This window comes from Pseudorasbora parva, chromosome 24 (assembly GCF_024679245.1).
Source record: "Pseudorasbora parva isolate DD20220531a chromosome 24, ASM2467924v1, whole genome shotgun sequence".
Taxonomy (NCBI): Eukaryota; Metazoa; Chordata; class Actinopteri; order Cypriniformes; family Gobionidae; genus Pseudorasbora; species Pseudorasbora parva.
In genome coordinates, this window is record NC_090195.1 from 33,198,915 (window position 1) to 33,252,243 (window position 53,329).

General features: G+C 37.0%; 2 protein-coding genes across 4 annotated transcripts; one reads left to right on the forward strand and one right to left on the reverse strand.

The window, feature by feature from the left end:
• Window positions 1-2,557: 2,557 nt before the first annotated feature.
• On the reverse strand, window positions 2,558-34,087 carry LOC137063275 (uncharacterized protein C18orf63). 3 transcript variants are annotated; one of them, XR_010901362.1, is made up of 15 exons: window positions 33,956-34,087; window positions 33,272-33,406; window positions 29,746-29,824; window positions 28,280-28,336; window positions 26,956-27,067; window positions 23,921-23,962; window positions 20,690-20,766; window positions 18,613-18,719; window positions 17,870-17,966; window positions 16,849-16,934; window positions 14,255-14,438; window positions 9,262-9,843; window positions 5,054-5,175; window positions 4,290-4,367; window positions 3,091-3,152 (listed from the first exon to the last, which is right to left on the reverse strand). XR_010901362.1 is itself a non-coding variant. In XM_067434321.1 (14 exons), exons 2-14 carry the CDS (start codon window positions 33,403-33,405, stop codon window positions 3,030-3,032), a joined length of 1,758 nt encoding a protein of 585 aa, XP_067290422.1. In that variant the 5' UTR covers window position 33,406; window positions 33,956-34,087; the 3' UTR covers window positions 2,558-3,029. The 3 variants fall into 3 exon arrangements, 2 of the variants coding, with proteins under 2 accessions (XP_067290422.1, XP_067290423.1); XM_067434321.1 differs by lacking the exon at window positions 5,054-5,175 and having other exon boundaries at window positions 2,558-3,152; XM_067434322.1 differs by lacking the exons at window positions 5,054-5,175; window positions 33,272-33,406 and having other exon boundaries at window positions 2,558-3,152; window positions 33,956-34,067.
• Window positions 34,088-34,201: 114 nt separating this feature from the next.
• On the forward strand, window positions 34,202-45,858 carry cyb5a (cytochrome b5 type A (microsomal)). Its single transcript, XM_067434323.1, has 5 exons — window positions 34,202-34,471; window positions 37,118-37,246; window positions 43,097-43,126; window positions 43,239-43,273; window positions 43,492-45,858. Exons 1-5 carry the CDS (start codon window positions 34,337-34,339, stop codon window positions 43,574-43,576), a joined length of 414 nt encoding a protein of 137 aa, XP_067290424.1. The 5' UTR covers window positions 34,202-34,336; the 3' UTR covers window positions 43,577-45,858.
• Window positions 45,859-53,329: the final 7,471 nt, after the last annotated feature.

The window sequence follows — 53,329 nt, forward strand, 5'->3', positions numbered from 1 at the left end:
GCTTTTCAAGCTCCAAGTTGGATGTGTATGGGTCATTAAGCTCTGTCAGTATAAAGGGCAGAAAAGACAAGAGAGATCTTGCTCTCTTAAGATACAGAAAGCAGCGCAATTTGGTCGCTATCATTAGCCATCAAAGTGGGTAGGCCTGATTTCCATCTCAGTCAAGAGCCTCTACTCTGGCTCTTCTTTGGAGTCATTATTGAGGAAAGTCACCTTGCACTATTTACGGCATTCATGATTGCCAACTGAAATTCTGTATGTTAAGAGTTTGGCAAGAGAAAACTATTCACTCACAAATGCCTTATTTAGACACAAATATATCATATCAGATGAGATTTTAACAATCTCACAACACGATTTGCCAAAATTCTCAAGTAAGCAATCAAAGAGATTTCAAGATTAATTCCACCATTAAATTCCTCTGAATTGTTATCTTTATGAATAGGGGTGTAACGATACACTAATGCCACAGTTCGGTTCACATCACGGTTTTAGAGCCATGGTTCGGTTCGGTTTGCTGTGAATTCAGGGTTTATGGCAGGGCACCAGCAATAACCCTAGATTCACTTTTAACTTATTAATAACAACAATAATGAACTTTATTAACTTTATACGTTGGCTTCACGTTTTCTTTAGAGCAGTTAGAGCAAACCAGAGTAAACTAAAAAAAAAAAAAAATGCTTCCACTGTAGACTAGACAAACAGTGGAGGCATTTATAAAAAAACAAAAAAAACAGGCATATTTATTCCACAAAGCGTAATGACCACACACAAGTATGTCCCACTTTAGCCAACTTAAACACATAAACTCTATGAAAATTACTAATACTGATGAATAAATAGGCATACAAGTTAAAGCTATAAAAACACACACAAATAGTAGCCACCACACTAATTTAAAAATATACAAAATAAAGTGAAAATAAAGTGGCATTTTGGGGTTATGGAAACAACAGTTACAAATGGAATAGGCCTACACAATACCAACATTAACTGTGAGCCCGATCTCACAAAAATGTGTATAAATAGTGCAATCTCGTGGAATGTATACTCCAAAATGAGTTTTCCATTAATCAAGTAATCCTACCCAAGAGCGTGTCATATGCACGCCATAAAGTGTTTATCATATGCATGCGAAAAACTGCGTAGCATTTGCACGGCCAAACTAATTTTGGCGTATCCATTCCACGAGATTTCACACTCGTACTATTGATACGCATTACCATGAGATCGTGTTGGAACTGTTAATGAAAGATGAAAACTGCTCCCGATGAACAGAATGAACATCATACCTGCATGCAAATCCTTCCCAGCTCACAAACAGAAATTTCGGTATTCTAAGGTGAGAGAAACTTTTTATTTTGTAACACAGATATAGCCTTGCAACACATCATTCTGAACACGTTTTTCTCAGACAGTCTGTGACCAACTCAGAACCATAGATATGTACAGTCTTGTTCAAAATAATAGCAGTACAATGTGACTAACCAGAATAATCAAGGTTTTTCGTATATTTTTTTATTGCTACATGGCAAACAAGTTACCAGTAAGTTCAGTAGATTCTCAGAAAACAACGCTCCAAGCAAACTCAAAAACCAATCTCCAGACCTTAATCCAATTGAGAACTTGTTTGGTGATATCAAAAATGCTGTTTCTGAAGCAAAACCAAGAAATGTGAATGAATTGTGGAATGTTGTTAAAGAATCATGGAGTGGAATAACAGCTGAGAGGTGCCACAAGTTGGTTGACTCCATGCCACACAGATGTCAAGCAGTTTTAAAAAACTGTGGTCATACAACTAAATATTAGTTTAGTGATTCACAGGATTGCTAAATCCCAGAAAAAAAAAATGTTTGTACAAAATAGTTTTGAGTTTGTACAGTCAAAGGTAGACACTGCTATTTTTTTGAACACACCCCTTTCAACTAATTGCCCAATTGCACAGCCTTAAGAGCGTGCATATCATGAATGCTGGGTCTCATTTGTTTTCTGACAATCTACTGAACCTACTGGTAACTTGTTTGCCACGTAGCAATAAAAAATATACTAAAAACCTTGATTATTCTGGTTAGTCACATTGTACTGCTATTATTTTGAACAAGACTGTATATGTGTATAATTATTTATATATCTAACTTTATCCTTAGAGCGGTCTTGCAACCAAACCAGTTTGCTGTAGAGAACACACTCTCACTGGGACTCCAAGGTAGCATTAAATGATTGACTAAATGATTTAGCCAACTTGCCAACTTAGCGAAATGGCTCTCTTTTTCTTCCGCCATGCAACTTGAGCGATCACCCAAGTCACGTGACATGCACTTATTGTCTATTTAGTAAATAATATTATTATAATAATATTTAGTAAAAATACAGCTCTTATTAGTTGTTAAAATTGTACTAATTACTACTTAATCAAATGCCAAGGAAACATTTTTTTTGTGTGGCATAAAGTAAGAGCTGGGCCAGGGCAGCAGGAGGCGGGGCATGTTCGGTTCAAATCGTGGGTGCTGTATCACGGTTTTTCGACTCCGTTTTAAAATCGCCACACCCCAATTATCTAGCTCTTACTGTAATTATCTATACTCTTACTGTATGTCAATTATTGTCTCATTTTACTTCTAAAGAATTTTAAGAGAAACATCTGAGGCAAAAGACCTCTGTGCTTTAATCAAGGCTTTGGAAAAGACTTAGAATAAATAGTTGCACTAAATGTTATGGTAAGTTTAATTGTTGACACATTACCATCATGCAAACAAAAAAGAACCACTATACAAAGAAATACTTTTTTTTTTCTTTATCTGCAGCTTTCTCTACACTCTAGAACCAATTAAACAACATGTTTTACCTTACAAAGTCTTGCTTGAAAAACGAGGTAGCCAAATGCCATGTATAATGAACATGGAGTAAATCATGGCAATTGTATTGAACTGTGGGTTAATTAATGGAACAAACAAAAACTAATTATGCCTCTATAGTCTCTAAGTCTCTATAGTGTGTGTTTTTTAGGCGAGTAACCCAACCCAACACACCTAAGTTTCATTCAAACATCTCATGACCTTTGACACTAGCTCCTCTTTCTTATCCCTTGAACGCACATTGATCCCTCGACTCTTCAACCATGCCTGCAGAGTCGCTGTGTTGACCTTAGAGAGCTGAAAACAGAAAAATATAAATAAACCTTTTAGTTACTAGGTAACACCTTATTAATACAACCACAATTAATAACTAGACTGAATCTTCAGAATTGTTTACCAGATTGTCTGCAATGATCTTCTAAAAATGGATTTAAATATGGTACAATTATGCTTAACTGAGCGATAAGTGCTTTAATTTATGATAGCTTAACGTATTATACACTGATCCACAACATTACAATTGATGAATAATTTGAATGAATGATGAGAATTAACACTACAAACTTTTTTTTTTTACTTTTAATAGACTTTGATTACCAAGGCTACACTGTAAATAAAGTCAATAAAGTAAAAAATGTAATATTGTGATTTATTATTACATTTTAAAAATAGCTGTTTTCTATTTTGATATATTTTAAGATGTAATTTATTCCTGTGCTCAAAGCTGAATTTAACATCATTACTCCAGTCTTCAGTGTTACATGATCCTTCAGAAATCATTCTGATATGATGGATTTCTGCTCAAAAGCATTCATGATCATTATCAATGCTGAAAGATACTTTTTTCAGGATGCTTTGATGAGTTAAAAAAGCAGCATTAACCGAAATATAAATCTTTTGAATCATGTACTATAACACGTAATGCATTCACGTCTGTAAGTTTGAATAAATGTAATAATTTATTTTTAAAAATAACCCAAACTTTTGAACATAAAGCATCTTGATGCAAACCTCTGCTAAGCGCTGGACACTTATTATTGTTGCTACCATCCAAGGGCAGCCATCAAGTTATAACGTGGAAGCAGAAATGGCAACATTACATATTATCTGATATGGGTTTTTTATGGCTGCACCTGTTAGTAGCCTCCATCATAAAGAAAATATATGAGCTCATCTTCTCTCAATGACATTCAATCAAGACCATGAACACATGCCAGGCTTATAATGGATTTTATTTAGATTATAGGGGCCAATGGGCAGCTCGGCTCAGCCTCGGCTGTTATTTAGCAAACTGTTCTTCCTTGCTAAGGTAAAAAACACGGTGAGTACAACACTGAAACTAAATGGCTTATTGATTGAGTTTTGGAGATATTATTTTGAATAATATTTCTATACTAAGATATTAGTTATAAGTTCACTAATATGGCAAAGTACCTGATTGCTCGTCGCATACACTTCCACATCCTGCACACTTTGTTTAAGCCTCTTCGGTTTTGACTCAAACGTGTCTCCCTGAAAGATGGTGAGACAGGATCCATTAGAAGCACTGCACGTTTCTCTTTACACCCCATATTGAATCATTCATGTAGATTCATCAATTATTTTCAGGAAACTACACCAATTACTTTGCCTAGTCTTGCTAAATCTCTGCCCTTTACAGACTCTGTAAGATGTCCCATGAGAAATACGGCAAATTACACACAAAAATTTCATTTTCTAAGTAGGAAAATGTGAGTGGTGTTTGCCAGTACAAAACTTACCATGCATTTACTAAGGAATTGTTTATAAAGAAGCCATATTATGCCTTTTTACAAATCTTGATTTTGTTTTTGTTCTCTACTGGAATAGTTTTTCATGCTTGAATGTACAAAACTAGGGCTTTCAATCGATTAAAATATTTAATCTCGAATAATTGCATGATTGTCATGAGTTAACTCGTGATTAATTACAATTTAATCACTTTTTTATCAGTTGTAAATGTATCTTACATTAGGTTTTTAATACTCTAATCAACATGGGTATAGACAAATATGCATGCTTTATGCAAATATACACTTATTATTAGTGAAAATGAAAGCTTTAGTGTAAGCTCTGCCAGGAAGTTTTAATGTCACGCGGCACTTTCAGACTTGACCAATCACGTCCTAACTAATTTTATTACTCACGTAATTCACAGAGTATAAAAGATTGTCACCTACATGTCTGAGTTCGCAAATGCTGACGCCGACAGTTACCTCCAACCTCCCCACCACCACCAGGATGGTCTTCAGGCAGGATATGCAGAGTCCGTTACCCTCGAAACGGAAGCTAAGGACGGGGCCTACACCAAAGAACTCTAATTATCATACTTGCTTTACTATCAATAAATTAGTTAATTTTTGCAATTCATCTGGCTTCTGAATCTTTCTGGTAGAACCATACTTATTCAATAATAATCAATAATACAGCATGAAGACTAGACATATATCAAAGGTCATAGATGTTTATCAAAGAACAAGTTCATGTCACTTAAGCCTAAGCTTAAAAATTTAGAATAAGCCGTGATTTCTCTCATTTTAAGAATATAAATAAAGGGAGTTTTTACACTGGCAGTTTAGTTCAGAACAGGGCACAGTTCATATGAAAAATTGGTAATGTGAAAGCTGTCATGTGGACCTGTGAGCGCACCAGTAACACACCATACCTGGAGGAGGTCCATATTCCACGAGTAGGAATATAGTGCAGCCCCATTAAGAGCTGGAGTATAGTGCGGCCCCTTTAAGAGCTGGAGTATAGTGCGGCCCCTTTAAGAGCTGGAGTATAGTGCGGCCCCTTTAAGAGCTGGAGAATAGTGCGGCCGCTTTAAGAGCTGGAGTATAGTGCGGCCCCTTTAAGAGCTGGAGTATAGTGCGTCTGCTTTAAGAGCTGGAGTATAGTGCGGCCGCTTTAAGAGCTGGAGTATAGTGCGGCCCCTTTAAGAGCTGGAGTATAGTGCGGCCCCTTTAAGAGCTGGAGTATAGTGCGGCCCCTTTAAGAGCTGGAGTATAGTGCGGCCCCTTTAAGAGCTGGAGAATAGTGCGGCCGCTTTAAGAGCTGGAGTATAGTGCGGCCCCTTTAAGAGCTGGAGTATAGTGCGTCTGCTTTAAGAGCTGGAGTATAGTGCGGCCGCTTTAAGAGCTGGAGTATAGTGCGGCCGCTTTAAGAGCTGGAGTATAGTGCGGCCTCTTTAAGAGCTGGAGTATAGTGCGGCCCCTTTAAGAGCTGGAGTATAGTGCGGCCGCTTTAAGAGCTGGAGTATAGTGAGGCCCCTTTAAGAGCTGGAGTATAGTGCGGCCTCTTTAAGAGCTGGAGTATAGTGCGGCCCCTTTAAGAGCTGGAGTATAGTGCGGCCGCTTTAAGAGCTGGAGTATAGTGCTGCCGCTTTAAGAGCTGGAGTATAGTGCGGCCGCTTTAAGAGCTGGAGTATAGTGCGGCCTCTTTAAGAGCTGGAGTATAGTGCGGCCCCTTTAAGAGCTGGAGTATAGTGCGGCCGCTTTAAGAGCTGGAGTATAGTGAGGCCCCTTTAAGAGCTGGAGTATAGTGCGGCCTCTTTAAGAGCTGGAGTATAGTGCGGCCCCTTTAAGAGCTGGAGTATAGTGCGGCCGCTTTAAGAGCTGGAGTATAGTGAGGCCCCTTTAAGAGCTGGAGTATAGTGCGGCCGCTTTAAGAGCTGGAGTATAGTGAGGCCCCTTTAAGAGCTGGAGTATAGTGAGGCCCCTTTAAGAGCTGGAGTATAGTGCGGCCCCTTTAAGAGCTGGAGTATAGTGCGGCCGCTTTAAGAGCTGGAGTACAGTGCGGCCTCTTTAAGAGCTGGAGTATAGTGCGGCCCCTTTAAGAGCTGGAGTATAGTGAGGCCCCTTTAAGAGCTGCGCGTTCCCTATTGAACTGCCGGTATTTTGTGTGTGTGCGCCGAACTGTGCCGTGATTCATGCGAACAGTGAGAGAAACACAGATATGAAAGTGCTCTTTTTCAGAAATGTAAACAGCGTATTCGTTTTAGCTGATTGTAATGTATTTAGTTTAATAAAACACATGTACTGTAAGTGGTGATGGTGTTAATGATTTACATCAGATATGAGCGAGTCGGTGTATTTGCGCATCGCGCTCGGACCGCAGAGAACGTGCTCAGTGTAAAAACGCACTTTTCTTTCGACCTGGAGTCTAATAAAAGTTAAACAGAAAATATGGTAGCTTGTAGCCAATAACTGCACTTTTGGTTTAGAATAGTAATATTAATGTTAACCCATTTCTTTTCCTATTAATGTTTGCTGCTGCATCCTCTACGTCTTGGCTTATCTCCATTTCTTCAACCACGGATCAAACAGACAATGCGCGCTGCGTTAATCGCACGTTAATAAATGTAGTGCCGTTAAAATTAATTTGCGTTAATGCGTTATTAACGCGTTAATTTTGACAGCCCTATTCAGAACACATTATTTTCTCCATATTCTCCATTGTCGCAGATCTTTCCATTCTGTCAGCAACACTCTTTTTAGTTCCTGTCTTTATGAAGCCGCTCCCTCTGAAAAGCGCAATGTGCTTTGATTGGTCAGCTTGACCAGTGTGTTGTGATTGGTCAAGCGCTTTGAGCATGTCTTGGAAATGTCCCACCCGTTACCATAACCGTGATTTTCAACACACTACTAACTAACTCAACCAGGCCCACCCATTTATTATGCATAGTAATTATTTAAATGGGGAATATTGTGGCGTGTTGATTTTGTAAGAAAACTCAAGACTACAGTGGAGGCGTTTCAGGGAGTTCAGAAACAGTGTCATTGATATAAAGAAGAACTCCTGCTGGATTTCAAAATGTTTGCAGTGCTTTTTCATGCTTAAACTGCAGCATTACACATTAAAGAAAGATGAAAAAGTAAAATAGCAAGTGTCATGAAACCCCAAAACACATTTTTTTAATCTGAAAGCTGAAAACACTAAAAGCACTAATACATTTTTCCAAAAAGTCTAAATTGATTATTTTTGCGTTTTTCTGAGCATTCTTCCGGGTGGAAAAGCAAAGTTGAAGCAACGTCACAGAGTAGTGAGGTAGAAGCGTAACTTCGGAGTGTGTGACTGGCGTCAGCCGGTCCTCTGCATTTATTCATGACAATTTTAACCCAATCACTGCGTTGTATTACGCATGAGATGCATTACAGAAGAGAATTCAAACAAAACGCCGCGCGAATGAGAGGTTTCTGTGCCTTAAGCCCCGATGACTTTAACAACGCTCGCAGTGTGAATCATATACATATGGGCACTACAGTGCTTGCGGTTATATGGTTAAATGTACTTGCATCTCAAAATGCTTTTATGAGGCAAAATTTATGTAAACACCGTCAGTTAATGGATTAAATAGATGAGACAAACTACATGTGTGCATTAGTATGAATGCAGCTTATTAGGTCTATGATGTCATAATAATAATAATCAGCAGTAAAGATGATTGGAATAACTTTAAGATAGCCAGGCTACTCTTAAATATTGAAAGCACTCTTTGTTTATTGCTTGTAAAATATGTTTTAGTTTCTCTTTATTATTTACTTGTTTTTATGTTTTGAAGCTAAGTTTATATATTTAAAAATCTTACCATGTAATTGTTTTAATTAATTTTAATGTCATTATTTCAAAATGTAATTATAATTAGGCTACATATGTAGTCAAATATATACTGTTAAATAAATTACATATGTAGTTAAATAAATATAAAGATACAAGCTTTTAAGTTTCATTAATACAATAAATAATAATTATAAAAAGATAAAGAATCGTTTTGGAATTGGATCATGACTCCCAGAATTGGAATCAGATCGGATCGTGAGGAGCCTAAAGATTCCCACCTCTACCATACAATGATTTATTGCTTGTTTTTGTTGAATAATACAGAAGATAAAGAGCTTTAAAAAAAAGAGTCGCATATGAAATCACAATCGCAATATTATAAAAAATAAAATAAAATTGCAATTAGATTATTTTCCAAAATCGTTACTGAAAATTCAAAGATGGCCAAAAAAGTAATTTTGCCTAAGTTAAACTGGCACGTGTCTTTTGTTCAGACAATGTAGTGCTCTTAAATGTACTGAAAATATTATTAGACCTTTTAAATGTTCTTCTGTGTTTCTTCCTCGTTTTGGCAGTTTGTTGTCATATTGGGTCGTATTCATCTGTCTTTATGAGTGTGCTGCATGTCTGTGTTTTATTGGTTCTTTATATGGTCTCCCCCCTTCCCTCCCTCTAAACCCCTAAGTTTTCCACAGCTTTACACGCCTGTGCCACGACCAGGCTAAAACAGTGGGGTTTCATGACTCCTTATGAATCAAACAGGTATCATTCTAATTTATAGCACAAATGCTGCAGAACAAACTGTTGTTTGGTTGCATTGTTTACTTACCCCTCTATTGCTGGGGATCTCAGGAAGGGTTTGGGGCTGTGTCTGTTCAAAAGGCAGGGGTTGGAGTATCCTACTGACTCCGCTGCTGGGTCTTTCCTTACTCTGTAAAAATGGTAAAGACATGCGCTCAGGGGCTGGAGGCCTGGAGATCTGGTTAGAAGGGGCTGGTGCTGTGAAAGATGATGACAGACAAGTAGATGACAAAGGCCTGATGAGGCCTGCTGACTTCTGCTGTTTCCCTCTAAGGATCTCAGTCACATTCACATGGTGGGTGTGTGATTTGCTTTTGAAGATTGGTACAAGCTTTGGTCTTGTCAGTGTAGACTGCGACTGGATGTGGGTAAAGTGAACAATTGTGGCAGAGGAAGAGGACATAGCTGCCAAGCTGGAAGAAGTCCTGCCTTTTTGGTCAAGAGATGAATCCAAACTTGGTCTCTTTTTGTTTTCAGTCTGTTTTCCAGTTGAGTCACACTGACCGTAGATGTTTTTCGCTGTGTCTCGTGGGCAGCTGCTGGGAAGCTGGTTCAGTACAGCCCTGCTGTTGTTTTCTGTTGTCACGTTTACAGGCAGGGCATCAGATGACTAAAAATGTAAGAAAAGACAAGTCTGTGTATGGGAAAAAATTTCCAGTGAAAAGTTCCTGTGTAAATGTGCACTTGAAGACCAGGTTAGATGCCATATTGAATTTAATACAGATGAAAAAAAGGTGGCCAGACACAGAGTATAAAGGTCCAAGATCATGTAACTTTCACTTTTAAACCTATATAACGATACTATTTGTCAACGGAAAAACATTTTGCCAGCTGAACAATTGGTATGTTGTTAAGCAACAGTACGAATCATTGAACACACTGCACTTCTATCCCTCACTGCCTCATTTTTTATTCCTGTCAAAAGTTATTTACGGCGCTAGACTGACTAAGCTCTATGATTGATTGTATGCTGTTAGAAACCACCAATGTCTAAAAAGTTTACCCTTAAAGGGATAGTTCACCCAAAAATTAGAAATGACCCCATGATTTACTCATCCTCAACTCATCCTAGGTGTATATGACATTCTTCTTTCAGACGAATACAATCAGAGTTATATAAAAAAGTCCTGACTTATCCCAGCTTTATAATGGCATTGAATTGGTGGGTCATTTTAGAAGTCCATAAAAGTGCATCTATCCATCATATAAGTAAAAATATACAACTAAAATAACTAGTTTCCAGTGGATAACTTATGACGGAAAGCCGTACGCAAGTCGCCTTGCGGTAAAAGAGTAACCCCTGTTGCAATGTGCAGGAACATTGCAAGCTTTGATGCCTCTCGTGGATAGGGCTGGGCAACAGCTATCCTCTGCGCTTCTGGGTTCATCAATACACATGCATTAGGGTTCAAGGGTCAAGGGTTACTCTTCCACCGCAAATGGATGCGTACAGCAATCCACCAGAAGCTAGTCATTTTAGTCGTTAAAGTTTTAAATATGGATTATTTTCTTACAGAAATGCTCGATTTCGCTTCAGAAGGCCTTTATTAACCCCCGGAGCCATGGGGAGCAGTTATATGATAGATCGATGCACTTTTATTGACTTCAAAAAAGACCCATCAAGTTTAGATTGCAATTATAAAGCTGGGAAGAGCCAGGACATTTTTAATCCCTAACCCTTTAAAGTTAAATTGACCATTATTCTTTTATGAATTAAGTTTTCCAAGTATGATCAGGACACCAGAATTTCTTCAAAAAGACCAATATGTAAAACTCGAGTTCAAAAGCTCTTTTTAATTATCAAGACACATTAGGTCTCATCCACCAACCATGTGTACAAAAGTCCTTGTGAGAAGTTCCTCTGTGCATATAAATATGAATAACCCATGCAATTATTAGTTAATAAGACCCATTGTCTATTGAGGATACTGCAGCAGTGGTATTTTAAGCCAAAATCGCCATTTGTCATGATTTATAAATATTCAAAAAACATAGTTTTTAAGCGATTTCAACAAAAATGTATTTCTATATCAACTCTAAAACTCTATAAACTCTAAAAGTGTACATGCAAATTTTAATGATCTGATGACATTAAATACTTTATCATATAATGAATTTATCATATTTTCTTCTGCCTAAAATAAATAATCCACTACTATTTAATTTTTGATCAAATTAATAAAATATGGTATTGCTGCAACGTAGATTGCAACACTTGAATGACGGAAATACGTTGTGTTACCTCATGGCAGACTATCTCTACCTCCAGATCTCTGAGACATGGAAAAATACTTTCTCGATAAGGAAATCAGTAAGGTTCCTCTTACTCAAACGATTATTTGTGTTGAACAAGTATGTTGATATTGATCCTGTAACTAGTGTGCCTTTTTACATCCAACATGAATTAAACAGTCAGTTAATCATTGCTGCCTAATGTTGCCATTATCAATCATTATAGTCTATGAGATTAATGAAAGCTTCCTCTGCGCCAGATTTCCATCAGTACCAACACAGGGAACGGCACATATAGTTTCCAAATCACGTTTCACAGCATTTGTCAAAGTTTAATAACATCAACCCTCAGCTCTGGCCAGTATAAATTAAACTTTAACCCATCTGGCTGAGTTAGACTCTCCTCCATGCCAACAACAACTGAAAGAAATGATCTAATGTAGTATCAGATATTGTTCTTACTGGAAACTTTTACTTGTATTCTTTGTGTTATATGACAAGCGTCAATTTTCCTACAAACTGACAGATTGTTTTCATAGGCAAACTACACCATAACCACAACCACTTTGTTCACTGTGTCCATATAAACCCTTCTCACATGTGTGTGAGGTAATTCGCTCCACTTTCACAGCGAGTTCAGGCAAGTTATTATTTTTTAAGAAAATGTAAACAAGTGGTCTTCATTCTTGAGTGTATGCAGTGTTTAATTTAATTTAAATTAATACAGAAAAACAAAATATAAAATGCTCTATATAATAGTCTATGCAATTATATTTTAGCTATAACTGGCATCCTCAATATCATCCAAAAACATCCTTTATTTTATGGATTTTGCCATTTTTTCAGTCAATGGGAGTAAAGACAGGAAACTGTGAAGAAGAGATCAGAAGTATTTCCTGTTAGAGTATGTGCATCACCCGCCAGGCCACGTCTTTGACAGCATTTGTAATCTAAGTGGATGACTTTGGTCTTGTTGAAAGCTGCGATCATTAATAAGCATTGCATGTGCAGTGAAGTGTTTTGAGATGCTGTCTCATTTGATCACTTACATGGGCGGTTGACATATAACGTGTCCAAGGACTTGAGTCAACATCAACATTTTAGATTCAAATTCATATAGGTGTAAAAGGAAACATGTTTATCATCGCTCAGTAAATGGCCAACATTTCTTTAAATTTATTCAGCATATTAAATCACCTTTTTAAATGTTGTGTTCGCAGCGTGACACAATAATTCAAATCAGAAAATAAAAGCTGCATGCATAAGCAAATGTGAAAACTTCTGTATAAAATAATTTTAGTATTAAAATCATTTTTAAATGAACAAATTATCTGATGATGACATTAAGGTCTATCATATTATGTATTTAAAAATAAAAATAATTATGCCGCTCCATTTATTTTATCATTTTATTATTGTCATTTAAAATAATTAGCGAATAAGCATATCTGTCTGTAATTGATCCCCATTTCCTTTTATTATTCACCATATTACATCACCTTTTATCTGATTATTAAAATTAACATCAGGCCATAAACGCTGGATGCATATTAGTTAGGGCAATTTGCAAAATGCTATATAAAAATGGTTAAGTTTTAAATGGAGAATGGCATATGGCAGCTTCCCCAATGTATTTAAAGGGGAGGGTGAAATGCTGTTTCGTGCATACTGAGCTCTTTACACTGTTAAAGACTTGGATTCCCATCCTAAACATAGACAAAGTTTCAAAAACTAAGTTGGACATTTGATGGAGTATTTCTGTGTCAAAAATACTCCTTCCGGTTTCTCACAAGTTTCCGAGAGTTTTTTTCGAGTATGGATCTGCTTGACGTCGACAGAGCCAAATGTCCTTGTATGGGCCGTACGGGCTCTTCTCCCGGTAGGGCGCGCGCGCGCGACTAGAGCGAGAGAGCAAATGCCCCCCCCCCATAAACACTGCTCTCAGCTGCAGATCCACTCGTCCGTGCAACACTTCTGTCGCGTCGCGCTCCACTTTATTCCTATGGGTGACATCAAGCGACTTTAACGCGCCCGAATAGCATTCCGGGAAGGCAGCGCTGCATTTGAACCGATTTGAACACAGAAATGACGAGAAGCGTCACAACATCACGCTTCTGTCGTGTCGCAAAAGTGGATCTCCACGGGCACTGCTGTCACAGGATTGGCTGTCACAGCCATGGTTTATTAGGGTAACGTTTTCTTTTCCATGCTTGAGGACGTCACCGCTTTCAGACATTCTCATGCAATAGCTGCGTGCGATCGTGATTCTTTAGCTCCGCCCACACGATACGCTTCCATCCGCTCGTTTTTTTTCTGAAAGACTCTGTACAGCCTATCTTTCTTTTATAAATATAATAAAACTAGACTTTTTGGAGATATGAAGGATGCAGTACTACTCTATAGGCACTCAAGATTGACATGAGTTTGACTGAAACTGAGTGTTTCACCCCCCCCCCCCCCCCCCCTAATGTCAACAAAACATGTTTAAAATGGGATTTCTACTGTCTGCATAACCCTCTTATTTTGCAACATGAATATGAAATCTGGATAACACATGCATCTCGACAGCTTTGGAACATCCATAAAAGAGCACTTGCAGTTGCATTTGTGCACAGTCTGTGTTGCAGATGAGCGCTGTCATAACAAATTTGACAATGTCAGATGTAATACTAAGGAGCAGAATGCAATACTTAATGTCAATTTCAATTGATTGTTATTTTATTTTGTTCAGCAGGCGAATAAGTGGCGTAAGCCCTGAGCGATGGGGTGCTTGTGTGTGTATGTAATACCTGCGTGACTGGCCTCTTTAGTTCATTGCTGTAGTAGCAAGGCTTGCAAGTGATCCACACTGGAAAACCACACACAACCTCCAGTCCATCCTGCAGATCAGATATGAAGCGTCCCAGCACCCCCTGCAGGTCCACTCTGGGAAAGCACTGTAATGGCTGAGTGCGTACACAGCATAACGGATATCTGAACACAAGTCAAGGATACATATCTCTGACTGCCAAGATAGAGGGGGAAAAAGCTTTCCACAAGAACAAAGCGGTTATAAATAAGACTGTAAAGCTACTATGCAAATGTGGCACCATTAAATATGTATTGTGTGCTTCTAGTCTTTAATTTGTCCCCACAATGTGTGATGTTATGCAGACCTGATTCATTATGTGCACAAAACTAGCACAAGTGTGAAAATGAGGCTTATGTAATATTAATATTGAGAAACATGTTTGGGAATGAGTTGACTCATTGCACATACTGGGATGAAAGCTGCTACTTTTACTATTTCTTCAGTTTGGAGAATGTACGCTGTGGACAGAATGAAGATTTTCTTTATTTACTCAACTATTTAAAAGTTTGGGATCAGTAGATTTAAAAAAAAGAGAAAAAACGCCTTCAATTATTTAAAAAAATAAGTTTAAAAATATATTTAATTGATACATTTCTATTTAAAAAAAAATCACAATTTTCACAAAATATGAAGCAGTTTAACTGTTTTCAACATTGATAATAATCAAAAATGTTTCTTGAGCAAATCAGTATCATGTGACACTGAAGACTGGAGTAAAATTCAGCTTTACATCACAGGAAATAATTTACATTTTACAATATATTACAATAGAAAACAGTTATTTTAAATTTTAATAATATTTCAGAACATTACTGTTTTAATTGCATGCATTTTGTTAAAATATATGCAGCCTTGGTGAGCATAGGAGATAAAACACCTATGAAGCAACCAAACAAAATCATTTCTCTTTTTATCATCTCTTTCTTCAGTCATCATTTGATAATACTACATCAGTTTTACACAAAACTGGATTAAATATGCAAAATAACCATTTATCCATTAAGAAGATAATTGTACGCCACGCTGCAAAAAAACACTGCAAAAATACTCTTACTTAGTAATTTTGTCTCGTTTCTAGTCTAACTCTAAAAAAATTATAGTATTATAGTATTATTATAGTAAGATGCTTTTACTATAAGTAAAATGACAAAATATATTTTTTCTTGGTTTCTTAAAAATAAATTAGTTTATTATTTTTAGAATATTTTTCTCACCCCATTGGCAGATAGTTTTGCATGTTTTAAGCAAAAACACTTCATCGGACTGTAAACAAGAAAAAAAAAAATCTAAATAAGAGCATTTCCATGCCAGCAGCCATATCACCCTGTAGCCCAAGACTGGTTTCCCACTGAAGCTAAGCAGGGCTGAGCCTCCTAATAATCCCCATCCACTAAATTGGCTCTATCACCCTCTCTCCTCTCCACCTATCGCTGGTGTGTGGTGAGCACACTGGCGCCGTTGTTCTGTGGCTGCCGTCGCATCATCCAAGTGGATGCAGCACACTGGTGGTGGTTGAGGAGAGACCCCTGACATGAGTGTGAAGCGCTTTGGTGTACAGTAGAACATATAAAAGCGCTATATAAATGCCTCATTCATTCATTCATTCCTTTTTTGCATTGAACGTGCATGCCTATAGACTAAACACGTAATGCTTACATGCATGCCGTCAGCGTTCTCACAGAATCTTTTTCTTCTTTTTTTAATGTTTACACGTAGATTATAACAGTATAGGTACAAAACTCGTTCAAAACCTATTTTTAAGGTTTGTGTTCTCTAGCCGGAGTGCAGATGAGCGTCCAGAAGGCGATGAGAGTTCTCTGTTTGGGTTAAAAATGGTGCTGTGCAAGTCGCCCCAAAGTAAATAACTAATGAGTATTTACAACGGAATTTAATAATTCAAAAACTTAAATAATTTCCTATTATCACTGTTAAGCTGATTTGAAACTATCTACATTGTGAAAAGTGCTATATAAATGAAGGTGACTTGACAGGATGCTAGTACTGCAGTCTAAACAAATCTGCTAAATTCTCAAGAGTTGAACCCGAATAGCGGGAGAGCCAGGACACTATGAGCACAGGGAGAGAACGCCTGAGAGGGAAAAATGAAAGTTTACGAAGTTTCAGTGGCATCTCTGAGAAAAAAAATAAGAGCCCACTTAACATTGAATTCTCAAGAGTTCAACCCAACACACCACTTCCACCTGGCTCATGTCCACTAGGTGTCATTATTATGCTGCCTGAATGTCAGTCTAAGCCAGACCTCTGTCCTACTTTCCACATTCGATTTGTAATCCAGCACTACAATTTACACAACTCAAATAGAAAACAGATATTTTAAATTATAATAGTTCAAAATATTGTTACTGTATTAAATGTATTGGTGAGCAGGAGAGATTTATTTCAAAAACATTTTAAAAATCAATTTGAATTATTCCATACTTTTGACCACCAGTGTATGTCTGATAAACTATTTATGTTTCAAGCAACAATGCCTTCAATTAATTTGAGAATTAACAGGTTATTAAAGGATACGTGAACAACTTGTCACCTATTGGTTTAAAGTACAAACTGCAGTAGATGACTTCCTCTTCACTCACTGAGGGCAGCTGATATCCATACTAAACCAAGAGAGACACAGTTAACGAAAAAAAAGAAAACAGTAAGTGAATAGCAAGGGTGGAGAGACAGTTACACAAAGACAGGAATATCAATACAGCTTAGTGACATTAAGTAACAGACAATCAAACAAATCTGCCGTTAGTGTATATTTGTAAGCAAGTGAGTGCTTTCAAACTACATATTTGGATGTGATTTAGGTTTGAACAGATATTTTATGAATGCAATATAAATGGGCAATGTCTGCCCATACATACAAATTCTGTTTGATAAAGTCAAGCCTCAGGAGTGTGTTTGTGATCAAAGGTTACATTGTGACCTCTAATCTAAACAGAAGTGGATCAGAGTGCTCAACACACACTTTCTGCATTTTTACATTTTCAAACAAACATAATTTAATCTAATTTATAATCGTTTTTCCCAAAAATCTGTCATGTTGACCCAAAATGTCCCCACAGGGAGAAGGACTCCACATATTGCCATCTTTCTGGGGACTTTTCGTCCTCATAACGTAGGTTTGCCTGGACCACATACACAGTACTATACGTGTAAACACACACACATTAACAGAGTGGTATGACAGTGCAACTCTCCAAATGTCTCTGCAGTCTAGCATCAGGATGACAGTCGATTTACAAACTGTAAGCAATAAAAGCTGTAAATTGTTTGCTCTAATTTAATAATACAGTAATAAAACACTATTTTGAATTATTTATTGCAATATGATGCATTTGGTGTTTAAGCAGACAATATGTCACTCAACACCACTGTTACAGGTATTAGCACTGCTCAGGCAAGCATCACAGTTACTATTGTTCATAATTATTAAACTTTGGAACAAAATCTCAACACCGCTAGTGCTATAGACATGGAATGAATCATTGGTCTTATATTGAGGAGAGGTGTGAGCTGTTAGTTTTTCTGTGGTGTCGTTTACCATGTTGTTCCAGTGCTTTCGAAACTCCATATAAGATTGAAATGGGCTTTCCAGTGGAATCCTGCGACTGATGCTAATGATTTGGCCTTTCTTCATACTGCACACACACACACACACACACACACACACACACACACACACACACACACACACATGTTGGTCTATGTGGTTTACAGGGACTCTCCATAGGCGTAATGGTTTTTATACTGTACAAACCGTATTTTCTATCCCCTTACACTGCCCCTGCCCCTAAACCTACCCATCACAGGAAACATTCTGCATTTTTACTTTCTCAAAAAAACACCATTTAGTATGTTTTTAAGGCCATTTGAATTATGAGGACATTTGATATGTCCTCATAAACCACATTTATAGTGTAATACCAGTGTAATACCCATGTAGTTATACAAATTTGTGTCCTCATAAACCACATAAACAGGCTCACACACACACACACACACACACACACACACACACACACACACGCACACACGCATATATACACACACATATATACACACACACATAAAGAGAGAGAGAGAGAGAAAGAGAGAGAACAATGCAGAAGAAGTATGGATTCATTGATTCATAAATCTAACACTGCCAAAAAGGAGATTATGATTAGGACTTTTTCCCTCCACGATGACCTGTGGAGCAACAGTACAGCTCTAGAAAGTAACTGTTGTAAAAGTATAACAACGCGGTATAAAGCAGTCTAGCACAAACCTAGGCAGAACACAAACCTTGGCAGAACGTGGCACCAGTTATTTGGCATGACTGTACGCAGCACAGCATCATTGGTATGGAGGAAGCGTTTCACCACAGGAGCAGGGAAATCAAAATCCTCTATCTGGCAGAAGACAGGAGAACATTAATTAATACTTCACACAAAAACAGGAACAAGAAATATTGCAATCCAATAAAAGATTTGGCCATTCTACGTCTACTGTGAATAACTGCTTTTATTTATATCAATTACTATCTCAAGAATGTGTTATTAAATCTTCTATTTCTTTAAATAAAATTAAGATTTACCAACAAATCGTATCCAAACATATTTATATACATGATCTGTATATCATAATTGTCTATGTAGATATGTGTTATATATTTTAAAATTAATATATTTGTTACATATAGTGAATTATTGAAGTTCATCAGTGCATCATAAAATCAACTTTACATTTGTGTATAAATCCCCAATTCACAATCCTAAATCCTACAATAACTATATATAACATTAATGCTTACATTATATATGGGTGTGTATGTGTATGTGTGTGTGTGTGTGTGTGTGTACTGTTTATAATGATTGTGTATATTTGAATACACACACACATGCAGGTATGCATGTATATACTTTACACATACACTCACCTAAAGGATTATTAGGAACACCTGTTCAATTTCTCATGAATGCAATTATCTAATCAACCAATTACATGGCAGTTGCTTCAATGCATTTAGGGGTGTGGTCCTGGTCAAGACAATCTCCTGAACTCCAAACTGAATGTCAGAATGGGAAAGAAAGGTGATTTAAGCAATTTTGAGCGTGCCATGGTTGTTGGTGCCAGACGGGCCGGTCTGAGTATTTCACAATCTGCTCAGTTACTGGGATTTTCACACACAACCATTTCTAGGGTTTACAAAGAATGGTGTGAAAAGGGAAAAACATCCAGTATGCAGCAGTCCTGTGGGCGAAAATGCCTTGTTGATGCAAAGCAAAGCATTTGTGAAGCGACAACACGCACAACCTTGAGGCGGATGGGCTACAACAGCAGAAGACCCCACCGGGTACCACTCATCTCCACTACAAATAGGAAAAAATTGCTACAATTTGCACAGGCTCACTAAAATTGGACAGTTGAAGACTGGAAAAATGTAGCCTGGTCTGATGAGTCTCGATTTCTGTTGAGACATTCAGATGGTAGAGTCAGAATTTGGCGTAAACAAAATGAGAACATGGATCCTTCATGCCTTGTTACCACTGGGCAGGCTGGTGGTGGCGGTGTAATGGTGTGGGGGATGTTTTCTTGGCACACTTTAGGCCCCTTAGTGCCAATTGGGTATCGTTTAAATGCCACAGCCTACCTGAGCATTGTTTCTGACCATGTCCATCCCTTTATGACCACCATGTACCCGTCCTCTGATGGCTACTTCCAGCAGGATAATGCACCATGTCACAAAGCTTGAATCATTTCAAATTGGTTTCTTGAACATGAAAATGAGGTTACTGTACTAAAATGGCCCCCACAGTCACCAGACATCAACCCAATAGAGCATCCTTTAGGATGTGGTGGAACGGGAGCTTCGTGCCCTGGATGTGCATCCCACAAATCTCCATCAACTGCAAGATGCTCTCCTATCAATATGGGCCAACATTTCTAAAGAATGCTTTCAGCACCTTGTTGAATCAAAGCCACGTAGAATTAAAACAGTTCTGAAGGCGAAAGGGGGTCAAACAGTATTAGTATGGTGTTCCTCATAATTCTTTAGGTGAATGTATTATATATACATATACACACACAATAAATAAAGCCTGGTTGGCTAGCAATTTTCTTAATCTCAATACTAATAAGACTATATATATATGCATGCAAAGGCACTAACACACCATCAGCAGTAACAGTCAATGAATAGAAAAGCTTTTCCTTCTCCTATCCACTCAGCATAATCAGGTTGACTAAAGGTAGATAAGTGACTAAGGCATAGGGCATGAACTGAGGCAAAGGTATAACGCTTCACAATGGCAGTAACTTAGTTCATAGGTTGCAATAGGCTAGACTCTTGTGAACTCAGGATAGAAGTTTGACTGCTCACCACAGCTGGGGGAAGCCTGACCGTGCTGGCTTCCACACTGACACACAGCTGAGTCCCTGCGATACTCAGCTCAAGCACTGGGAATGAATATACAAGAGTGCAGACATGAGCATGAGTCAGTGAGAATGAGAAAACACCTGTCTGTGTCACCATTAGTTAGTGAGTGAACTGTAAAATGCATCTCGGATTTAGGGTAAAGTTTAACATGATAAATGGTGGCTTAAACGCATGACTCAGAAAGAGCAAATGATTCTGCATTTAAAGTGAAAGAGTAGTTATTCAGAAGGGGGCCAACAGTGGCTATGTTTGGATGCACAGACAACATAGGATTCTAGTGAGAAACGAAGACATTTAGGTGCGGGGAAAGCGTTCTATATGTCTATATAAAATGTGTTTTGTATTTAAGTAAATAGATTTAAACAGTGGCCAGTAACACACCTACTGTATGTGAGTTTATCATTTATGCTGTGCATTGGGGTATGTTAATAATGGCAGTAAAAACAAACACAATTCATACTGAATAATCCGAATAAAGAAAATTGCATATACACAGGAGTAAAGAGGTTCTCTTGTTTGGAAGATGTTGGTATTGAGGGGAACCACCTTAGACTGGTTTAAATCACATTTGAAGAACATTTTCCGTATGCTTTGGAAATTTGTCTTCTACATCAGATAAATTACATAGTGGTGTACACAGGGCTCTATAATTGGGCCTATTTTATTTTCATTGTACATGTTCCCTTTTAGGCTCAATTTTCGTTATGTATCATTTATAGGAGACAAGACTTAGTTATATATCCAATTTATCTGAAAGGCTTTCAAACTTTTAAAGCACTCGTACAATCCTTAGGCAATAAATAAAGTGTCGGGCATAACATGCAATAAACCAATCAGAGTCTCATCGCCCATTCCCTTCAAACGCCAGTTGCGCTTGCACCATGGCAGATCCGTTATTTACATGGTGCAAAGACTGAACACTTCTCCAGAGAGGAATCCTTTCATTTTTAATATTTAAAAATGTGTGTGTGCTGCTGCGTGTGTAATGAGCAAAGTGTATGTACATTGTGCTCCACCTATAGGCGCATATTACTAACACGCCCTTTAAATAATAACACAAAAGATTATGCACTATTGACTTTAATGGTGCAGTCGTTTTCAGTTCCTCAAAGTAGCAACACACCTGGTTTTCAGACCAGCACGCCCATGGATGAACAGATGGGCGCAAGTGCATTTGCTATTTAAACAACGTGGCGCTGGTCGTGAAAATGATAAGTGTCGGGCTGAAACTAGCAAAAAACACTCTTCTGCCTCTAAGGAAATAATAAGTAGGCCTCAATGTTGATACGTGTTTCAGATCATGTCAAGAATTTGGCTGTTATCATGGATTCGGTGTTGGTTTTAGATGAACAGGTCTCTAGTGTTGATAAGGCTAGATTTTATCAACTCAGAATTATTTCTAAACTGAAACCAATTCTTTCCTTTAAGGACATGGAGACAGTTATTTATGTATTTCTATCTTTACGCATTGATTACTGTAATCGTTTATAGCCATAAATGACCAATTACCAGACTTCTGACTCGTATAGAGAAGCAAGAGAGAATTACCCATTTTGTTTTCTCTACACTGGTTGCCTGTAAAATGCCTGTACAATTTCTGTACAAAGTGTTGCATGGTATAGGCACAAAATATATTTTTGACCTTTTGTTACCTTATTGAAATGCAAGAAATATCTTCCAGTCACATGATTTTTATGTTCCTAAAATAGATTAAAATCAAAATGTGATAGAGCCTTCTCTGCACTCTTATGAAACCCTCTTCCAATGCACAAATAATTCTTCCCCATCTGTGGATGCTTTTAAATCTAGTTTGAAGTCTGTAGTTTGAATATCTTTTTAGTATTAGAGTATTAGTATAAGGGGTGACCCCTAACAGTCGAAGATGCGATGCATCGATATGCGGGACCGGATTCGACCACCGATCTCACGGTCGAATCTTCGCGGGTGTTATGAAACGAGGATCATACCATTTTGGCAATATGAGGGTGCTCAATATTAATGGGGTGCGTCTCAATCAGCCCATTGACTTATGTCCTGATCAGTGCCCTGACTACTGAACTAGGGAGCTGATTGAGACACAGGCAGTGTTATAAAGATGTGGCGCGGCCTTTAAAATTCGAACACACACACCGGCGGCGGCATTCGGCGCCTGTCCGCGGCGTTTTAATTTATATTAGCCTATATTTCCCTCAAATCGTGAATGTAGGCCTACTTATTTCACCCTGTGCTACAAGATACACTCATCGTGCAGCTCTTCTGTCAGAGGTCGATTCAAAATTGAGCTTGCGTGTATTTTGTGCGCGTCTGGTGTGAGAGACGGCGCTGAGCTTCAGTCCGGTGTGCGACCCCCTTTAGGCACAATCAGCTTAAGAACGTGCATGTAAACGCACTCAGTGCTCATTTCCTCTCTAGACAGGTATTTTTTTAGGTTTATTTATCAAAATGTTCTTTTATATATTTGTGTGATGTTCTGTATTTCGATCGCGGCTTTAACATGCTATGAGAAAACAGTTTACGAATGTTTATCCACCACATTACCTTTTATTTAAACCTAAATAAGAAAGCCATTGCCAGTTCGTCTGTCAGTTGGCAGGCAGTTTTGGTCGCTTTATTAAAAGTTGTTGCTGTGTGCAGTGTGTAAAGGAAAATAAAAATTGTTTTACCCTTCTGCTGACAAGTCGTGCCCCTCCCAACACATTCACACACACACAGATAATTCGACTATCGACAATTCTGATTCGAATGTCTAAATCCTTAGTCGAGGACACCCCTAATTAGTATTAAGAACTGATTATAGTGAACAGGGTTTAATTTGGTTTGTGTGACTGACTGTATGTAACTGCGTTTTGTTGTCATTATTATGCTGGAAAGCACTTTGGTCAACAGCAAATGTTTTAAATGTGTTATAGAAATAAATTGCGTATTGTGTTGTACTCTTATTACTGGAAATATTCATGGCATTGGTGCACATGTAAAAAGTGTCAGTGAGACTCTGGGAGAGCAAAACAACACAAAAAGATGTTTTCATCAACCGGAATACATTTAAATGTTGTTTTGTACAAGTACTCCATCATCTTAGTCACCCCTGCCAGCAATCAAGAGAAATCACAGTATAACAATGTCAACACAAACAGCAGTGTCTCGAGCCAAAAGATACAGACGCCTCCCACCTACCAACTGCATTTAGTTTTCCAGAGTCACTGAGGAAATTCTTTCCTGGAAAAGGAGAAAAATGTCAGCATTACGCAAGGATAATGAAACAAACTGCACTGAGAATTCTGTGTAATTAATTTAAAGCCTTGTGATGTGAGAGTGTTGCAATCTGGTAAAATAATTAAGAAGAATTTTTGATGATGTGTTTTAAAACCTTCACATTTTCATAAAAAGACTTTTAATTATAGTAAAATCTCTCTGCTCAGCTTTGATGGACAACACCAAAGACACCTGAGAGATGAATACAGCTTTAACTGTGCTCAAGGACAGTGCCACACACATTTTCAAGGCATGGCCTCCAACATCGAGGCCGTCAACTGTCTGGTTATCTTATCATGTGCTGATTTAACTTGCTAACAGAGACTCTTGATTAGAATCATCATCACACACACACACACCACCAGGCTTATGCAGGTTTTATGAGGTTATTTAAAGACCAATTAAAGAGGGTACCAATTCAAAAGGGAACATAAAACGTCAATGTAAAATGTCTAAGCACATATGAGTTGTATAAGTGACATTTCAAAGTTTTAAAATACCATTTCCCACAGATCTATAAAAAGTCTATTACTTTTTATTTATTTTCTTACAAAAAAATTGTTTAAAGTTTTAGATAAATCTTGTGAAAGGGATTTTATGATTAAAACATAAACAAATGTCTACCAGTGAGTTCATAAAAATCAATTAAATAAAAAAAAAGCAATTTTCATTCCCAGTGATAGATATTTGTTCTTGTATTAAAGGTGCACTATGTAGTATTTTTGCAGTAAAATATCCAAAAACCACTAGGCCAGTGTAATATATTTTGTTCAGTTGAGTACCTACAATATCCCAAATGTTTCCAACTATTCGTAAATTGTGAGAAAATTGCTAAGGACCGGGACGTGTCAGCATAGCGTTTGAGGGAGCCACCTGTCAATCGCGTCATATCTGCGCTACCCTCGGTTTCGGCTTTTATTTGGCAGGAGCGCTTTACTCTTAGCAGTGTGAACAAGTGAACTCACGGAGAAACGTCATAACATCATTTAACAGACTTAAATGTATCTAATATGATAAACAGACCTGCATTATCTCAAAATCATAACCGGAAGAGGGGATCAGTGCGAGCGCCCGGCGACTGTGTCCCGTCCCGTCATAATAAAAGTCCCGGTACTCGCGAGCCGTTTGTTTGTATAACAATCGCTCCAGCGGCCGTGCTCAGCTCCTCAACACTCGCTCCTGCTCTGCTTCTCTACAGTAACGTTAATAACCGCATCTATGAACGTGATTTCTGCCCGAGTCCTATTTTCGACCGGCTGTGATGTGAAGACCACATGTCCCGAGATGCTGCGCTCACACTTGGCGTCATCAAACTACGCCTTTGTTTTGAATAGGCGCCCTCCAGTGGATGGAAAGTTGCATAGTGCACCTTTAAGCATAAACTCGTTTCATTTTGTTCAATTTCTCAAAAAAGTAATTTCTTCATTCTTCGAGTTAACTAAATGCATCTTGTTTTGAATTTGTCCTGGAAAACAAAAATCCTGTGGAAGAACATATTCCTTTGCAGTGCGTGCAATTTAATTTTGCAATTAAATGTAGGACCCTATGGAACCTGTTTTATTTATTTTTTTGTTTTATAGTTTATTCTGTGTTTTAATTTTCTGGGCTCTTCCAGAAGTTAATTCCATTTTTATGAATGGATTCTACAATTTTGTCCACATTTTCAGCATCGCAGAAACCATAGGGCCCTAATTACAATGCCATCATATTGAATTTAAGACTTTCTGCTCTAATTTTAAGACATTTTGGAAGAATTGTGGAAGGTCAAATTAAGACTTTTTATCACCAGCGGAAACCCTGCACCAGAATAATTAACTTTACTTTAATTGGTAACACTTTACAATAAGGTTTAATTTGTTAGCATTAGTCAACTATATTAGTTCACAAAAACTAACAACGAGCAATACTTCTACAACATTTATTGGTAACACTTTATTTTAAAGAGTCTGTATTACACATTACATGTACTTACTATAGTAATAATAACTACAAATTGTGCATAATTACAAGCAACTAAACAAATCCCTAAATGTAAACCTATAGTAAGTACATGTAGTTAATACATAACTACACTCTAACACAGACACCTTAAAATAAAGTGCTACCCTTTATTTTAAGGTGACGTAGTTATATTGTACTTGCTCAAATAAGTACTGAGTGAGTAATATTATTAAATACATGTACTTACCATAGAGTTACATTTAGGGGTTAGTTACTTGTATTTATGGTTCATTTACTTTTGTAAATGAAAAAAGTAAGTATTTGTAGTACAACGTGTAACTTCTTCACCCTAAAATAAAGTGTTACCCATTTATTAATCTTATTTATTAGATTTTTAATATAAATTGGTTAATCTCAACACTTATTAAAACATGTTTAAGTCGTATCTGTTAACATAGTTAATGCACATGGACTAACAGACATTTTTATTTACTAACATTAGCAAATCTTAATAAACGCTGAAAATATATTTCTATTTGTTAGTTCATGTTGGTTTATGCATTAACTAAAGTGTTAATTAGTCATTTTAATTATGATAAACCAGCACAGTTATAAATTCATGACAAAACTTTTGAACTCGAAAATTCAATGATTTCTTAGCTCAATTCTATTAGTTAAACTGGGCTGAACTGACTTGCTGACCTTGAGCTCAGTAAGGGAGGTGAATGGATCATCCAGTCTTATAGATTACATGAATTACTCATGCCTACTCTAGAAAGAAGGCTCAAGGTGAAGCGACAGTTAAGATTACAGCAGCTAAATCAGCCACACGGGAGTGAACTTCACCCAATACTAGGGAAGGACTGTCTTCACAAAAGGCCTGTCAGTGATCAATCATGTCAGTTCCTATTGCCTGTAATATGATTGCAAGTTGTTTTGTGATCTACTACAATCATATTTACATGGCAATGTTTTAGGCTTTTTAAGCATTTTATCTCTGGGATATTGACTCTTACCTGCTATAAGGTATTGGCCAGTTTTGTTCCATTTAGGGGCCAGTTTAGCAGTCACTGAATAAGACAAACACGTCTGCAGAATGGCAGGAAACACCCTTTCAGGAGAGTTGAACTTCAGGAAAAAAAGAGAGAGAGAGAGACCTATGAGTAGCACAAAGGGTGTGTTCACACTGCAGGCAAAAGTGGCCCAAATCAGATGTGTGTGTTTTTTTTTTTTCACTCAGATCTGTTATTTCATAACAGTGTGGAACAGCACAAACCAAATGAAATCTGATCTTTTTCATTCTTGCATGTTGTCCAAAATCAGATACAGGTCTGATGTTTTGTAGTGCAACCTCAGTCGGAACAGTCATATCAGAATTTACTTTTACATCACACTAGATTGACCTTCTTCACAATTATGTGCAAATAAAAAAGAGTTTTTTTCTTTAAATAAATTAATAATTTTATTCAGCAAGGCCAAATTAATTGATCAAACGTGACAAATAAATGCTGGTTCAAATAAATACTGTTCTTTTGAACTTTTGAGCAGCACAACTGATTTCAACATTTATATTAATACTAAAATGATTCTTGAGCAAATCAGCATATTGTAATAATGATGAAAATTCAGCTTTGATCACAGGAATACATTACATTTGAAAATATTTTACAATAGAAATGTTTTTACTGTATTTATTTGAAATTGTAATAATATTTCACAATATTACAGTTTTTACTGTATTTATTTTAAATTGTAATATTTCACAATATTAGTTTTTACTGTATTTATTTTAAATTGTAATAATATTTCACAATATTACTGTTTTTACTGTATTTATTTTAAATTGTAATAATATTTCACAATATTACAGTTTTTACTGTATTTATTTTAAATTGTAATAATATTTCACAATATTACTGTTTTTACTGTATTTATTTTAAATTGTAATATTTCACAATATTACAGTTTTTACTGTATTTATTTTAAATTGTAATAATATTTCACAATATTACTGTTTTTACTGTATTTATTTTAAATTGTAATAATATTTCACAATATTACTGTTTTTACTGTATTTATTTTAAATTGTAATAATATTTCACAATATTACTGTTTTTACTGTATTTATTTTAAATTGTAATAATATTTCACAATATTACTGTTTTTTTTATTCAGAATTGGTGAGCAGAAGAAACTTCTTTCAAAAACATTTACAAATAGGAGTAGAGCATCCTTTCGGGACAGACAAATAGTGTGAGATTGAGTTTAAGGTCAGACTGAACTCTAATGTAAGCATGTACAAATGTAGGCATATTCTCAGAAATATCTATGCAAACTAACCTGTAGACCATGGCTCTGTGCAAAGGCCTGGATGATACCTCTCTTGTGAAACGCAATCTAAGACAAAGTTCAGGGAACAATCAGAATGGACAGAAATATCACGTTCATACTACATCAGGACCAAAGCTAGAGATCATGGACATAAAATAAGCACACAAATCTTCATTCAGAACTTCATTCAGTGGAGTTGCGTTGCTACAAAGGCATGTTGTATTTCCCCTTTTGGCTACACAAGTACAAATGTACATGGAAGTTACATAAGCACAACATAGTGAATTATTCACCAGTGTGCCCATTGAAGTCTGAAAACACATTGACAACATTTGCAAAATGTGCGTCAGATTCAAATCAAAGCACTTCTGAAGGGGTACCACGGCATCTTGTTAGCTGCTTTTGACACACTGTGTGAAGTGCTGATTTAATTGGCCTTAGTTCAGGACAGCAAAGGAGATGACAGAGTGTGTGGAATGTGCCTTAAATATTTGGCTTCGCACGGGACATGCCTTAGCACGAGCTGTGCTGACACGCACACACACACACACACACGCACCCACAGATGAGAAGTCACGCATATGCAGAACCACAAACTTTACTGACAGCTGCAGATGCACGCAAGGTGATGCACATTTCACTAACACTGGGGAAAAAAGAAACACTTTAACACGTACTGACAGGAAAAGCAATATAAATCATAAATGTTTTGCCTGACATGGCATTATTTATATGTTATGGCATTAAATCAAATCATCGTTAAATTAATTACATTACACTTTATTGAAGACAAAGTTGCATTTTGTGAGCAACAGCTATCCATGTAGGTAGGAGTGTCATGTCAAATGATGGTTCAGCTGAGTGTACTAAACATTAAATAATTCTTTAGTGTTATTTCTGCATGCATGTGCAATGTGTGATATCCTTCATATTATGCCAAAAAATGATGCATTCACCAACCTAAATACACCAGTCAGGCTCTTATCAGGGCAATACTTTTGATCCTAATAGGGCTAAACTGCAAATGATCAGATTTTAGTTTCTGCAATTACAGAACATGTTTAAACTTTTAATTTAAATTAATTTAATAGAATTATAAGAATCTAAATATTAGAATCTAGAGTTCTAATTGAAAGGCAAAATTATCACGAATTAGGATACTTTATGCATGTATGTTATGTATGTATGTTCTCTTGCTCTGCTGTATAATGTCCTCTATTTCCTCAAATACAAAATACAATTGAATCAGAAATTAAATAAAAATGATTATATACATCCATTCTTTATAGTTGCTGCTTATCATCACTAAGGTCACAGGAGGCTGGAGTCTAATCAGCAAATTGGGAGAGTTTTGTGTGTGTGTGTGTGTGTGTGTGTGTGTGTGTGTGTGTGTGTGTGTGTGTGTGTGTGTGTGTGTGTGTGTGTGTGTGTGTGTGTGTGTGTGTGTGTGTGATCATAAAATATATCATACTTACGGTCATTATAACAGTGATGCCCCCAAAATGGCCCAATAGAGGTGAGGCAACAATGTCTGGATGCAAGAGAACAAGCTCCCTGAAAGAAAGAAGAAAAAAGCTTTAGTCAGTGAGTGGAAGCATGTAATACCTGTGATTGATGCAGTTCTGGTGAATTTGAAAAATAATTAAATATAATAAAGCACTTCCACTATCCTAGAAAACAACCATGGGGTTTGTTTGCCTGGTTGTCGAATAGACAGAATGTGTCTTTAAAGTGCCCCTATGCGATTTTAAAAGTTTCCTAATAAAGTTTAATATAGTTTTAGCCTCTCAGACAACAGGTTTACAGGTTTTAAGGTCAAAAAACTATTTAATTCTCTAATAATATATATTGCACGTCACCACATTGATCAACGATTCTCAAACAACTCGATGGATAAATCAGTCTACTCAGCTCTGATTGGTCAGATGGCCCAGTCTGTTGTGATTAGTCTACTCTGCTCTGATTGGTCAGATGGCCCAGTCTGTTGTGATTAGTCTACTCTGCTCCGATTGGTCTACCACGTACAGCATGTATTTTAGCCATTCCCATAACTGAACTCCAGCTCAGTTCAGGAGGTTTCCTAAAGCTCAGCGATAGTACACACAGTAAAGACAGTAGCAATGATGTCGATATTACATCAATCCCAGCGTGAGTCCGCATCGATGATAAAACATTGAAACTTGAGCAGGATGTTCCTCAGTGATGCTACTCAGTACTGAGGTTCATTATGAGATGTTTCAACTGTAATTCCTCACCATAAGCTTTAACAAGAGTATATCCATCAACAAACCCACGCGTGTGTGAGCGTGTTTCTAATTTTTTGCGGTGCACATGCGGAAACTGTATCAATAATGGCGCATACATTTGCTGAGCACTAACGTCAATGATTGAGGTAACATTAAAGTTTGCAAAACAAAGCTTGCTCCCTTCTTTATCTTTACTCAAAGTAGTAAGAATGACAGACAATCTGCATTAATAGACTCAGTTTTAGGTAGAACTGCAGCTCATATCTGATTTACAGTAGCATTTCTGTAAGACAGTAATAATGTAATTTAGCCAGATACCTACACAATATGAAACACAATGTGCATGCAACAAGTGAATGGGCAATATGCTAATGTTTTGTCTTGACGTCACAATATATAATTATGGCATCAAAGCCACAATATGTAATTTTTCAACTCTACTGGTTGCTAATTCAAAACGAAAGGATAGCTAAATGATGCCTTGATTTCATAGAGCTTTTATTATGCAGCTCATGCGAATGTGGGGTAACGCCGCATTCACACGGGGCGTAGGCGTTAACGCTTGATGGAGGGCGTGGCTGAAGCTGGGCGCTGACGCGATCGTCATAGTGACAACAGCCAATCACATTAACTTGCCGCTTGGACCAAAACACAACACAAAAAAGCGCCTTTTTATGACAGCTAGTCTGTGAGACGAAATGGATGCCGATTTGGTTGTATGTGCGAGTGTGATTGCCCGTGTAGTTGTTGTCAGCGCACTGCACAGGTGCACGAAGCTGTTAATTACATTAAATCCTGAAAAAGCGCAGACAGCGGGAAGAATATCACGTAGTGGTCCAGGAGCTGCGTCTGGATTTTTAACGGTCTATGGTCTGGATTAGACATGTGCCGATTTTCGATAATGCGATTTATCACGATAATGAATATGCACGATATTGTTATCGTGGGCACTTTAAAATATCGTAAATAATAATTTATTAACAATTTATAATTTTTTTATAATGCATTCAAGAATACTTTGCCCATCAACCGTATAAATGCTCAAAACCGCTGTATTCTGCGTCAAAGGGACACGCGCTCAGATATAAACAAGCCCAACGTGCGTTTGCACATGACTGAACCGGTGAAGGAGACGCGCTGCTGAAGTGCCGCTCAGTGACAGCAGAGGGCGCTGATGAACTGCAGAATGAAGCCGGTTACCCCGGAAACCAGCAAACAAACAAAAACCACGTGTAGTTTTTAAAACAGCCATTCGTTTTTGTAATCTCAATGTTGTTCATCAAAGCACCAAATACTTAATAGGCTATTTATTTTCAAACTTAAACATTTTTATGTTTTAATCTGGACTTCAACATGCCCTAATGATTAGAACTGTTCTGTTATTGTTCAGTAAAACTTTGAGACACGACTTTATTAGTTAACATGTTAATTTATTATTACCAAACTGACAATGAAAAATACTTATAAATAATTAATCATTCTATGTTAATTTCTTAGTTACTGTTTAATAACATTACAATCAAAATCAAAATAACTTTGTTAATGGACCTAAGATAAAACTAACAATGATCAGTATTTCTTAACTAACATTAACAAAAACATTATACTTTCTGTACCAAATGTAGCTATTGCTCAATCTTAGTTAATGCATTAAATAATGAGACCTTATTGTAATTTGTAAGCCTACCTGTTGTTCTTTATAGCCTAATTCTTTTGCAATTTAATCTGTTTGAAAATTATACTTTTACAGCTCTGAAAAATATAAAGAGACCATTTCACATTGATTTCTCAATGAGGGGTCTCTTAATTTTTTTCCAGAGCTGTATATATTTTTGGTGCATTATTGTATTTAAACATTCAGTTATTTTTGTTCTTACAAAAATAGTTCTTAAAGCTGTTATGCTATGGCAACACTTTTTTTTTGCAACTTATTTCAATATCGTGATAATATCGTACATCGTGATAAAACTTCATCAATTAATCGCAACATGAAAAATTGATATCGGCACATGCCTAGTCTGGATGGTTCACGGAGCAGTAATGAACGCAATTGGCTAGCGTCTGCTGTAGGATATTTGCATACGGCGATCTGATTGGATGACGCCTGCGCTGGCGCTTGAAAAGTTGAGAATTCTTCAACTTCTGCCGCTTGCAACGCGAGTGAAGCGCCGCGACGGAACCCACAATTCAGTTCGGCAACGGATGATGTCACCCATTCAAAGTAAATGGGAAGCGTTAACGCCTACGCCCCGTGTGAATGCGGCGTAAGACGGTGCTGTTTTATCATATTACATACATTTGAGTGTGTAAAGTTGTTATAATGCTATTCTATTCAGTTGGCAGCTGTTATGAGACACTTGTTCCACACTGCAGTGAGCTGAGGGATATTAAGCATGGTAAAATGGTACTCGTGGTAAATCAAGAAAACCAGATTTAAACAATAAGTCTAACTGTGTTGAGCTACAATTATTTGTTTTCTGTCGATGAAAGTCTCCAAACAGTTGCACAATATATTAAAGCATCAAAAACTGCTTATTTATTTGGATTTAAACATTTTTGAAAACATTTGGGATAATGTAAGTACGCGTAGGTCAATGTAAGTTAATGTAAGTCAACAAAATATATAACATTGTATATGCAAGTGGGATAGTTTAATCCAAAAATCTTACATATGGTGCCTTTAAAGTTAAAGATTATCTATCAAGTTATTGCAAATGTACGTGGGGGGAAAAACTATGGTCTTAAAACTTTTCACCTGCAGGTTTTCACTTGTTTGTTTCTCAACTCCCCTTCATCGTAACTTTTCGGGAAGAACAGATTTACATAACATAAATTCCTCAGATCCGGAAGACTGAGGAAAAACAAAGACTGTGTCCCACTTCCACTCATTCTGAAAGGAAAATCGTGAGGGTTAATTTGGCCAAACTAATGCAGTCACTGACCTGTGAACAAAATGAGCAGCTGTTAATCAAAAACTATTTTTGGTCCAAAGATAAAGTGAGAAATTACTCGCCTCAGATGAGACAAAACTTCACTAGCTTAGATGACATATTAGAAGGAAGTGTTTACATCAGGTGAGACTAAACCCAATAGCCTATAACGTTAGAGTAAGTTAGTTGACAGAATAAAATGTTTACCTCAGATGAGACAAAACTTCAATACAATTACTAGACATATTCGAAAGAAAGAAAGAAAGAAAGAAAGAAAGAAAGAAAGAAAGAAAGAAAGAAAGAAAGAAAGAAAGAAAGAAAGAAAGAGTTTACCTCAGTGTGAGGTTAAAAAAATGTTGAGGTAAAGTTATTGAGCGCAAGTTTTTAGCGGCAAGCGCGAGGAGAGCTCGCGTGCCAGTTTCAAGTTAACATACTCTTATCTGACAGAAACACCTAAAGTTTAACAACATCAACAACAGGAGGCTGAAACAGCGCTAAAGGTAACCCACTTGAATTATCGTGAGTTCGTGACTAACGGTGATGGTGATAATGGTGATAAACTGCGACGTTTCCGTATTGCGTGAGAACGGCGCTCTCGTGAACTTTCGTGAACTTTAGCCGAGTCTCTTCGTGGGGTGGGCTTCCCCGAAACCTATGACAATGAGTTGATTGACAGCCCTTGGTCCAATCAAAACAGACACCCTGGGCAACCAAGGCATGATAAGACCCAATCAGAATCCGTCTTAAGCGGAATGGGCGTTGCCTGGCGAGTTGGGAAATACAATTGTTAGTAAGTCCAGTTTTGAAGTAGGTGAAGTTAACGTTTTGCAGTCGAACTTATAAGAGGTTCTTTAGCCTTCTGAACAAATAACACACATTTAAACAAACCAATGGAAAACAACGGAACCGACGAAAAGGGTGTTAAATATTATCGTTTGTCAGAGGTGGAGGAACGGAACTCTTTTAAAAGCACATGGATTATCATTCATAATAAAGTGTACGACGTCACAAAGTTTCTCGAGGAGGTGAGTTTTAAAAATAGACACTCAAATGTTCAGTTTGGTGCCAAACACAGTTAACACCCGCACAATGGCATTGTTTTGTAATGCATGCATTATGTGTATTGCATTGTGTATACTGTAAACAAATCATCGTTGAGTTGGAATTGTGTGATATATATACACAGACAGAGAGAGAGAGAGAGAGATCATAATGCATTATAATGCATAAAGTTAATAAATGAAAACATTGAAAAAATCAGCTCACTCAATCAAACACTAAAGTTTACACTGCTTAAAGCAAGTGACCTTTGCCAAGTGTTCTTAGGTGATTTAATTACAACACTTACCAACACTTAATTGTTTGGTGTGAAATTGGCAATAAAGTTAAACAATCAGATGCACAGTTATTTTTGATTAAATTTGCTTTTGGTGATCAGATTGATATGTAAAGCTTTAGTTGCACCACCATCTACCTTGCAGTAATGATCAGATAACCACTCTAACATTTCACCTCTTTCCACATTATCTAGATCTAGAACCTCCTATTCTAGTAATTTTACTCATGCTAGCTCTAAAAGTGCACATAAGGTAATTAGAGGTAATACAATAAGCACATAAGGTAATACAACCGATAGTTTTTAAAATAGATATTGAATAAAAACTAACATAACACATAAAGTAGTGCTAAACTTTATTACAAAAATTGAAAAACAGTACTAAACTATTAAAAAGTACTGTACTTTTTAAATATAAAAATGTATTATACATTGTTAATTCATGCTAGTTCATAGTGCATTAACTAATGTTAAGAGAAACAACTTTAAAAAGAAAAAAATGTATTAGTAAATGTTGAAATTATCAATGAACCTTAGAATATGTTACAGATGGATTGTAAAGTGTTTCCATTTCATATAAATCCAAACAGCCCTGCTTAAAGATGGCCATTTTAATATCTACACAAAGGTCGTAGCATTGAAATTAGACGCGTTTGTATATTATATGTAAACTCTCACATTTTATTCGCTTCTGTTTTAGAACAGTTACATGTATTACAGTGACAATAATAAAATAAAAAAACTGAAATCGAATGCATTTCTGATTTGTTTCTGTCGATACAGTTAGTTTTCTCATATCTCTAGCTTTAAATATGCCACTTCACTGCAAAACAAATTCATAACAATGACCAGCTGGATATAAACTAATGCAAAAGTTTGTAACAATTGTGTGTATTTTTGTCACATTGTTTTACCCATGCTACTAATGTTAGCGTCCTCAAAGTGTATCAACAAGTCTACCGAACATTCTAGCGGTGTCATCATTTGTAGATGTTTCTCTTCTTTCTTGTCGTATACATCGCGTACATACTTCTCTTTAGCGAGTTTTTCTTTCTTTATCTCGCTCACTGGGGTTTTCAGGCAGTAATCTGTGAAAGTCTTAAATGTGAAAGTTTCTTGTACAAATCATTTTTATTTGAAAATGTTCTTCTTCAGGTTTATACATCCAACATTAAGTATAGCAAATCTATATTGGGAAACAATAATATGTTGATATATAATGTCACACTTACTAATTATCTAACAGTTTAAATGTTTTTTCATACATAAAAATAGATGGATTTTAGGAAGGGGGTCCCTCATAAAGATTCTTCATATTTGGGGGTCCTTGGCATCATAATGGCACCTGATCTTGTCAACAAATGAATTATTTTATAATGATATGAAAACATGTTCAGTAGTGCACAGCTTCACATGTCAAAACAAACTCCACGAGGCGTCAGTGATAGTTTTATTTGACTCTAGTACTGTATAATGCCAGCAGACCCTTCTCAGCTGATCTAGGAATGGACGGATAAATTATCGGTGTTGATTTTTTGCCGATAATCTGTGCTGACTAATCAGCAAAGCTGATCAATTGATCAACCCCATTAGTTGTGCAAGACTCTGTGCACTGATGACGCTTACACCATGTCCACACTAATATGTTTTCATTTGAAAATATTTTATATTGTATATTTTTCTCTCTGTTTTGGCCTTCCGTCAACACTGATACAGCGTTTTTAAGTCAACGAAAATGTAGCTTTTTGAAAACGCTCTCCAAAGCAGATACATTTGAAAACGTTGTCTTTGCGTCGTAGTGTGCACTGTGAAAACACGAAGGTATTTGAAAACAATGACACGTTTAGTCATGTGATGCATATTGTACCAATAGGCATTCATAAATACCGCTATTGTGCCCGTTATGTGCTATGTGTAAAATATGTTACTTTACACGCTCTACATATCCCAGTGAGTGAGTGCTTAATAAAATTATCTTCCCAGGAAGAAATGTGTGATACCTGAAAATGTCTGTACTCTCGGTGAGCTTATATGAGGTTTAACGCAGCACAGTAAGGTGAATTTAGTGTTTTCCGACGTTTCAGTGTGGACAAGAAACTTTTGGAAAACGTTTAATAACGCTAATGTGGACGGAGAGCGTTTTAAAATGAAAACACTGTTTTAAAATATATCGGGATAAATGTAGTAGATGTAGCCTTAAATCAACTTATAATTTCCTAGAGAACAGTTTTCAAAGACCAGTCGAGGTCAAAAGGGAATTATAAGTCATCATCTCTGGCTTTGCTTTCGAGTTTAGTTTGTATGATCGATCTGATGGATTTGATTATGTCCACAGCACCCCGGAGGAGAGGAGGTGCTGCGAGAGCAGGCGGGTGGAGATGCCACTGAGAGTTTTGAAGATGTGGGCCACTCGACAGATGCACGCGAGATGGCCAGTTCGATGCTCATAGGAGAACTGCATCCAGTAAGTCCACCAGAAATCAGTGTTATTGTTGAGCATTAGTGTGAAGAAGACCTTGTGTGCTTTGTGAATATACTCTATATCCAGAAAAATGCATTAAAACTAGGGTTGCGCAATTAATTACAAAAACACAGCTCTGTTTATCATATTAATAGATTTGATTGTGTCTAAAAATAATGTTATGACGTTTCTCTGTGCGTTTGCTTAGCAGCTGCTGTGACACTTGCTCACACTGCTAAGAGTAAAGCGCTTCTACCAAATAAAACTGGAAACTGAGGCTAACACAGATATGACGCGATTGACAGGCGACTCAGACGCTATGCTCAGACGTCCCGGCTCCTTAGTTAAAATAGCAATTTTCCCACAATTTACAAATAGTTGGAAATATTTGAGATATTTTAAGTACTCAGCTGAACAAAATATAAAACACTGGCCTAGTGGTTTTTGGATATTTTACTGCAAAAATACTACATAGTGCACCTTTAGTACAATAAAAATTAAAACTACATAGCCTAAAATGGAAATGTAACTGATATAAGGCCAATATATTGGGTGAGATGCATTATCTTTGTATTATTTTAATGTTCTCTCTCCTCCTAGTCCTGTACAGCGTGACCAGGTGATGACTAATATTATGACTAATAAACTTAAAGGGATACTTCCCTGATTTTTCATATTAAACTTTGTTAAGCTAAGCTAAATGCTATCAGATCGTCACCGTGCGTCAGAGAGATTAAGTGCACGCACTCAGACAAGAGAGGTATGTATCAACTCATTTTAGTTCAGGGAAGAACAGTTTAATATGAAAAAGCGGTGACGTATCCCTTTAAGAGAACTCATACTGTGTTTGTGGCTCACACCCTGACGAAGGCTCATTAGTACAGGACTTGTCATCTGGTTTTAAAATATTAAAGCCATGATGAAATAAAGGCTTTTAACATTTCTTCAATAATATTTGAGTGCTGTTTTTATCTACTCTTTACATGAATAGACAGGGGCGTAGCCATCATTTCAAAAGTGAGGGGGACAGAATATCAAGTGTTTTCTGACCTGTTGATGGTTTTATCTTTAAGTTTATTTGAATATTTTGCTTAATTGGCTTAAAATGTTATTTATGTAAGCTATCTGGGTCTTTTGACCCCAAATGCAAAATAAACAAGTAAATAGACAAAATGTTTAGACACATTTTGATTCATAATAGCAAATAGTTTTTCAGTATAATATACATGATATTAAGAATAAAGTTTGAAATACACACTTATAGAATATAGATTACCTTTGAAATAAATTCATACTCCAAATTCAGCAAAGGCACTTTAAATTGATTAAACGTCACAATAATGTTTTTTTTAATAATGTTACAAAAGATTGCGATTTCGAATTAATGCTGTTCTTTTGAACTTTCTATCATCATCATCATCATCAGAGCATCCTGAAATATATTACGGTCTCCGCAGAAATGTGAAGCAGCACAACCAACTGTTTTCAACATTGATAATAATCATAAATGTTTCTTGAGCATCAAATCATCATATTATAATGGTTTCTGAAGGATCATGTGACACTGAAGACGGGAGTAATGAATCACAGAAATAGATTACAAATGTAAAACATTCAGATAGAAAAGTAATTTATTTTTAATATTTCACAATATTTACTGTATTTTTAAATACAGCGTGTACAATCGTGTGGAAATGAAAGTTCACTCTTTTGAATTCTATGGTTTTCAGTATTAGCACATCATTAAAAAAAATCAGGTCTAAATAGGCAAATACAACCTCAGAGAAACACCAACATTGACATATTACACCATGTCATTGTTTATTTAACAAAAACTAGACCAAAATGGAAAGTAATGCACTAGGAACTAAGGATGTAATGTATACTAAAGGCATCCTTACTGCTTCCATAGGAATTGAGAGGGTAAGTAGCAGTCCTAACTAGTCCATCATTCTACAGTGAGGAAGATTGTTCACAAATTGGAAAACATTCAAGACAGTTGCCAATCTTCCCCAGAGTGGTCATCTCAGCAAATTCACCCCAAGGTCAGACCATGAAATGCTCAGAGAAATCACCAAACACCCAAGAGCTACACCTCAGACTCTACAGGCCTCAGATAGCATGTTAAATGTTAAAGTTTATGGCGGAACAATTAGAAGAAGACGTGACTGGTATGGCATGTTTGGTTGCCAGGAGAAAAACTTCTCTCAAAAAAGAATATAGCTGCATGGCTTAGGTTTGCAAAGTTGCATCTGAACAAACCTCAAGACTCCTGGAACAATGCCTTTTGTTTGGACAGATGAGACTAAATTGGAGATATTTGGCCATAATGCACAGCACCACGTTTGGTGAAAACCAAACACAGCATATCAGCACAAACATCTCATACTAGACGTCTAGCACAGGGGTGGAGGGATGATGATTTGGGTCAGCCATGAACTCCTCTGTATACCAAAGTATTCAAGAGTAAGGCCGTCTGTACGACAGCTAAAGCTTGGCTGATATTGGGCCATGCAACAGGACAATGATCCGAAGTACACAAATGCCCACAAACCTCAATAAACTGAAGCAACATTGTAAAGAAAAGTGGGCCAAAATTTCTCCAGAACGATGTGAGAGACTATTAAAGTCATGCAGAAAATTATTCTTATTAGTCTAAACTTATTCTAACTTATTCTCTTAGTTCTAAACTTAAACGATAATGCGATTTATCACGATAATGAATATTCACGATATTGTTATCGTGGGCACTTTAAAATATCGTGCCATATATTATATGTTAATAATTTATTAACAATTTATAATGCACACAAGAATACTTTGCCCATCAACGGTATAAATGCTGAACACCGCTGTATTCTGCATCAAAGGGAAGCGCTCAGATATAAACAAGCCCAAAGTGCGTTTGCACATGACTGAACCGGTGAAGGAGACGCGCTGCTGAAGTGCCGCTCAGTGACAGCAGAGGGCGCTGATGAACTGCAGAATGCAGCCGGTTACCCCGGAAACCAGCAAACAAAAAAACGGGTGTAGTTTTTAAAACAGCCATTCGTTTTTGTAATCTCAATGTTGTTCATCACAGCACCAAATACTTAAAGACTTAATAGGCTATTTATTTTCAAACTTAAACATTTTTATGTTTTAATCTGGACTACAACATGCCCTAATAATTAGAACTGTTCTAATTATTTGTTATTGTTCAGTAAAACTGTGAGACATCCAACTTCATTTTTACCAAACTGACAATGAAAAATACTTATAAAGAATGAATTATTCTAAGTAATGTCAATTTCTTAGTTATTGTTTAATAACATTAAAATCAAAATCAAAATAACTTTTTTAATGGACCTAAGATAAAACTAACAATGATCAGTATTTCTTAACTAACATTACCAAAAACATTATACTTTCTGTACCAAATGTTGCTTTTGCTCAATCTTAGTGAATGCATTAACTAATGAGACCTTATTGTAATTTGTAAGCCTACCTGTTGTTCTTTATAGCCTAATTCTTTTGCACTTTAATCTGTTTGAAAATTGTACTTTTACAGCTCTGAAAAAAATCAAGAGACCACTTAACATTGATTTCTCAATGTTAAGGGGTCTCTTAATTTTTTTTCCAGAGCTGTATATATTTTTGGTGCATTATTGTATTTAAACATTCAATTATTTTTGTTATTACAAAAATAGTTCTTAAAGCGTATACCGTGATAAAACTTCAGCAATTAATCGCAACATGAAAAATTGAGACCGGCACATGCCTAATCTAAACTTCAAGTGACTGCTGCTAAAAGTGTCTCTACAGGCTATTGAATCATAGGGTGTAAAAATGGCATGCTATATGTCATGTGGTGTTGTTCATTTGAGCTTGTATTTGCCTAATTTTAAGACCTGCTAAAAACAATTATTATTATTTTTTTATAATGTCCTGATACATAAAACCATAGAATTCAAAATGATGTACTATCTTTTTCACATGACTGTATATAGTTAAATAATATAATTCCCAAATAATATTCATACCCAGGGAAAAAAATATTTGGCGAATGTGTATCTTCTGACTGTAAATTATAGGAAATGTGGGCAAAGACTGTAAGACATTGGGTCTCATTCACTAAGCTACGAACGTTTTTAGGAACAAATCAAAATTCACCAACGGTTTCGTAATATTTATTTTTCTAAATTTAAAAAATATAGGAGCAGCTGAAACCAAACATTTGCAAAAAGACCTTACTCTGTATGGCTTTATAATTGTGTTAAGTTATAGTTCAGCATAACATGACTACAATTACATTAAAGTATATTACATTAATTGTATTATATAATCCATGTATAAAATTATATAATGGAATTATTAAATAATACAATTTAATTCCATCTTAAATACATTCGAGCATATACCGTTAAAGAGGAAGAAAAGCTGCGTTATAGCTTCGGCTGTGGGGTTTCTCTGAATATCGCAGATGTATGTACAGCTGGATAATGAGTGCTCCGTAATCTGGGTCTGTATGAAAGGTGTTTATTGTGAGAACTGGTGAGAATGGCACAATTGGCATTGCTCGAGGATTAATAAAAAATATATATACTTTTTTTCTTCTTCTTTATATTTTGACAAAATGTTCCGTCCAAAATGATTCATAGCCCATATTTTATCACAAAATTCACAGGAAATGCAATCTGCACTGTTCCAAATGCTCCTGGCAACATTCAATTTGTCTATAAAATATACATTCAGAACAGCTGAATCACCTGTTTGCTAGTCAGCTTCTGGTCAATTGCAAGTCATGGTTAAAGCCAAGGAGCTTGTGGAAGCTCACAAGAAAGGGAAAGACTGCAAAGGTTTTTCCAGATGTTTTCAAGTACAGTGGCTACATTGCAAAGCATTGTTGGAAAGTTCAAGGATATTCACACTGTAAAAAATCTAAAAGGACATGTTAGGAAGTTAAAAGTGACCCCTGTGCTGGCAAGACTGGTAGTGCGGGAAGCTAAGAAGAATCACCAACAAAGCCATTATGAATAATCTGATTAATTCTGGTACCAATATTTCAAGGCAGACATGGAGGAATCAGCTTAAAGACAGGCACAGAAAAGCTCACCTGGACAAGGAGAAGCCTTTTGGTCATCGATTCTGTGGTCTAATGAGACCAATATTGAGGGATTTGCACATAGGGATATGACTTTTGTTTGGAGTAAAAAAAAAAGAAGCATTGAGCCCCAAGAACACCATTCCCACACCGGTCAAGCAAAGGGATGAGAACATAATGCTATGTGGGTGTTTTTCAGCCAATTGGCCAGGCAGCTTTCTAAAATAAATGGCATCATGAAAAAAGACTTCTGGAGCAAAACATCAGACATTCTGCAGAGAAACCTGGCCTGGGGACGCTGTGGACCTTCCAACACGATGACAATCCAAAACCCCTGAAGACCAGAGTGATGGCAAGGAAGCCTTCCAACCTCAAGGACCTGGAGATCTGTGCAGTAGAGGATGAGTCCAAAATCCCAATGGAAATGTGCAAAGACCAAAAAAAAAAATATTTTGACAAAATATAAAAAATAAATAATATTCTTCATTAATATCTCTAACACAATGTCTTACTTTCTTTTGTCTCCTTTTTGTGTAATTTCCAGCAAGAATATGCCTATTTGTCAGATAAAAATTCACAATAATTAAGTATTTGGCTTGGGTAAGAATGCCTGGGATTTGAGGACTTCCGTATATATAACCACTATAGTTGATTCATGTCTTTTATTCAGTGTATGCTCTAAGACATGGTGATTCATTTTGCTTTGTTAATAAAATGAATGTGTGAAAAACCTGTTTGTTAATCACACCCTTCCTCTTTCTTTCTCTCAGGATGACAGGGATAAGATTGCCAAACCACCAGTACGTAAAGCGTTTTTCAAATCTTTTTTTTTTTTTCTCCATTTTCCTGTTTTTAACGAACAAAATTTTTTGTGGAACCACCTAAACATGCATTTGGTTTTCTGTTGAACAGGAATCACTTGTAACAACCGTACAGGAAACAACCAGGTACGTGTATATTTGTGTATATAACATTATGGCTTAGATAGAATTACTGATATTTTTAGGAAATCCTTTTTCTTATGTACTTTTGCCTCATCAAATGAGTCCATTGTCTTATATTTTAACTTTCCATTGTAGTTCAGAAACGGCAAGCATCCGATTAATAATTTAAGCTAATTACTAAGTGTTTTGTTCCAAACCTTCTGCTTCGTCTCTTGTTTCAGCTGGTGGTCAAACTGGTTGATACCAGCTGTCGCCGCGATTATTGTCACTTTGATGTACCGTGTCTACACCACAGAGGAGGCATGATGGGATGCTTTTCTCAGAGGAGCGCAGAGTTAAACTACAGTACCCATAATCCATTTCAGGGTCTCTCATTACCATAACGATTCTACTAATGAAGGCAACCTTTGTGTTAGTTTCAATGTTTGCTGTCAAGTATATCCATTGATATTTGATTCCTGATATGCAGATGTTGTTTTGATGTATGAAAGTATATTTTAGATCTACTTTGAGCATTACAAATATGTAAGCTAAAGATGAAGTTTTGATTGTCTAATTGTTTTTTGTTGTGTAATACTGCGTGCATAAATATCCAGGCTGAAATGGGGAATATATGGAATAATATCACATATGTAAACACAACAGTTTGTTCTTCAAAGATATAATTTCATTTCACTTGAAATGCATATTTTTCACATGCAAGTTGATCCTACTTGGACGACAGAGAAATTATACAAAAAATGAAAGAATAATAATTAAAATGCAAGATATTGTTTATTAAAATTGTTAGGTAATTATTTAATCACTAATATGTCAGATATTACAGATTCATTAATATCAGCAGCTTCTAGTCATATTAAGTTCCAAAAGTGTTTTTTTGTTGTTGTTGCATAAATAGAATGACGATTATTTTTATGACCATTAAAGGGACCCTTTTTTGTAATATAAGTGTCAGGTGTCCCCAGAATGTGTCCCTCTAAATACCCCGCAGATCATTTATTATATCATGTTGTAAATGGCAATTTTTGTGTGGAAGGAAAAACATCCTGTTTTTGTGCATGTATCTTTAAATGCAAATTAGCTGCTGCTCCCGCCCCCTTTCCAGAAGAGAGCCTGTGCAGGTCATGCCTCACAGGATTTTTTTATTCCCCAAACCAGTTCAGCGGAAATCCCGTCCTGCAACCAATTTCATTGGCTGAGGTTACAGTGACGGGTAGGTTTAGGGATCAGGGTTGGGTGTAGGCAATCAATATGGTGATTGACATGGCCAATTAAATGTTTAGAATCGGCTCCAGGGCGGGATTTACGCTGAAAGGGTGAATCACACTCGTACCTCGAATACTCCGCCAAAAACTACAACATCTGTTTGGTTTTGATGGTTTTGCAGTTCTTTATCATCATAAGAGTTTATTTTCTCTTTCACGTCTTATTGCACTTAAAATACACACAAGGTTAATTCAAAAACACTCAAAGTTCACATAAACACAGTCTGTTAGGTCTGTCAGTGTAAACAGCAAGTAAAGACATTGAATATGTGTATTAGATCTATGTATTAAAGTGACAGCAGTGTAATATACAGTACCTACGGTTATATTTTGCTATTTATATAAATCAAAAAACAAAAGACCAACAGAAAATCACGTACTGCTCTTGAATGAATAACTTAAGTAGCTTTAATAAGAGTACATTTCTGACTTGAATGCTGCTGTTAAATGCTCTGGCAAGGAGATAAACATGGCAGACTGTGTACAGCTCACTGAGGGGCGGAGCTATGCTAATAGGGGAAATCCGTTTCCAGTCGTGGGCGGGGCGTGTGCTATGTGACGAAATTGTAATACATTCCTGATCGGCTCATTTTGAGACGCTCTTTCAGATTAACAGGGAAAATAACAAACATGGATAGAGTTTTACCACGATAATGTGGTTTTGTACACTCTCCAGACACAAATATGTTCAAAAACAATATGAAAGTGAATTTTGCAAAATAGGTTCCCTTTAAGATTTGTTTGCATTGTCACATTATTTTTATGACAATTAAGCATATTGTCTTGCTCAGTTCTACTCTGCAATTCATATTTTGGATTGTAAAAAAATGCAAATTTGCCTTGAGAATAATGTTGCAATGCAAAAACAATCTGCATTTGTTTTATGCAAAACATAATTAATTAATCTTTTGATGAAGCAGACATGTTCAGAATGTGATTGTACACAACCTAACCAAAAAGTATCATTATCTGCTTAATTCTTTTACAACCAGTCAATCCGCAGGAAGTCGCCACTTTAGTGAAGAGCAACACTGTTATAATTGTGTTTCTGCCGGTTACATGATGAGCCGTTTATGCCATGAACGGTGCTTATACATTCCTTTTTGTTCTTTTTTTCAACAAACTGAATGTAATATATTTTTATATAAGATACAAGCAACTTTCCCATATAAATGTCCATCCAGATGTGTTATCATTCCACACTAATGTGAGAGAATCACACACTGTAACCTGTGCCGCGTTCTCGTGTCATTTCATGTCATGTCATGCATCAGTCAAATCAGAATTATTGTGTCCAAATAAACAAAGAAACTGGTTACGTGACTTGCTGTAAACTCATTTCAGTATGGACTAGTTTAACCATCTCTTTCCTACCTTTCTGGACATTGAAAGGTTTTATTAAATTGCTGTTCAAGGAGGGGTCAGAGAGCTCTCGGATTTCATCAAAAATATCTTCATTTGTGTCTGAAGATGAACAAAGGATTTACGGGCTTGGAACGAAATGAGTGACACAATTTTTATTTTGGGGTGAAATATCCCTTTAAAATAAGTTTTTTTAACCACCCTGACTGGTCTGCTATGCAGCCCCATGCGCAACAAACTGAGATGCTGTTTTCTGACAGCTTTTGAGCGTTTGAGCTCCAGTATCTCGTCTGTTTGATCGGACCACACGGGCCAGCCTTCGCTCTCCACGTGCATCAATGAGCCTTGGCCGCCCATGACCCTGTGGCCGGTTCTCCACTGGTCCTTCCTTGGAGCACTTTTGATAGATACTGACCACTGCAGACCGGGAACAGCCCACAAGAGCTGCAGTTTTGGAGATGGCTCTGACCCAGTCGTCTAGCCATTACAATTTGGCTCTTGTCAAACTTTCTCAAATCCCATATGCTTGCCCATTTTTCCTGGTTCTAACAAAAACTCAGGACAAAATGTTCACAGAGATCATCAGTGTTTTTCACTTCACCTATCATGTTATGCCTGTTCGGTGTATACCATTTCAAACCAAGTAACATGTATGAAAGATACACCTCCCAAGCAAAAACATCAGTGAGGGTTTTGAAATCAATAGATTTTGACGCCCTAGTTGACTTCATAAATGCATTAAAAATCATATTGAGACCTGTTAGTGCAAAATCATGCACAAATGACTGTGTTTAAGCATTCAAGCTTAGATATCTGGTTTGATAATTTAATATCTACTGGAATGACAGAGAAGTGTGAATTTTCAGCCCACCACATTTATGTTTAGACTTTTAGTATCAGGTACTAAACAACACTGACATCTGCTGGTGAATTAAAGCTGCTACAAACTCACTGGAAAGGCAGTATATTTAGAAAGTGTCTTAGTCATTATAAAATAGCTTATAGCCATAATAATTCTCATGGTCTCACAGTTAACTAAAAGTTCAATGTAAGTTATTGTTAATATAAGTCCTCGTAATCATCAGCCGCCATCTCATTTTGTTAAATCAGAATTCACTGGTTTTAAATTTCAATTTAGCGTGGCTGTCATTTCTCACATAATTGTGAAATGCATGTAAATTAAGTGGAAAGTCTTATGTTTTTACTTTAATGTTTCATTATTTTAAATGTTTTTGTTCTTTCTGCTTGTAATCGCATCTAATCTGCTTTGGACTATGTACGTTACACCATATATTTGCTTGCTCATTATATGCAAACATGTAAATATGAAAGCTATTTTAGGTCAAGTGTATATCTGTCCACTCATGTTGTAGCTGGACATTAATGGTGTTGTAACATTGCAGTGTGTTTGTTTAGTCCGTGATAACAGCATGTTTTGAAGCTCTCACTGACCTGTGGTCATTATTTGGGAGAGCATCCAGAAGTAAAGCTGCTGGGACACGCACTGGATGGACACTTTGTGGTCTGTTTATGCCTCTGCTGGTTTCATCTGAAGCCTGTTGCCAAATGTGCTGTAACTGTTGCCATCTACCACTCTTACTGTATGTATGGGTGTCTAGTGCTGCAGGTAATCACAGATGTGCTGATATTTAGACCAGCAGCATGATTCAGACTGTGATGTTCAATAAACAAGAAGTTCAAAACAATGGTCAGTTATTAAATATTTTCTCAAGACATCAAAGCATCAAGCTTAACATACACTATATTACAGAAAATATTGGGACACCACTCCAAATCATTGAATTAAGGTGTTCAATCACTTCATGGCCACAGGTGTATAAATCGCTCTCAGGAGCTCAGTGAACTCAAGCGTGGGGCCTTGATAGGATGCCACCTGTGCAATAAGTCCATTCCTGACATTTCCTCACTACTAAATATTCCACGCTCAACTGTTAGTGGGATTATAACAAAGTGGAAGCAACTGGGAACAACAGCAACTCAGCCACGAAGTGGTAGGCTATGTAAAATCACAGAGCGGGGTCAGCGTATGCTGAGGGCCACAATGCGCACAAGTCGCCAACTTTCTGCAGAGACAATCGCTACAGACCTCCAAACTTCTGTGGCCTTCAGATGAGCTCAAGAACAGTGTGTATAGAGCTTTCATGGAGCTTTAAATTGTTGTTTTTCAGAGGTTGCTGGGCTTGGCCCCTAAGTTCCAGTGAAAGGAACTCTTAATGCTTCAGCATACCAAGACATTTTTGACAATTTCATGCTCCTAACTTTGTGGGAACAGTTTGTGGACGGCCCCTTCCTGTTCTATCATGACTGCACACCAGTGCACAAAGCGTCGGTCCATAAAAACATGAATGGACGAGTTTGGTGTGGAGGAACTTGACTTTTTGTCATCAGGAGGGTCCGTAGACATCTGCACACCCCATCAGTGCGCAACCCAATTTTTGTGTACACACAGACAAAGCACACTCAACAGTGCTTGTGCAGGGGACTTGAGCCCTTGAAAACAAAGTCCACTAGACAGTCCACTTTCTGCGCTCACAGCCAAAGAAGTACATTTTGTGGACTCAGAGGAACTCTCTGACAACACAGCTATCCTTTGTCCAATATCAGACACAAACACAATCAACATTAAGAAAACAGTGAAGATGGTGTTTGACCCCAAATCCATTGGCGACCATCCACCAGTGGACATCATCAGTGACCAGAATATAGCCCAGATTGACTTAAAGATTGCATACACATTGACAGTAAACTGGCATGGAGTATTACAGTTGAAAATGTCTGTACTAGGGTCCAACTACATTGTCTTCATACACTCAGGGTCTTTGGTGTTAAACAGAAAGTGTTGCTTCTTTTTTACCATGCTGTAGTTGAGAGTATTCTGTGGTATGGCATCGCAGCTTGGTTTGGCAACCTCAATGTACAGCTGAAAGCCCAGAGTATGGCTAACTGTCACGATCCCAGCTCTGGGTTTTTTGTTTAGTATGGACTTTTATGTTGAATTGCTTTCTGTATTCATTGTTTCTATGTTCTCTTCCTGTTTGGTTTCTGCTCTCCCCGGTGTCTTATCAGTTGTCATGGTTACATTGTACACACCTGCAGTCTATCTACTCATTGTTTTGTGTATTTAAGGTCTTGGTTTTCATGTAGGGTTTGCTAGTCGGTAATTGCATCTTCTACGCGAAGCCAAAGCTTTGCCAATCCAATCTTTTTTTCCCCTTGTTTCAAGAAATATCTGCGTACAAAGGAGATCACTGAAACCGACTCAAAACGATGTAGTATACATGGCAGGCCAGTGTGTGGCGCTGTAATTCTGCCACAGAAACACTGCCAAAAAATGGAGAAGAAGAGTTGTGGATAGAAGGGGTATAGCCAAGGGGGTAATCTAGCACTCGGAAAGCGTTCCACCCATAGGGGCGGCCATTGCTAACCAAGCCATCACCTGCTGTTAGCATCCCATTGACTCCCATTCATTTTTGAGACACTTTGACAGTGAATAACTTTACATCTGAGACGTTTAAAGACTCCATTTGTCCATTGTTTATTTATAAAGAAACATGACAATGCATAAAAGGCTCCATTACCTTGTATCTTACACTATCGCCCCGTAGAAGCAGAAGATTTAAATTTCACTTTCCACAACTACTAGAAGACTTACAGCTGTCAGACAGGTTGCTTACGTCACATCTACGTCCTCAAGCTCAGTCTGAGCCTGCGCAGTTCACTCAGCCATCAGGAAGTGAGTGCCTCTGATTGGCCCCATTTTTCCGCCGTTGAAGTCAATGGGATAGCTCTGTCCATTTCTTTTACTGGGTATAGCAGTGGTAGGAGGTGAGGGAAAATCACTGCTGAAGCACCCCAGATCATCACTGATCCTCCACCAAATTTCACAATGGGTGCGAAACACTGGCTTGTAGGCCTCTCCAGGCCTCCATCTAACCATTAGACGACTAGGTGTTGGACAAAGCTGAAAACAGTGGCGCCACCAGGGGGTGGCCAGGGGTGGCCACGGCCACCCCTGGCGAACCCCTGGCCACCCCACTGGCCACCCCACTGGCCACCCCGCTGGCCATGGCGTAGGTTTGGGGGGGACGCTAGGTACTAGTCCCAATCAATATTTAGAATAAGCAAAATGACGCGTCCCGTATCAAACCAATACGGACGCGATGCACAAGATTGCGTTTTAGCGGCGCTTTGCTGCCATAGTGACGGAGTCTCGAGAACATGCGCTGGAAACTTGCGCGTTTTTTTAAAAACATGTCGAGCTCGCGTCCACAGTTTGAACGCAAGAGGGTTTCCAGATATAGGGCTGAATATAAAAAAAAGGTATCATGAGTGGGTCTGTCCAGTAACTTAAGATGAACCTAAGACAACGGCACCCTTTGCAGAGAAGCATTTCAGTGTCTCAGACTGTCTGACTGAAAGCATGCGATGACAGACACATCCGTGAACTAAAGGTAGGCCTATTGTTTTTTTAATGGATAATATAATATTTCATACATTATCAGAGCTTGGCAGACTTATTTTTCTAGATATTAGATAATAGATTATAGCATATTAATGTTATCAATTTATCATATGATAAATATTTAGCAGTTTGATATTTAAAAAATATTTAGATTAAAATGGGACAAATAATTACATAATAATATAGTCATAATAGTAAATTAATAAAGAGGATTAAACATTTTTGAATTTCAGAATTGTCAGTAAAGTGGTTATTGGTTCAGAATGACTGCTTAAAGTGACAGTGCACCCAAAAATGAAAAATCTGTCATAATTTCCTCACCCTCAAGTTGTTCCAAACCTGTATGCATTTCTTTATGTAGAATACATATGAAGACACATTCCTAGCATGGAAGTCAATGTTGCCCCCAAAGCAAACATTTGGTTACAAACGTTCTTCAAAATATATTATTTTATGTTCAACAGAACGAAGAAACTCATACAGGTTTGGAACATCATGAGGGAGAGTAAATGATGACAGAAATTTCATTTTTGGGTGAACTATCCCTTTCCAATACAGGCTACTAAAGAGATCTTTAGAAAGAAATAAAATAATCAAAAGTAAAATACTTTAAAATGTGTTCTGTTGCAAGTTTACATACTTGATTCCATGTTTATTGTTGAGCTGCTGTCATTGTTTCATTGTCACTCTTATCACTCTTTAACTCTTTAACTAAGTTCATAAATTATTTTCAAAAACGGATTCAAAACTGATTTGGAAAAAAAACATACACACAAAATAACTTATTTTCAATAAAAAAAGTGATTGTGGACTGGATATTTTTTGACCTTTTATCACAGTCTTGGACATGTCAAAGATTAGTAACAACACTGGCTCTGATGCATTGTTAGTTTGTGTACAGCATCAGATTTACATTTTTTTAATCCCTCATTTATATGCAGTTATTATACTCTACACAAATGCCAGAAAATAAGCATCTTCTTTTTTTCTTCAGCACAGGCCTATCTAAAGGGTTAATGGTGCCACCTGGTTATCAACTGTAAAAATTACACATTTTACCTCTTCCCAACAGGGAAAACCACCAACAATTAAGAATACATGATTATATGGTGTCATGGACCACATATACAGCCATGAACAGTAAATGAGGGAGAAAAAAAATCTGATGCTGCACAAAAACTAACAATGCATCAAAGCTAAAGTTGTTACTAATCTTTGACATGCCCAAGACTTTTATATATGTATTTTATATTTAAAATAAAGTAATTTTGTGTGTATGCTTTTTTTTTCAAATCCGTTTAGAAAATCATTTATGAACTTGGAAAATAAAGAGTATTATTATTTTGGTACTGGATAATTTGAACTGAAGAGCCTCATAAATTAATAGACTTATTAATAAACTTTGCATGCTCAGACAGCAACAGGTCAGCTCATGCCCGTCAGTCAACAATTTCAAAAGAAGTTAACGGAAGACTAAGTAAATAAGTAAAAAAATATTTTTTAGTAAAAGACGACGGGGAATTATGTGTCGTGACGTGCTACAGGCCGGTTTACTACACCAGTAGAATACAATTCTAAAATTATGGTTTCTAGTTTTGGTGTGCCACCCCAAGATTTTAAGTGGCCCCATCTGGCCACCCCTATGAAAAATTTCTGGAGGCGCCACTGGCTGAAAATTGAAGTTATCAGAGAAGATGACCATACTCCAGTCCTCTACAGTCCAATCCTTATGGTCTCTACAAACCTCAGCCTGGCTCTTCTTTGCTTCTCAACGATGAAGTTTTTTTTTTCTAGCTTTACACGACTTCAGCCCTGCCCCCTCTAGCCTGTTTCGAACCGTCCTCGCCATGCACTTCAACCCAGCTGCCTTTTGCCATTCTTTTTGTAGTTCACTTGATGTCATCATACGGTTGTTGAGTGACATTCAAATGAACGTCATTCCGGTCAGTGTAGAGTCGTTTTCACCCTCTGCCGGTCTGTAGCTTTGTTGTCCCCAATGTCTGCTGCTTGAGCTTGTTTTTTATGAACCGCCATCGTTAAAATTTTAAGGATGTAAGCAGCCCGATGCTCACTGTATCCCTCTGCCAGTAAAGCCAGAATTGAACCCTTCTTTTCCTCACTCAAAACTTTCATTTTCAACTTTTTTGGCATGGTCAATAGTTATTTTTTGATTCCAATTACTTTTGAGGTACTACTAGCACTGTTTTTTGCCATCCAGCTGGTCCTACTGCAAGAGGATAGTGATGAACACAGAAGTGTTTTTTTTTAATACTTTTCCATATTAAATAATATTTTGCTTCAGGTTATCACTTAATCAGTACCTCATTCAGTAGAATGAGGTGTTCCTGTGTTGGAATTCAACAGACATTAGAATGGAATGGTTTCCATAAAGAGATGCTGATTTAAGAAAAAATTGCAGTGGTCTCCTAATTTTTTCCAGAGCTGTATATATATTGTCTATCAAGCTTCCCTTACGTAGCGGAGGGGGAGAGCTATCAGACTCTGATGCCGAATGACAAAATAATATTATAAAAACCATACACTAGATGGTTGAGTACATAGTGTACAGGTGCTGGTCATATAATTAGACTATCATCAAAAAGTTGATTTATTTCACTAATTCCATTCAAAAAGTGAAACGTGTATATTATATTCATTTATTACACACAGACTGATTTATTTCAAATGTTTATTCATTTTAATTTTGATGATTATAACTGACAACTAATGAAAATCTCATATTCAGTATCTCAATTAGAAAATTAGAATACTGTGAAAAGTTTCAATATTGAATACACCTGGTGCCACACTCTAATCATTGAATTAACTCAAAACACCTGCAAAGGCCTTTAAATGGACTCTCAGTCTAGTTCTGTAGACTAAACAATCAAGGGGAAGACTGCTGACTTGACAGTTGTCCAAAAGACGACGCCTTGCACAAGGAGCGCA

Coding starts and splice junctions, on each gene's coding strand:
- cyb5a (XM_067434323.1), top strand. CDS start 34,337: ATGGAAAACAACGGAACCGACGAAAAGGGTGTTAAATATTATCGTTTG. Junction 34,472..37,117: donor TCACAAAGTTTCTCGAGGAG/GTGAGTTTTAAA, acceptor TTATGTCCACAG/CACCCCGGAGGAGAGGAGGT. Junction 37,247..43,096: donor TCATAGGAGAACTGCATCCA/GTAAGTCCACCA, acceptor TCTTTCTCTCAG/GATGACAGGGATAAGATTGC.
- LOC137063275 (XM_067434321.1), bottom strand. CDS start 33,405: ATGAGTGGAAGTGGGACACAGTCTTTGTTTTTCCTCAGTCTTCCGGAT. Junction 20,767..23,920: donor TGGAAAACTAAATGCAGTTG/GTAGGTGGGAGG, acceptor ATTCATTCCCAG/TGCTTGAGCTGAGTATCGCA. Junction 17,967..18,612: donor TGGTGCCACGTTCTGCCAAG/GTTTGTGTTCTG, acceptor GTGTGTGTGCAG/TATGAAGAAAGGCCAAATCA.